This window comes from Gopherus flavomarginatus, chromosome 4 (assembly GCF_025201925.1).
Source record: "Gopherus flavomarginatus isolate rGopFla2 chromosome 4, rGopFla2.mat.asm, whole genome shotgun sequence".
NCBI classification, from domain to species: domain Eukaryota; kingdom Metazoa; phylum Chordata; order Testudines; family Testudinidae; genus Gopherus; species Gopherus flavomarginatus.
In genome coordinates, this window is record NC_066620.1 from 205,493,229 (window position 1) to 205,565,317 (window position 72,089).

The following is a 72,089-nucleotide window of genomic DNA, read 5'->3' on the forward strand; positions in this document are numbered from 1 at the left end:
GCATAATGAAAGAGAGAGGTTCTGTTCTTTGTGCTTTCAAACAGAATCTGTTCTGAGGGAAGGGTCTTGATATCAAATCCAGGGGAGTGGTTTGCCTGTTCTGGGCTGTTTGAGATCAGTGTATGCAAGGAATGTGTGAAAACGTTGATTACTGGAGAGTAGATTGAGCTGCCAAGCTGGCCTGGCTAAGGAGTCCATTCTAAAATATTGCATTGGATGGTGCAGGCTGAATTCAGTCCCATCCTTATTTTTGCAGGAAAATATTGATCAAGTCCACGTTAAAACCATACTCGGCTAGATGTTTAAGGATGGCAGGCGCCAGTCTTTGAATAGCTGCCCTTGAATCTCAGCCAAAATCTCAGCGAGAAGAATTTTCGCTGTTATCAAAGAGACTACTCGGAGACACTAGTTATGCCCTTTAATTTTAGACTAATATATTCATCGCGTTTTAAATGCTTGCAGATGCACTTTTCTCAGTCCCCTTATGTTGCCTCTCGGCTTCTGTGTTGAAGCAAAATACAGATATACAAAGATGATGGAGTGTTGTGGCGAGAAAAAATTGTTAGTTGGAGTTAAAAAGGAAAGAGGAGGAGGGTACCAATGGCAAATTTTAATCTACTGGGGGGGGCGGGAAAATCTTCCAAAAATGCTAACTTGGCCACAGCAACCCAAAACTCAGCAAAGAGATATGTAACTTGATTCCTCTAGCAATGTTAGGTGAAATCGGGGGTCAGTGTTTATTGTCCCCCCCTCACATACAGAGAGAGAGACAGAAAGAGAGAGAGAGGAGAAGAAGAAACAAGGATGTCTTATGAATTAGGGTCTTAAAATAACAATCTTCAATAGGAAAAATTCTAATATTCAAAAGGTACTAAGTGTAATACCATTTTCAGCATATTTACAAGATTTATCTATCTATCTATGTATCCTATCGTCTTGTAGTGTGGATAGATAGATAGATCAAATTCTGCAGCGTTTTGCCTGAGGTGTGGTCTTCTGAACTTAACGCAAAAGACCTGTAAGGGAATGCAGCAGCATCTAACCTTCTGATATTGACCACCTGGATGTCTTGTGATAAACCATATGCATGCAGGGACCAATCCTGAAGTCCCTTCTTCAAGAAGGCTAGTCAATTGAAGTTTTGCCGGGGTGTGGCCTGCAGAGTGTAGCTCATAGTCTGGATTTGCCCTTCTGCGTCCAGTTTTCACTCTCTCAGGAGTCAAAATTATTGGCAGGAGCCTTGCGGCTGCTAAGACAAAGCCTCACAAGCAATCGGACTCCCGAAAGCAATGGGTTAGGAGGCTAGAAAGACTGGTGGACAAAGAAATGTCCCCGGGATCTTATTTGAAGGGATGCCTTTTCTTTTAAAGCAAGAGGAGGTTCCTCGAAGCTCACGCCCTTCACACTTTAGAAACTCACAAAAAACCACAGGGAAAGGCAAACATACCCTTTCGTCAACAGCCTTTGTCGGCCAGTGAAGGATAGAGACGCTTCTTCTGTAGGCGTGTGGCTACAACTCTAACAAAAGGTCTTAAAGTGGATCCCTGCTGTTGAGTCTTTCATCACATTGTTCATTCAAACTCCCTTTGAAAGGAGAATTGGTCCTAGGACTTTGGCAAAACTCCCATTAAAGTCGCTGGGAGGTTTGCGCCAGTAAAGACTATTAACTGCAGGCTCGTGGTCTGTAATAAAAAGAAACACTCTGTGAAGTCAGCCTGCCTCGGAACCAGGGACTCTAGAAGGAGCACGGGGAAGGGACAGGAAAATGAAAATTTAGCTCCAGGCTGGTCTGTAAATACTTGAGAACATTTTTAGGTCAAACACCAAGTCACTCTGCTCAACGGTTCTGGGCAGTTGATATGGCCCAACAGCCAGACATCCAGACCAAGCTTCCTGCCACAACAGCAGCCGCAGCTTTATGCAGTCGAGTGAGCTACCAAATGAATTAAGAGGAGCACAGACAAGGAGCCCTTTTCCAGACGTCCAGTCTGCCTTGCCTAGTCCTCCCTTCGAAATTCACCATCCCTAAGGTCAGGCCAGGTTCTCCCCGAAGAAGAAACCTCTGCACGCTCGTCAATGGGAGAGCACACTCTATTAAATAATTTACCCAGCTAATTCAATTAAGCCGCGCGCTCAAGTCTGTTGCGGCCATTAGCTTATGGCGATGATGGGAAAACAGAAAGATACCAATTAACTTTCCTGAAAGAACTTCTTTTGGAGTAATTAATAAGTGATCTGCAGCTTGCCTCAGCCTATTAATTGGGTTTGGGGGGAGGTTAGAAACAAACTGTCTATTTGGTGTGCCTTAGAAAAGCATAGGGGACAGAACAAACAGAGCAGATGGAATTGACCAGTATGTGCATATGGCACGTAGATTTCTTAAACTTTTCCTCCAAACAGGAACATTTTGTTGTAGTTTGGTTCACTGATCAAAACTCCCCACACAAGCGAAGTTCGGCTCATCTTTCGGTTTATTTGTGACTGTGCATTTTTGCGTGCGGTGGGGGAGGGGAGGAGTGACTCCCTTTGTTAAGTGGGTACTGAAGGAATCAGTCCTTGTTTAGTAAACGTGCGTCCCACTTAACTAATTATGTATGTGTCCTAAAATGTAAGCGTTACTTCCTGTTTGGGGGCAGAAAGTACTTGCAGCCAATGAGACTAGCAAAACTCAAACGGAAATAACTCCCACTCCCCATATGGAAGTTTTCCAAGTAAATAAATAGAAGGTTAATGTGTTCTGTGGAGAACTAGCTCATTAAAAGCATTGATCTGAGGAATGAATTTACATACATATGATAATAGGAAAGAAAATACTGTATGATCCTGTGGGAAAATTGACTCACATCCACGCTTTTCATAACTCATTGTCCCCACGCACAGCCTAGTCTATCGCGTTTTCCGTTATGTTTTTTTTTCTTTGCTGTATTTATTTGTAGTTCAACCCCTTTTAATATAAATTGCAAAGGAGAAACAATAATCAAAACAAACATAACATCCATGCGACAAAAATAACATCCTTAGGCATTAATAGTGATATAAATTATCGTTTTCAGGAAAATCTTTACCTCTAAAGAGTGTTGAGAGATTGTTTTGTGTCTGAATGAAGAAGAAGAAACAAAGTCATTTATATGTCAAAAGTATTTATTCAAGGTGTCTTAACTTTTTTAGGTCTATGCCCTATTGTTTGTGTGTTTACTGTACACACATATTCCATTCATTGGGAGTGGGGCAATAATTTAAAGGAGTCCAGCTTGTTTATTTACTCCACATTATTTCATCATCTTGTCTACCAGACTCTTGAGAACTCCAGCTTTTGCTAGCATGTGGAATGGTTCCTGGAATATCAAACATAGGGAAAGAAAAGGGACCTTTGCTATCTCAGTAATTACGTTAGAATAATCAGTGTCGAAATTCCCTATTAAAAGAAAAAAAGTTAATAAAATGCCTTTCCTTCCTCTTATCCTCCTCCTTCTCCATTAAGGAGAATGGGGAGGGGGGCAACTCTGCCAAGATGAACCCACTAATAAAACATTGGCGTGCTAAAAAGTGTTTGCTGCTGACCCTTGTGCACGCCTGGATAATCGCACTTTTCCATCTCAGACAATGCATTTCAATTCTAGTCGTGTGCCTTTGTCCATTTGTATAAAGAAAAGAGGGCTGAATGACAGGTCTTGTTAGCCTGCATGAACAGATACCAGTAAACCTTCCCCAAAACTAGACCTTAAAAAAAAAAGCCACATGCCTATTTGCCTGCGGCTTATTATTAAGACACCTTTGCAGCTAAACACTGAAAAGCAAACCAAATTAAATGGCAATTAAAAGAGAGTTATACCCTCTTTTAACTCCAGGCTTGTAATCTGTAGAAACTAGCCATCAGCAGACACACATCGGCAGGAAATGCCATTTGGCCAGGAACCTTTCTCAGAACGTTTACAACTTCCCAGGATTGTGCTCGATTTGGAACGGTCGTTTGTATTTTGATACTTCTCGTTCTAAATAGAACGTTTCTTCTTCGTTCTTCCCCCAAGTGTGCTTCAGACCCAACCTCCCACTGTCAATAAATAAATATATAAATATATTTGTAAAACCTTCATATGTGCAATACAGGGCTATCCAGCCTCAAGTAATTTTCCACGAATAAAATGTATCAGCACTTCTTTAAAAAAAACTAAAAATAAAACTTAATTTAAATGGAAAACGGTCCACTCTCCTCTCACACAATCCCATCTTTTCCCTCATATTTCATATGTGGGTATATTTAAGTGTATGTGTGGATCTTTAAGTGTATGTATGTATGTATATATATATATATATATACACACTATATGTAAGGTATATATACGTGTGTGTGTGTGTATAAAAATTCAGTGCAATTACACTTTATGGTCTCAGACTAGCTATTTATTTGAAAAACTATTTTAAAAAAGATTGGAATGTGGGGTGAACTTGAATTCGATGTAAACGTAAGAAAAAAATCAAGCCCAGCAACATTGTTTTAATTTAGAAAAATACAGCTAAAGACACACACCAAAAATGTGCAATCTTTTATTTGGGTCTATATTTAAAAGCAATAGAACCAACAGGAAGGATCACACTTACCTATTAAAAATGACGATTTAATTAATATAGATTACTATCTCTATTAGCTCTATAGCCTCCCGATAAAATGTGTTCAAAATGCCCCCTTCGATCAGATTAGCTCCCATATTAGCCTGTGTGAGAAAAAAGCATTCTAAAGAGTGGAGGAAAAACTGTATAAAAATGTTGAAAGAACCTACAGTTCCTTATTAGGCGAAGATACAATATTTATTCCTTGTCTCCTGGGATGAAGCTCCTCTATCTATTGTCCTCTCAGTTCTCAGTGCTGATGCTTAATTTTCAAAACTTCTATATTACCAAGGGACCTACGACATCAGCCAAAGAAATACCCAGCAAGTACAAAATCTGATCCAGGGAGCTGCTTTTGTGCAGAGGGAAAATTTTGTTCCTACAGGTTTTTAAGGTGGTGAATGGAAAAGGAAAGCGATCTGATCTATGCAGATACATTGCAAATTCTCTCGTAGATATAGATTTTTTAAAAACCGGGTGGGGATACAAGGAGTTTGGATGTTTTAAATTTATTTTGATTTGATTTGATTTTTTTGAGAGGGAAGTTTATCCTGAGCCTTTTTTCGGAGAACCCAAAATGTCAACTACATTTCCAGGACTAGTCCACGAAGCAGAGGTATTTTGTGTGTGTGTGTGTGTGTGTTCATGGGTGTGTGTGTGCATGGGTGTGAGCGTGTGTGCCTCTGTGGTTGTTTCCATTTTTTAATCCATATTGGACCGTTACATTTAATTATAATCCTGCTTCAGAGATCATTTAAAGAGGTATAGGGAGAGAATTCGTTATGACATCTGTCACCAGCCAGAGCAACTCATTACCACTTTGAAATAGTCCCAGCACGAAAACAGAATTAGACCCCTAATAACATAATGAAGTTGGGGGGAAAATAATTAAATCGCCAGAAACGGGAAGATGTGGAAAGGATGGAGCCTGGCCTTCCTCTAGGAACATTTGACGGGGACAATGTGACGGGATTCCTTAGAAACCGGGGTTCCAAACACAAGAAGGCGGCTGCTAGCTATCTAGATGTGTAATGCTCTATAACACATGGGCGAGATTTTTTTCCCCCTTCTGAGTGTTCCCGTGGAATTAAAGCCCTTCTGCATGATGACTTTTTGTTTCAGTCACAGATAGCAGAGGCTGCGATCAGTACTTTTGGTTGTGGTCCATTTTTTTTTTTTTATTTCTGTGTTGTGGATTCGTTTTGCTCGACTGCACTAAGGCAGGTTCGGGTGTTTATTTATTATTTTGACCAGACCTGCATGACACCCGCCCAAGGTGTTGGGGAAGCGACCTTGGGGAGGCTTGGAGCCAGGCACCTCGAATGGGGGGAAGCTATGCAGGGTAGGGTGCTGGGCAGAGTCGCACACTGTGTTTTAAATGACAAACCTCCAAGTTTTGGGGTCTCCTTTTCCCTTCTTCCTTTCAGATACGTCACGACGGATCAAACAGCTATCGTTTGATGCAGCTTGGATGTCTGGAGTCTGTGGCCAACTCAACTGTCGCCTATTCCTCCTCTTCGCCTCTAACTTACTCCACCACCGGCACTGAGTTTGCTTCCCCATATTTCTCCACTAATCACCAGTACACACCACTTCATCACCAGTCCTTCCACTACGAGTTCCAACACGGGCACCCGGCAGTCAACCCTGACGCTTACTCCTTGAATTCTCTCCACCACTCGCAGCAATACTACCAGCAGATCCACCATGGGGAACCCACCGATTTTATTAACCTGCACAACGCCCGGGCTCTCAAATCCTCTTGCTTGGACGAGCAGAGGAGAGAGCTGGGATGTTTAGATGCTTACCGGCGCCACGACCTGTCTCTTATGAGCCATGGGTCCCAATATGGGATGCATCCCGATCAAAGACTCCTGCCAGGACCAAGCCTCGGGCTTGCAGCCTCGGGGACAGACGATTTGCAGGTAAATAGCATGCAATATACTTTCGATGATGCATCCTCCTCATAGCCTCTTCGCTTCAGGATCGCTCTCACACCGATCACATAGGGTGGAGGCGTAAGAGCCATTTCCAGGGTCCAAAACTAAAAACATGTAGTCCTCTTGCCTGACAAATAACCTCGCACCTGGATTAACGTTTTAGATGGTGGCTGAGTTGAAACAGGTGCGGTTTGGCTAGTTAATCAGGAGATTGTGTGTGTGTGTTTGTGTGTATCCCCTCCAAACCAAAGGCACTCGAAATGGCTACAAAATAATCCATCTAAATCCATTTTTCTCCCTTTCCTAATGTGTGTGGTAAATGTATATATTTAATTAACACGCCGACACATATAAAAATCCAAATAGACCGAGGGAGGGGGAAGGAGAAACGTTAGGAAAAAATATATCTCTGCTATGAGATATTTAAAAAACAAATCTCATGGTGTCCTGCAGATATCCCTTAGTTTAACTGCGATAGATGAAATGTTAAAGCAAAAAGTAAAGAATAAAATAAATGTTGGACAGTAAAATAGTGAAGGTCTTGAGATATATAGATATGGATGCAGATCTATCTATCTATCTATCTATCTATATAACCTAGTGTGTAGTCATTTATGAATCCGTTATCATCAGCTAAGAATTGATATCCAGCCATCTATTTGTCCCAAATTAAAATGTATTTTTAAAACTATCATTTATTAGAACAATACATATTTTTTAAAAAAGCGATTATACAAATACTTTCCCTTTAAACAAGCTAAGGAGCCAGGTTCACTCCAGATGTAGCCAGGCTAAAACGGATTTAACCGTATTTACTGTACTTACTTCCCCTCAGTCTTTGCTTCCTTTCCCACAATGCACTCTATATTGTCCTTTCCCCCATACATAGGGATCAGCTGCTCTAAAAGAACCCAGAAGTTTGGAGAACTAAGAAGATCCCAGTTAGAAAGATTTTCCTCTATTTACCTCGGAGCAAGGGATTATTGAGGGGAGGGAATACCAACCAAAGAATATTATCTGTTCGATCCCTTTGGAGGAGAAACACTTTAAATCTTGATTTTTCTACATTTAAATTCACTAAATAATTGTATATTCTCTGGCATTTTTAAAATATATTTTCCATAAGGCTTCCCTTATGTCCACCCCCTAACCCCCAAATCTGGCATTCACTTCTTAGCCCAACTAAAACCTATTTACTCCTTTTTATAACCACGTCTGCTGCTGATTTTTTTGTATCTGTACAAATTTTTTTTCTTTGCCAGGCACAAAGCCTTGTATCTTTCAAAAGAGGGGATTAAGAACGTTTGCAAGGCAGCGGACAATGCCTAAATCCTGTGCAAAAGAGCACCATACTTTATCCAATTTTCGACTTAGTGCCATTCAACTGGTCATTTATGCAATGTCATCCGACCAAACAACATATTTCCCTTGCAAATCATAATAATATAGAAATAATAAAACTTGGTTAAGTTGGCAGCTCCAGATTCATGTTTATTAAAAATAGAAATAAACAGCTTTGGAAAAAATAAAGGAAAAGGTTCATCATTTGATCAAAATCCATTTAAAAAATAAACCTGATCCTCCCTTTGCATCTTGGTACCCTCCCTTTCACTTATTTTTCACTCCCTCTATTTCCATACAGAAGAGGGAAATATATTGAGGTATAGAAAAGACTCATCGGGGAGAAATTGAATGTATGTATTTAGTTGCTTCAAAACACATTTTCGGGCTTGTTAATTTCACCATGTGTTTAGTGGGAGGTGTTTTGGTGGTAAACTGAAATAGAGAGGACAGGCGGACTATAAACCAAAACGGTGGTCTAACCAGTTTCCCCTTCTCCTCCGTCTTTCTTTTTAAAACGGTCATCAGCATATGCCTCATTTCCAATGCAACAAATGTAAATATACTTTCCCCTGCACAGAATGTTAAGTGAAAGTCCAATAGTTTAGAGGGCGGTTTAAGTCAGCCTAACAGATGCAAACAGTCTTGGGGCTGGAGTGGCATCTTTCAGTCCCCTAAAAAGATTTTCCATGGACAACAAAGGAAACTGTCACACCTTTTTCCGTCACCGCTTTAATTTATGCTCAGTCGCCAAGTTTTTTTACATATTGATTTCATAATCACTTTAAAGCAGAACACTTAAAATAAGAAAGAGCCTTGAAAAGGAGGGTCTTACAGGCCAGCGCCAATATGGTGAAACTGGGGGAGAGCGCCAGGACTGTAAAGGTTGTTTTGTAAAGTGGGGGTTTTATTATGCACCGGCTCTCCCTCCGCATTTACTTCACTGTTCACGGGCTGTTGAGTAGGTTAACACTCTTAAAGGACTCTTTCATGTCAAATATCTGGTTTGTTTGTAAAGGAAAATGCGTCTTTACCACATTTCCACTGTGTTTCTTCCCCCAGTATATATGTAAAAAAAACCGTTAAACCTTTCATGATCCCCAACAAAAATATGTATAAAAAGGAATTGGATCTAAAAATAAGAGAGTATGAGTTAGAATAAATATAAGGAAGAGAGGTGTAGAAATGCAAACCTCTTCCTAGATAAGCCAAGACACACATACACACATCAACATATATTCTCTTGTACATAGCGCATGAGCGGCTATGTTACATACACGCGGGTGTGTGTATGTGTGTACACTCTCTCATACACACACAATATACAGCATGAGAGAGAGAGATCGAAATCTGGTAGAATTATTGACAGTTGCTTAGATTTTATTTGTTTAGATCAACAGATATTTGGGAGAATTTCTTTGTGTATACACTGCACACACACACTGTATACATGTACACACACGGAGAGACTATATGCATATATATATATATATAATAGCAAGGAACCTGATACTTACTCTGTGAAAAATACATTTCCTTGGATAGTGGAAGATTAAAGAATTAGACTGAGATATTGTATGGAGTTGTCAGGTAATTTAAATCCCATTTTAGAAATGTGTTGCTGAAATATTGTCTTTACTGTCGTTATTGACCGAGCTTCATATTAAAAACAAACGCTGCTTAATTTTAAGCGTTTTGGTATCTGACTGATTTTTTTTTCATAATTGAAGGGGTCGGTGGAGGCCCAATGTGGGCTAGTACTGAACAGCCAAGGTGGGGTGATAAGGAGAGGTAAGCAGGTTAAAAAATATTTTCTATATTTGACTTCTTTTAAAAAAAACAACCCTATGTCTCTCTCTAGCTGTTGTTGTGCAAGCATATTACAGATATATTGGAAAAGGATTGATGAATTCAAAGAGAAGCACGTTAAAACTAATGTAGTGTCTTGATGGTTTTGTAGAGCATCAGTAATTTACAAATACCCCCCTTCATGGCAGCTCTCCGAAATGAAAGGCGAATCGAGGTTTCGGTTTGTTTCATTAGTTCCCCGTTTCTCAGGTAGATTTCTCGTTATGATTTAAAAATATTTGTGCTCTCTAGTGCCTGGCTGTTAAATTTACAGGCTGATCTCTTATGTACAGGGCGAGAGTTCTGGAAATATGAATATAATAAATAACTCAGTGTTACAGAGCGGTTGATAAATCAGTAATTGACAAAGTAGTTAGCTGCCTGGGTAAAGCAGCCCTTGATTCCTTCTGCTTCTGAAAATATCTGCAGATTCTGTTCTCTTTCCGGAATACCTTGCTCATGACTATTTGGGGGGAAAAATCTGTTTTGACTAAGAGATGCAAAAATAGGCCGCATTGTCCATAGGCCCATATATTCAACTCCAATATAGAGACATACTGTATCCCAAGATAATGCTTATCAGAAATATATGTATTCATTATCAAAAAAATATAAGGGATTTGTCAAAGACCCACCCTACGTCTTGGAAAGTAATATTCTTTCCCGTCATTATTCACCTTCTTGTTGAATGAAGTCCGTTCTTATTCATTATGCTATTAGGTGCCGTGTTATCGAAGTAGAATAAAACCGATGTTATTATTCAGATCCCGGGACAAACTATAGATTTAAATAAAAAATAAAATACACCCGGGAACGAATCGCCATTAAAATTGCTTTGGAAAAAAAAAAACCTCTAGTATTAAACAGAGACTGAGATCCGACACAGATGGTGAGTCACTCCGAATTGTTTCGACTGGTTGTTTTATCCCATGTACAGATTGAAATCCCCAGTTTGGTGGCAAGGAGCATTGTAAATCTTGACCCAGTGACTGTGGGAGGGGAGAATTAGCCCAAAACAAAAGGCGGGAGGTGGGTGGGGTGGATAACAACTGAATCCACTTGTATTTTAAACAAGAGTGATTTGCTTGCCAAGGATTTTAGCACTAGCATAACGTTCAGCAATGAAATCCGACAGCACAAACACGCCGGGGCCTGGTAGTGTCAACGTGGTAGCTGAGAGAACAAAAAGCCAAGTGAGAGGCTGTTATTCAAAGCAATGTGGACGGTAGATGAAAGATGGGGCCGTCATTGAGAAGGCTGGTGACACTAGCTCTGGTGCTGAAAGAACAGCGCCACTAATTGCAATCTTTCCCGGCGCTGGCCTCTTCCTTCCAACCTGGGGTTGTCTTTGGAGTCCGTCCTGTGTAACACTATACATATCCCCTGGTTTAAAAATGTAGCCCCCGCCACACGGCTCGGAGGCAAGTTAGATTTAATTCTTATTTCACATAGGAATGAACCAAGGGCGGGGGGGGGGGAGAGGGAGGCTGCTGAAGTCTGTAAAGTGGGAGAAAACAGAGGAGTTGAGGGTGACATTCCTCCCACAGTTCTGTTTGCAGTAGTACCGGAGAAGCATGGCGGGTTGAAACTTCAGGACGTCGCAGGGATTGCTTCTACATGGATGTGTGTTAGCAGTTCCTATCGGTTGCAATCTGTCCATAAAAAGGCTTTACCCCCGCCTGCGTGTTTCCCCTTGGCTCTTTCTTCTTGCAATTCAGTTGATATTAATTATATCTTAGAAAATGTTTTCGTTTCTGAACCAAAATCTGACCTCTAGGAAGCTAAATCCTTATCAAAGAGAGATGGGGAGTGAATGAATTCCCATAAATTGGGGTTTATGTCTGTACTACTTGGCTGGGATCTAATCTCCCTTGTGAGAGAGGATTCATATATCCGTTCTGTTCACATCCAGTTTATTCAATTTCTCCAGCTCAGCTAAGGAGTTTCCAATTACCTGTGTGGCTGATTGCAGTCAAGACTTTTTTTTTTTAAGCGATCAAGTTGCTCAAAGATTTAAAGATTGATAGTAAAGGAAATCCGGCCTGAAAATATAAGCTTTTTCCTCCACTGATCTAGTGCGGAACCGAAGCTGCACGGGAGCTACCTCTTGATGAAGTCAGGCGTAGATATCAAAGATGAGTCTTCACGTTTCAAATGTATATTAAAAATGCATAATAAATATTTTGTACGACTTCAAAAAAAAGCGATCGGAGTTAGTAATAATCAAAACATCCTACGCCTAACCTCGGTACAGAATCCCATATAAATACATCAGACTTCTTTTCTGGTGATACATCATCAAGAATATATTAATTCGGGGCTTCCCTAATATTTTAAACGGCTCGTGTCAGACTTTTTTTCTCGTTAATACATACATATATATATATTTTTAAAAATAATGAGGTTGGCTGTTCTTTTTTTACTCGAAGGAAGAAAGAAAGAAAGATTTTAAAATAAAGCTCCTCATGTAATTTCCCCGTGAACAGAAGTCATTCTATTGTTCGGGGAAAGAGGAGGGGGGGGGGTCTTAAAGGCCACGTGGTTTTCTTTATCAACCTGAATAATAATTATAATAAATACAAATAAATCAAAAACAGCCTCAGCAACCCCCCGTGTCCGTCTCCGAACACAGGTCTGACATTGCGCATCCTGGCTGGCTGCGATATTGTTCGGTGCCATGATTTTGTTTTCCTTTAATGAGCCTCGGAAAGTAAAAGACTTTTGCAGGACTTTGGTGGTGGCGAGATAATTACCAGCTAGATAAAATATTTGCCACCAATTCTGATGCAGAGATCCCCATGCTATCACTTTCATTTACTGGTGTGCAGGATATAGCCCGGAGCGCCACTACTCCAACCATCAGAACCAATAATCTTTACTTTACCTACTGCTCGTGTATCGATAGCTTCTCTAGCCTCAGGCAGCTGCTTTGATATGTTAATATTTCTGAGTACCAAATTCTGCAGAGATCATATTAATGTTGTACATACAGACTGGAGCTTTGCCTTAAAGTTGAATATTCAGATCGCCTGTTTCAAAAGAAATCACTCGAAGAAACGAAACTTCTATTTACAGGAGTCGTCTGTGGTTTTGGATCATTAAAACAAAACAAAACACCAACAAACCCCCACCTTCTCCTCTGACACTTTCCCTGGAAATGTCTCCGGCTTTCATTATGATCGACTCCTTCCCTTTTACGTTGCCATTTTAAAGCCAAAGAGCCTGCTTCCCGTTTGATTGGGGGGGGGCTTGTTTGCTAACCCCCCCTCCCAAGCCCCCCTGCGTATGAAGCATCCACCGCTTCAGTGTCCTCACCTCCAAATATTTGGATTTAAAAAAACAACACGGTGACATTTGGCCCCAGTCGTTTTATGAAATCGAGAAGGCAAACTCTAAAAAAAAAAAAAAAAAAAAGCTCTTGTTTCGCTTTGTGATCATCCATCGTTCCTGCCCCAGGCTAATTTCAAGATGCTTAAATACCGCTATCGCCTCTGGGCCATGACGAGAGAGGGGCCAGGCTACCGGCAATTGCTCTTTTTCGATTGCCCTTGGCAACATAAAATACAAACTACTTTGAATCAAAACATTTTGGGGGAATTAATATGATCTGAACTCTGCACGTTCTCAGAGATCTTGAGTTTGTCAGATCGCTTAGAGGTGACTGACATGCGAATGCGGAGGCATTAATACCTAGCTAGGAACACTGTCAGATCTTATTTGATTAAAAACACAAATTCTTAAAAGCTCAAGCATCAGTCACCCAAAAGTCTGCCAATAAAATCATGGGAAAGACGCTTCCCCTTCTCTCTTCTGCCTTTTATGTATTTACTTATGGCGCTGCCTCCAATTTGAAAGGGATTCGATGCGGCTTGATCATTTTCTCTGATCCTCAGTTTTAATTTGAGACACTTCATGACGAAACTGCAGCCTCATGTCTCACTCATTAAGGGCGAGAGTTTAAGCGGGGGACGCTTAGAGCCTATGTTAACACAGAACAACAAACTGAAGCTCCCCAAGACATTTTCCCCTTTATGATACCTCGGGTCATACATGGAAGGAGCGGTAGACTAGATCTGGGTGTAAAAGGTGCTTTCCATATACTATCTCTGTAATCTCTGCAATAGTGGTACTGAAAACTGGGCAGATACAGGAATGGTAATATCCTTTATTGCTTTTATTTCATTTACATTGCAAACACCTGTTTGGCAGGAAAGTTAACAGGGAATTTATTTTGCTTGCTTGCTAAATATTCTCTATTTCAAGTTAGATTATCCTATTGTATCTCCCTCTCCCTCTCCCCTTCTCTCTCTCTCTCTCTCTCTCACCCCTGCGCCACCCCAAGATAGGTTATATCTATTCCTACATTTCTCCAGTACTATTCTGTATCCAAAATACAATATATATGTAGAACATCGAAAAAGCAGAATTCGGTCTTACATAACAAAGGATAATGTATCGTTCTACAATGATGTTGTGAAACTTTCCACTAAAAGGAAACTTATTTTCTCCAGGTAATTAAAGGCAAAGGATAAGATCTGGATCCACAGGCGCATCCTGTACAGTAGGCTAATATAGCACTGTACATAAAGGCAATTTAATCTTTCAATTGTCTTTTCTTCCGTTTGTTGTTCTCAGGCCCCACCTCCTTTCCACCACCAGCTCTTATCCGCTGAAGAACCTTACAATAGTCTTGATAATCCTGTAATACCTATAATTGTGTCCTGAGCCCTAATGCACTGTAATTAACACGGCTGTCTCTTTTCAGGGGCCAATTTGAATTGTATTCAATCCTAATAACTTGTTTAATTAATAGGTTTCGCGGTTCCAGCCGAGATAATCTCAAACCGACAACAACAAACATTGGTCGAGGGGTTACGCTAGAAGGCAGGGTCTGTAATCCGCGCTGCGTTTGTGTTTATTAGGCGTCAAATAAAATAAATAATAATGATTTTTTAAAAACCCATTCCTGCAACTTGCTTTGCCCTCCACGGGAACGGCAAGCACCTGGTTAGGTTGGGAGGGAGTCGGTTTTGTTTGCCTGCACAAATCTTCCCTTGTGGTGTCAAGCCAATGCCGCAACTGGTCGCTAATGTTTGCAAGATCAGGCTCCTTGCGAAACTTGGGGATGGGAACAAACGCCCCGTTTCCGTCAGAGCTGCATGGAAATGTGGCTTCAGCTGTAGCATGGAAGGAGTTACCGCGGGGCAGGGGAGTCCGCTCTGTGCTGACCTTCTGCTAGTTTCTTCACCTTCTGCTCCATTGCAAGGCTGGGGGCTTTTGTGCTTCCTAACGCGGGACAACAGCTTCAGCTCGGCCTGGCTGTGAATGGCTGAAACACGCGCTAGCCACACACACACACACACACCGGCGCACCATCCAAGCCACACAAACAGAACTTCCATAGCATACACACAGACGCACCGGCGCACAATCCAAGCCACACAAACAGAATTTCCATAGCACACACACACACACACCGGCGCACCATCCAAGCCACACAAACAGAATTTCCATAGCATACACACACACACACCCCGGAAGCAACACAAACAGAACTTCCATAGCATACACACAGACGCACCGGCGCACAATCCAAGCCACACAAAGAGAACTTCCATAGCACAGACTGGGACAGGGCGCAAAACACAATGCACACGTTGCCCAGCGCACAGAACACCACACGCACCTGAACACCACCACAAGCAGTTATGCGCACCAGGACAGGACGCACACATCGGTACAACACACCAGCAGCACACAACGCAAGTAGAAGAGGGTCGCACATCTCGCGCCACGCACACACAGCGAGGACAGCACCCAGACATACAATATGTCAAATACAACACCTCCCACCCGCACGCGCGCGTGCACACCCACACACCCACACACACCCATAGAGAGAGCACACAGACTAGCACAAAGCCCAGCAGCACCTAATGCAAACGAGACGCACAGAGTGCAAAAGACAACACAAGGAAGACAAAAGTACATAATACAACACAGGAAACACAAAACGCACCACACAACGTACCCAAGTCTCATCATTAGACACACACACACACATGCACACAGGAAGAAAACACACAATACAACACAAAACACAATATAGAGTGCCAAAATCTCATCATTCAGCATATACGCAGAACACAGCAAGCCAAAAGAAAGAAAGAAAGAAGCCTGCCTACATTTCCCCAAATCTCTGGCACGATGAAGAACTGGCACATTTGCTAAAAGATTGTTAACTGGGAATTTCTGCTTTAAAAAAACCTTAATGTCTTAGGAGTTCTTTTAGACAGTTCTACTTCTTTAGGACATATCTGACAGTTTGGGAGACAGGTGAAATAAACAAATCAAACTCTAACAATGCTTAGGAGTTATTGATGCGAAAGAGAAATGGACTGATTTTTTTCTTTTAGCTCTGAACATTTTGCATTTGAGCCCATATCATTAAAATGAGATTTATGTTCTCATTATAAAGCACAAATCCCTTCAGTATAATTGCATGATGTTGGCATTATGATTGATCAAGTGCCCATTCTCCTTCCATCGAATGTCTTCCCTTGTGCATGTCTGTAGAAATCTTCACAGCTGTGTTCCTGGAAGCCAGTGAGGGAAGGGCAAACAACAACGTAACAAACAAAAGCATACTTGTCCTTTTGTTTATTTTGTTTTGCATCCATTATAGTAACATTCCTACTTCATCTGAATTAACTTCTTAGGTCAAGATTTTCAAACATGGGTGCCCAAAGTTAGGCTCTTAAATGCCTATTTAGGCCTATACTCAAGTGGTTTGATTTTCAAATGTATTGACAACTCCGCAGCTCCCACTGAACTCAACCATATTACTCATGATTTTACAGTTACACAGGTGCTTACATTCTTTGCTGGGTCAGGATCTAAAGCTGGGCAAAAACCTTTAAAAAAATCTCCTGATTATTTACTGATATATATATATAATAAAATCACTTCTGCTGCATTCACACCCTTTTTGTGTTTAGTTAAGATGAATATTCTATAAATGAGCTTATTGCACAAATGTACATGGAAACACTACGTTTTAAGTGACTATGAGAGATAGTGACACTGTTTGAACTCATAAATGTAAGAAACCTGATTACAAAGGTTATATGTATTCAGCCTGTCCAGTCACAAATAACCAACACAGCGGGAATTTGGAACATTTACAATGAACTGGTAACAAATAAACTACAGAGCAGCAGTTCTTCACAGAAATTAATTTGAATCTGAATAATTTGATGAATAATTCTGAGAAAATTCTAAATTGCCCACAATGACTCATAAAGAGAAAAAGAGGTGAAATGTTCCAAATAAGTCACTCATCAGCAGCTATTTTGACAGCTCTTCTATTACTTAACAAAATATAAGGATTTCCATTTCTCCATTTTGTAATAAACTTCAAATTTGCCAGATTTTCAGAACACAGTAAAAAAAAATCTGAATGGTGTCATGAATTGTAACCCAGAAATTCATTTTAAATGCACCTGTAGACATAATAGAATAATAAAAGAACAGAAACTAATGTTAATTGTTTATATAAGATAATTCCCACATATATCTCCTTAAAAACCCATTTCTTCAATGACAACTCTAGTGGATTATGCTGATTCTTATAGAAAAGCACTATATACACATGTGATTTGCTACAGGCCAGAAAAAAAATATGAAATCACAATGCAGTGATAGCAGTAGAAATATATGTCTCACATTTCTGACAAAGCAATACCATTGTTTTCTATTAAAACACAAACAATTAATGCACAACATTTTAACTAACGGGAGGATGGGAGGCATCTCAGAACACAGATCTATTGATAAATGGGCACACATGTGCCCTATTCAGGATAACCATATGTCTAACTTAAAGAATGTCAGTGAGATTTAAAGTTAAGCATGTGCTTAAATGAATCGGGATCTAAATGATTTTTCACCACACCACATTATCATGTACATCTTCTATTCATAATAAAAACCATAATAAAAACCAAAATCCATAAACCTGTCTTTGCACCTTCATTTACTGACATTTTCATTGCGTTGACAGGACTGATGTGTTTCTAGTAAGTTAGTGGAGTCCGCTGCTGTTCCTACTATTATTATTTGATGCATTTATCACTGTTGGTGGCTAGTGTTTTGCACTGAAATAGTTCATTTGGTGCAAAGAGGGGAATAAAGTACCAATACTCTCCCAAAACTGGCACTTATTTCCTTTTAATGCTAATTTGTCGGCTATTTAGCACAACGCTTGATAGTTCTATTTCAAGAGGCGACAGTCAGATTAGAGGTGAGGGAACACAGTCAAAGCAGAGTCCAGCACAAGGAAGCCAGTTTTACTCCTATTTAAGTAAATGGGAAGGAAATTTTTCCCCTTTGCCTTCAGTGGGAATAGGATTGGGCCCAAAAGTATTACAGCAAAAATTAAAAATAGCCTTTCCCTATTAAAGCACCCAATCCTTCAAAGAGTTTATCAACAGCATCCTCGTCTCCCAGTGAAGTTCATGGTAGCTTAGGACACTCTATACCTTGAAGGATTGGGCTCAGAATCTTCTGTCCCTCAGTTGGGTCTTCTGTTCCCCAAATTCTAGATATCTTTTTCCCCCCTTTTCCTCGGTACAGTTATATTTGTTGAAGTAGTAATGAGGATGACAAATAAGAAGACAAAGTCATGTGATAGACGGTAACTTAATAACCACATTTATCCATGCGTTCCACAGTCGTAGCTTATGTGCCATACATGATCCTACAAATGCTTCCCCATCTCGATTATGCTTTGTCCTGGGAGTAGCCCCATTGCAGTCAACAGGTCTCTTTGCATAAGTAAGGAAAGGTTTGCAGGATCTGTTTTACAGCGAATGGGCTCATTCCTATGAAAACTTATCTATGTCAGTGCCTTGCTCGCAAGGCTAGTCCTGTTGGCGCCCTTTCAACGGCACCACTCACAAAGGACTATGTTCTGAAACCTTTACTCTGTAAGTGTCCTAGTAGACCTCACTGGGACTTCTCATGTGAATAATTGCTCACCAGTGTGTGTAAGTGGCTCACAATCTGCCACTTTACTCATGTTGAGTACTGACTTTTCATGGGTAAGGTACTACTCAGCATGAGTACTAGTGGCAGCATCTGGTTCCTAACAACTACTGAAGCGAGTGATAACTACTCATGCGAGCAAGGGTTTCCAGGATCAGACATTAAACTTATGAGAGGCTTAGAATTTTTTGCCCAGTCCTCTGCTATTTCAGTGGTTGCCCACTGCCTGTGGTTGGCTATCGGTTAGGACAGTTCCTTTGTTGTTCTGTACCAAGAAATGTGTTTCTAAAGATGAGCAATGATTGACCTTAGTTGCTGTCATTGCTATTTCATAGGAAATAATGCACAAACAGGCTGACCTCTGCTTCTTCTCAAGTTTATCTCTTCATTTTAATACAGTAACTAAAGGAGAATTGGAAGCTAAAAATATGTGCATGCAGGAAGAGGCATAACCTGTGATCTCCCACTGTTGTTTGTATTTGTCCTTCCCTTTCTATTCCTACCGCCTCTCCCTTTGTTTACTGCAACTCCCCTTGGTCTCTTCTGTGGGGTGTAGGGTACCGTCCCATGGTCCTCTTTCCCATTTGTCCCCAGTGGGTGTATTCATGTGAGTAAGGACTTCAAAGAAGATTGCCTGCTCCTCGAGGCCTATTTTTGGAGCCATCTTTGTCCGTAAAACTCCCCTCTCCTCCGTGGTGCAGTATCAATGAATAATTAATATAGTGCAATAATTATATGCAACAGATTTTACCATGTTCTAATTTGCATCTGGTTTTCAGCATTTCTAAAAAAAAAAATAAAAATGAATTTAGCTTTTTTGATTTTTGTTTGGAAGAAAAGAACACTTTTTCTTTCTTCCATACATGTTCCCCCTCCGTATTGTTATTAATGGGATTGTTTTGCATGGTAACTGTGTTTTTAAATATTTAAGTTGTAAGGCATTTACAACTACAGATTAATGACAAGGTTTTCAATAAGCTCAGGTTAGGGAAGGAAAGCCAAGGTGGGACCAAAATATTTTCATATTTAATGAATAATTATTTATTCAGTGTCAATTGCTTGTGCACATATGAGTTTAATTAAAGAGAGAGAGAGAGAAATATTAACATTTCATTAATTTCAGCACAGTCTGATTGTTTGTAAAATATACAAAGGGCTTGCCTCTTATTTTGAAATAAGTAGATCTATATAATAATATAATAATAATAATTGGAAATATACCTATCTCCTAGAACTGGAAGGGACCTCGAAAGGTACAGCAGCTGAAGAGATGGTCTAATGGAAGACAGAGTGTTTGAAGGTTCTGAGACCTCTGATAAAAAAAAAAAGCAATTGTAACATGACCATTTCTCCTGGACTAAATAGGATACCAATATTCCCAAATGATGTTATATACCAGGCGTAGGCAATCTATGGCACGCACGCCGAAGGCGGCACGTAAGCTGATTTTCAGTGGCATTCACACTGCCCCGGTCCTGGCCGCCGGTCCGGGGGGCTCTGCATTTTAATTTAATTTTAAATAAAGCTTCCTAAACATTTTTAAAACTTTATTTACTTTACATACAACAATAGTTTAGCTATATATTATATAGACTTATAGAAAAAGACCTAAAAATGTTAAAATGTATCACTGGTACTCAAAACCTTAAATCAGAGTGAATAAATAAAGACTCAGCACTTCTGAAAGGTTGCCGACCCCTGGTATATACTATCTTGTGAACGTTAAAAGGCAGCTTTTAGCAGTCAGGGTAATTTACCATTGGAGCAGATCACCAAGAGATGTGGTAAATTCTCTATTACTTGAGGAGTTTCTAAATCATGACTAGCTGTCTAAAGCAGATGCTTTAGTTCAGCCATAAGTTGTTGTCATGCTACATGCAGGAATCACTGGCTGACATCAGAGGTGCTGGAACAAGAAGTGCAGGGGGGTGCTGTAGCATGCCCTGACTTGAAGTGGTTTCCATCATATACAGGGTGTACAGTTTGGTTCAATGGTTCTCAGCACCTCCACTATAGAAATTGTTCCAGCACCCCTGACTGACTTTACATGGCGTGTTGTGCAGATCAGACTGGATAATCATAATGGTGTCTTCTAGCTTTAAAGTTTACGATTTTAAAAAATATTGGTTCATTTCTGCCACCTATTAGATTTCAATCTAGTAGGTCTTCTGAAAACTGTAGAGTGAGAAGAAAGAAAGAAAGAAAGAAAGAAAGAAAGAAAGAAAGAAAGAAAGAAAGAAAGAAAAAGAAAAGTGCACAATTGTGCCTGTATTTGTCAAAGCAAAGAAAAACATCTTAGAGACCGTACTTCGATTCCGTCTTCTAACCTAAGGCATGTGTCTTTTGTTTTGTAGGTGGTACCTGTGTTGTTAACCCCACAGATCTTTTTTGCTCTGTACCCGGGCGCTTATCTCTACTCAGCTCCACTTCTAAATACAAAGTGACCATTGCAGAGGTGAAGAGGCGCCTCTCTCCACCCGAATGCCTCAATGCTTCGCTCTTGGGAGGCATTTTGAGAAGGTAAGTTGAGGTCAGGTGTAGCACAGTCAAGGTAGCACTGTCATTCTTTTCCTCATAAACTTTTGTCTAAATCATCATCGGTACAGTAGATCAGAAAATGGCGGGGAGGGGAGCAGGTGAAAACAAAGAAAAATATTCTTTTCATCAATCTTTTCTGCAGAAAAAGATGGACTTTTCATCAAAAAAAAAGGAAAAAAGAAAGAAAAAGAAAAATCAACTTTTCATTGGCAAGATCAAATGTTCCATGGAAAGCAGACTCTTTGTGTGGAAAAATTCATTCAGTCCAAAAACGAATTTCCTGTTGAAAAATAATTTTGATGGAAAAATTTCAGCAAGCCCTAGTCACAGCTTAGCCGCATAAGGGAATACGAGGGAGTAAGGCCCCCTATTCAACTCTCCTCAGATTTTGACTCCAGCCAGGATGGAGAGCAGGTGCTACTTGCTCGATTCTCCCCACTCTGGGACAATGGGGCAATGAGAAGGGAGCAGTGGGCAGGGTTTTGTCTCCCCTCTGCCCCACTCACCAGACAGAAGAGCTGCCTCAGTTTGCAATAAGCAGTAAGCTGATAGACTAAAAAGAGAGAAGTAACTTATTACACCCCACACAGCCAGGGGAAAATGGGAGTGGATTGTGACTCAGAGGGGTGTGTGTAAGGGGTATGTCAATACTCCATAGTGAGAATACTCCATAGTAACTCAGGTTTGAGACCAACGACCCTTCTGCCCACACACAAATATGTCTGATTCTGCACCTAGCTTCTAGGTCTCTGCTATGGGGGATAAGCCCAAGCCCTGTTCTTTTTCAGTGTGGACACAGGTCAAGGCACAGACCCAAGCAAGAAAGTTTTTATACTGAGGCATGGACACATTACTACAGCTGTGAGACCTGGGTCCAGCAGGTGTAAGCCCAGGTTTCCAATGCAGTGTGGAGACTCAAGTACAGGCTTGGAAACACCGAGTCATGTTGTACGATGCAGTGTAGACATAACCAAAGTCTCTTGAGCAGAGCTGGGTGACTAACAGGTATTTTGATTTGTTGGGGATTTTAAAAAGTAAAAACAAAAAAAATCATTTTGGGTTAGATCAAAACCATTTTTTTTTAATTTTGAGAGAAGCAAAAAGAAAGAATTTTAGTTTCAGACCAACCAAAGTGTTTAATTTTGACAAAATTAAATGTTTTGTTTCAATGTTGACTATTTAAAAAGACTTCTGGATTGTTTCAAAATAGCATTCAATAACATTTAAAAACAAAAAAAAGTTATTTCAAACAGAAAAATTGAAGCATTTCAGATAGGAAATATCAAAATCCACTGTGTCTATTTGTCTGGATTTTTTTTCCGGAGGTGAGGATGTTTCAAAAAGAACAATGTCTTGGAATCAACATGAATTTGCAAAACGTTTCAGTGTTGCCCAATCTGCATTTTGCACCAGAAAAACTTTCAACAGACAAATTTTGTCCAGTTCTGTTCATGAGGCTACTTTTAGGGTGGAGCAACTTATGTGAAACCCTTTGCTGAGGACAGTGCTGAACATCACAGCCTGAAGTAATTTAAAGCTAGATTCTGATCACTGTACTCATGCTCAATATCACTTTACTCAAGTGGTACTTCAGTGGGACCACTTCTAGAGTAAATCACTACTTGGTGTGAGTAAGGAAATAAGGATCTGTCCTTGACAGATTTTTCATTGACATCAGCAGTGGTGGGATAGACCCAAGATTAGCAGAAGGAGTGAATGGAAATTTTAGACTGGCATGTAATGAACAAACAAGGAAAACGAATACACAGATATTCTTCAGGAACTATTTTGGAGCAGTTGTATGGCTTGTGTTATACAGGGAGGTTAGAATGGATGATCACAGTGGGATTTTTTGGCATTTTAGTCTATGAATCTGTGAATAAAATCAGGGTGGGGTGTTTTTAATCCCATTCTATCACGACAGAGCAAAATCCAAGAATGGGGGGCGCTGTTTGCGAGAAAAATTGGACAGACTGGGACTGAATTTGCCTGCAGGAAGAAGGAAAGCAGCAAATGTCACCCTTCTGACTTCCCTGGTTGAAGGTAGGCTTTTGTAATATCATAATATAATAATACTGTCATGTAATAATGCATTTGCAGTGTTGTAGCCATGTTGGCCCCAGAGTATTAAGAAGACAAGGTGGATGAGGTAACACCTTTTTATTGGACCAGCTTCTGTTGGTGAAAGAGACAAGTTCTGAGCTCTGAGTGAGGACGAAATCTTCTCTCTTTCACCAACAGAAGTTGGTCCAACAAAACATATCACCTCACTCATCTTTATCTATGTAATAATTTGCATTGATATGACACCTTCCATCCCTAGATTTACATATCATCCCATTTTGTACAAAGAGGCACAGGGACTTGCCTAAATTCATGAGAGAATCACTGGCAGAGACAGAAGTTAAAACTCAGGTCTCCTGTCCCCCAGTCCAGTAGCTTAGTCATTAAACCATGCTTCCCTTCACATTTACATGATGCTTTCTGACCAGGGAATTTCACACATTAACCAAAGAAGCATCACCGTGCTGTTGTGAGGTAGATGAGAATTCTATACCCATTCTACAGATGGGACTATTTTTCTGGCAAATGTGTCCTTTTTGTGCTTGTCTCTTCATGAATTGCTTCAAGCTGGTTCAAAATCTTGAACATTTTCCCAAAAAGAGGGGACACATTTTTCAACAAAGAATTTTTGTGAGAAAAATTCCTTTTTCAAACCTAGAATTGCCCATGAGCAGCTTAAGATTTCCTAGGATATAGCTACAGTTTGAAAGGCATTCAGCAAGCACTCCCTGCTGATAATTGCTAGCCTGTAGCTTGGTCATGAGCAGCTCTGTGCCCCAGAGAGGTGAGGAACAACCTCCTAGGTGCTGAGAGCTCTCAACTCCCCTTGACGTAGTGGGAGCTGAGCACCTGACGGGATAATACCCTACATGTCCATTCAGAAGTAAACAGGGCATCTCAGCTTTAAAAAAGGGAAAATGGAATGGTCACCACAAGTCTGGGAGTGGAGAACACGTAGCACCTGGCAGGAGGGACCTAGCTCCTCGTGTGATCAAGCCCACTCAGCACATATGACTAGATTGGGATTTAGGCCTGGTCTGCATTGTGGATTTGCCCAGATCACTCCAGGATCTGCCTTGGCTGCCTGTTAGTTTCCAGGTGGAGTTTAAAATGCTGACTGTGACCTATAACGCCCTAAATAGCTTGAGATCAGCCTACTTGAGAGGCCGCCTTTCTCACGCTGATATAGAGGAGTTGGGATTCCCTCCAAAAGCTTTTCCATTTACCTTATCCAGAACATCTTGTCCAGTTCTGAGAGAACACTTCATCCAGTTCTCTGGGATCCAAAACACTCAGTTCAACTCTGGATTTCGTCACTTGGGTACCTTTATTTGGCATAGAGCAAAACAATGCTGAGTTGATCAGCCTCAATCATAGAGGGGTGGGTACAGGGTGTACCACACATCCAAAGTTACACAAACAACCTCTTCCTTTATATACATTTACACATTATATTGAATTTACTGTACATTAAATCACACATTTTTGGAATGGCTTGGTCTCTCTGCAGGAACCAATCCCTGTAGAGCATGGTCTGTCCATATGCTGTTCATTTACATTCCAAGTTTCCCTTGTCCATAGTCCCTGACATCAGGGTGCTGCTGCTTATCTTAGCTAGCACAGACTCCCTGACTCCAGCATACTGTTTGTCAAGCCCCTGTTTACAACTTAACCTTCCATTTACCTTCCCAATTATGCCCACTAAGAAATGAGGCAAGTTACTTACGTCAAACCAGACCTACAAGAGGAGAGAAGAGGTGCTTGAGGAAGAGCTCTCTGGGTACATAACAGAAGGAGCCACCAGCAGGGAAATACTTCATGAAGTCCTTAGAAATTCACTCTTCCTCTTCCCTGGGTCTGAAATTGCCAGAATCTGTGGCTCTTTGGGGCCCATCACACAGTTTATCTAATTGTGGAAGTTCTGTGCATTTCATGGGTGGGGATGTGGTTTTTGTAGAAGCTGAAGTAGGGAAATGTTGTTTTTTGTGGCTTCTTTTGTGCAGAGGAGAGTGGCAGGTTTGCTCCGTCTGGATGCGTTTTCCTCGGAGTGTATTTCCACTTCTCTGTCCAGGGCACCTTCACGTGGCCTTGCTGAAATTGAAACCAATAAACCAATTTGGTTGAATGTGATGGATTTCAGGAGGGAGTAAAATCCACACGTATGTCTACCCCAGCAAAGGCACCATCTCCCACCGACTTAGGACCTCATTATACTGCAGCCTGTACCAGAATGTCCCTTCCAGGGCCTGGTTTAGATAAGTGGATTATCAGTCTGCAACAGTACCGAGCTAGTCCTTCAGCTCACAGAGTAGCGGGTTATCCTCTTATAGCCAAAGTTCCTGGGGTGGAGCTCTGGGGTGGGTTGAAGGAAGCATGCAAGAGTGCAGAGATCACATTTGCTTGGAGAGGCTCCCCCATGGAAGGGAAAATGCCAGCCACACTGTCATTTCACAAGGTGAAAAATCCAAGAGTGACTATCAAGCAACAATGCAAAATAAGACTTTAAACAATGCAAAATAAGACTTTAGAATCCAAGGCTTAAAAAAAGACAACCCAGGATTTTTTCTGCCAGACCCCATGAAGACACCAGTTTTATTGTACCCTTCATGCATCTTTTCAAGGATCATCTCTTCGGTATCCCTTCCCAAGCATTGCACTTCCTGGTAAATAGGTCAGCAGGGAAAATGGCTCTTTTATCCTCCCTGATATAAAACATCATATTCTATCTTATCCCTTCCTTTAGCCTTTGTTTTCACATCCCTCCCTCCTCCCTTTCCATCCAGTGAGTGGAAAGACAACGTCCACCCCACCTCTACTCCTTATATAGGAGTTCTGTTGGATAGTAGCATCAGATGGGGTAAAGCCAAGGAGGAGAGGAGATTCAGATCCAGAGCTTTCTCCTGGGACACTGCCTCTGCCTTCACTCCAGATAGGAGCATCCCTCACTCTTTGCTAGGCCCAGGAGAGCTTTACGCTGCTCCTTGCACCTGCCGTCAGAAGCCTGTCAAGGTACACAGCCTGGTCCCTCCAGCGCGGCTTTCCAGAGCTGTTTGTGTTAGCTCAACCTCAGCAACTGTCCCTTTCAATCATGTAAATCTTCCCGGTCAATTGTCAAGCGTTATAGGAATGTGTTGCCGTTCAGCGCAGGCAATAGCTGTAAACAAGGCAGCGCCCCAGATTTAATGGGAAATAACAATGGTCTCTGATGACGTCTTTTGTCTCCGACTCAGGAAAATGCTCTGGCTATTAACAACAAAGTCATTTTTTTGTGTTTAAACAGGGCAATTGATTGGAAAACGCAGGGCTTTTAATGGGAAGCTAGCATCCATCTTTACCATGGAGGGACTAGTACTCCACTGAAAGAAGCAATAGCCAGCTAGGAAAGGAAGAAACCAAGGTGACATCAGCAAGATCATAAGCAGATGTAAAAAGAGACCCAATACAGCTCATCAACATTTTCCAAACTTCCATTTATTTTCCAATCAATATTTTTTGTGAGAAATTTGATGGGAAAAAAGGGAAACATTTCAGAAACGTATTTAAGCTCATGTCTAACTTTAGGCATGTGATCGGTGCTACTGACTCCAGCAGAACTACTTATGATGTGGTTAAATTTGGGCAGGAGACTGCAGTGAAGGGGGGAATGCTCAGGGATTAGAGATTGTAGGGATGAGCTGGCTGTGGCAGAGAGTCCTGGGAGTTAGGACTGTGGTAGGTCTACACTGCAATGTAAGCCCATGCTTGAGCCCGGGTTCAAGGCTAATCCTCCCTTGCATCTACACTAAAAGTCTTGATCCGCTAGATAGTAATATCTCATCAGATTATACGTGCTATCATCATATGTGAAGTTATGAAGGTTGGCTATGTATGTGTTGCTAAAACATGTCCTGAGGTTGAAAACACCCACAAGCAGCCTTTCAGGTACGACAGTAAAAAAGTGAATGGCTTACTGAGGAAATGCGCACAAGCGCAAGGTTTATCCAGGAACTGTGTACAATGGAAACCTCTCAGAGATAGCACTACACAGTGGGAACTGTTTGACCCAGGTCACAGCAAAGGAGCTTTCCAGCAAGTGGGGAGAAGATATAAAAGGGGGAAATTACATTATGGTGGGTCCTCACTCACCCTAGAACAATATACCTGGAAACATCTGCGAAATAAAGACTGAACTGTGGGAAGGGGAATGATGGGCCCTGACTAGAAGGATCTTTAGCCTGTCTTTGAAAACCTGGAAAAACCAAGGCAACTTTTGCCTTAAGAATCTGCTAGACTGTTTATCACTCAGGGCGAGAATTTGCTAATTATGCTCCCTATCTAGTGTGTTAAGATCAGCTTGCAGGGTTTTTTTATTTACTAAGGTAATCTGCTTTATTCTGTTTGCTATCCCTTATAATCATATAACCCTTAGGGGTATGCAGAGGTCTTCCAGGGAGTACATCAACTCATCTAGATATTGGCTTAGTTTTACAACAGGCTACAAAAAAAGCACTAGCGAAGTTAGTACAAACTAAAATTTCATACAGACAAACTGAGAAAGTAAGCGATTTTTCAGTAATAGTGTGCTGTGATTCTTTTGTATTTTTATGTCTGATTTTGTAAGTGAGGTACACAAGATAAATCAGATTCCCAAGAGGGGTACAGTCATCTGGAAAGGTTGAGAACCACTGGTTTTGAGCACCCACAAACAGATTGTGCTTGCAAAAGTCGACGTCGACTTATGTCACGTAACAAGTGTCATGTGATCAGTGCATGAATTGAATTGGTTTATGCATGCCGTTAGGTGTGTGACAACCTGATTTATGTAGACAGTGGGGGAGTCGCATGTGGAAATTGAAGATGTTCCTGTGGCAGAAAAAAACTTATGGGAGATGACAGTAGCATCACCCTCTAAATGGAAAGAGGTATTAGTGTAATTGACACCTCCCTCCAGCAGGCTCAGGGAATCTGGCCCCACCTCTTGGTAGTTGCTGATCCCTTAGCTGCTCACTTAAGATGGGTTTCACTGGAAATTAAACTGGAGAAACCCACCCAGTCAATAAACATACAAAGGAAAATTCAAAGATATGCAGCTGAAGTGAAATCCTCTACCCACTCGCACAAAGCCTCAGTAATCACACTCCATGGAATGGGGGAAGGACCCCGCAGGGGGGATGAAATGGATAGAATCCATCTTCTCACCGGCAGGACTTCACTGCAGCCTTTTCCAAGCTGCTCTTCCAACAGAAAGGCTGGAAGAGTGGCCACCATGCCCCTCCATTCCTTACACAGCGCCTCATATCTGGGCCACAGGGCCAAGAGGCCAGAATCTGATCTCAGTTACACTGGAGTAACTGAGATCAAGGACATAGTCACACTGCAGTGACCTGTTGTGCTTACTTTTTTAAAAAATATATATAGCTGAAAAAATTCTTTTAAAAAAAGTTTCATATAAACTGATTGACCTATTTTGTCTGCCTCCAGGGGAAGCCTTACATTTGGCCAGGGATTTTGGCTACACCTGCGAAACAGAGTTCCCGGCCAAGGCAGTAGGAGAACATCTTGCCAGACAACATATGGAACAGAAAGAACAGACAGCGAGGAAAAAGATGATCCTAGCAACAAAGTAAGCAAGAAAAATCATTAAACACAAGAAATGTGGCCAGACGCTTTTCATTCGGATCATAGGAGGTTTATTATTATTTGTATTACAATAGCCCCCAGAGGCCGCAAGCGAGATCAAGGACCCTTTGTGCTAAGTGCTGTCAAAACATAGTAAGAGACAGTGTTTAACCCGAAGAGCTTACACTGGGACTGCTCACAGTGCAGGAAGTGAAGCATGTGCGTATGTCTTTGCAGGACTGGGGCATAAATAGGGAGGGAGCATTATTAAAATGTAGGCTTTTTGGGGCAGAGGCCAGCTCTGCGTTCTGTGTTTGTACGGAGTCCAGCACAATCCTGCTCCATGGTACTAGGGCTCCAATCTGCTAACACAATACAACTGATAATTAATAATTATTCCCAATATACAGAGGGGGAACTGAGGCACCGAGGGGGCAAGGGTGGGGTCAGATCCTCAGCTGATGCAATTGTTTCAGCTCCACTAAAGTCCATGGAGCTATGACAATTTACACCAAGTGAGGATCTCCACCAGAGTGATTAAGGCCAAGATCTTTAAAGCAATTTAGGCCTTGCTGCGCTCAGCTTCGCAACGCCTAACTGAGCTGGGAGTCTAACTGATTTTCAAAAGGGATTTAGGCGCTGAGGAGTCTAGATCTGACTGTTGATGGGATTAACACTCCGAAATTCCTAAATCCCTTTTGCAAATGAGATTAGGCTCCTAAATACATTGGGGATTGTGATGTCAAGCACAGTAATGCCTATAAAGATCGGGGCCTTGGTGACTTGTCCAACATCACACTGGAAGTCTGTGGCAGAGCCAGGAACTGAAGCCAGACCTCCTGAATTCCCAGTTCACAAGATGACCCTGCCTCACTAGTGGCTGAAATAATGGGAACAAACCATGCCAGGGTATAACTCATGAAATAAAGATAATTTGCTGGGAAGAAGGTATGCAGAGCAGTTGGACCTCATGGTCCATACACACCAACGGTTACAATTTTTCATGTATTGTTGGACCACAAGTATAATTGCCTATTCAGAGCCGACTGTTGTTGTCATCATGTTGTTTATATGTCCAACGCTATACGTGAGTCAGAGCCAAGACTTCTTTGAGTGCTAAGTGGCAAAGCACATCAGGGACTATGAAATCTAGTGCTCGATTCCTATTGAGGTAAATGAGAGTTCCATTCACGGACTAAGAACAACGCGTGACTCAGGATACTCATGTACATCACTAGCTTGATGTCAAGCTTTATTCATTCCTGTTACTGCAGCCCTTTGAGAACATTGAGTACAAGGGAAGATGTGAGTGCAAAGTATTGTTATTATTCTACTTATGTTCTTCACTCACATATATCAGCTGTCTGATGCATTTCACAAACGTAGAAATAAGTAAATAACCCAGAAGTTGCGGAAACATCACTTAGCTTATTTTGAGTTGTGTAGCTATGCTTCTGGTTAAACCGTTGAGTATTTAGGGCTTGATTGTGCCTCCAGGCATAGCCCTGAGCAAGGGGATGGTATATGTAAGTGGCACCACCCCAGAACTACCCCAGGAGGCATGGTGAGTCAGCAACACCCCTCCGAGGCACAAATTCTTCTATTCTCTCTCCTTCCCCTCAGGAGATAGTAAATTGCCTCTGGCTTATACCACTAACAAATTACCATGCTCCCCAGGCTGGTTCATCTCTACTGGCTGGCCCATCGGGGGACAGGTCAGCCCATTCCCCTGCCACTTCCTACATTTACCAGCCACCTGCTTGCAAAGATGGTGAGGAGTAGCGGGCACACAGAGTCCATTTACCTCTGCATCTCCAGACCCACAATCCAGCCAGTCCATCCGGGGGTCTTGAAAAGAGGTTATCTTCTCCACCGCACACCCCAGGGCAGATGCATAGACCACATCATAACCTAGCCCCCATTCTGTATACACAATGCATTGATATGGACCAAAATAAATAAAAAGGGAAGTAAACGGCAGTTTAAACTGGAAATGCTCCCTGATCCTAAATGCAACCATTGACACCATGACGCTATCATATTTTCAGTCATAGAAATGTCCTATTTCCCCTCCATCAGCTAAAAGTACTCGCTAGTTGATCAGTTAACCCTACCTTTAAAAGTAAAGATATCATTTATCATACCGTATGTAGGAAAAACAACAAGGAGTCCGGTGGCACATTAAAGACTAACAGATTTATTTGGGCATAAGCTTTCGTGGGTAAAAAACCTCTGAAGAAGTGAGGTTTTTTACCCATGAAAGCTTACGCCCAAATAAATCTGTTAGTCTTTAACGTGCCACCAGACTCCTTGTTGTTTTTGTGGATATAGATTAACACTGCTACCTCCTGATACTTGACTGTATGTGGGGTGACTGATGTATTGTAATAGACTGGCTAGTGTGTATGTAACAAGTGCCCTCTACTGGATGGAATTTGAACTACACCACACAGTATCATAGGCCCTAAGGTACTGCGATCCCAGATACTACAAAAATGGGCATCATACAAATGTCTGTAGTAAATAATACATCCATAATTATGCTACTAACAAACATTCTCCATTAGCTCAAGTGTCAGGGCCAATACTCATGGAGAAGGAGTATCTGAGCTTTAGCTTAGCAGTTGACAAGAAGTTCATAACTGCCATGGTGTACACCACAGTGACAACTATGAAGCTCTGGATAGTTACACTCTCCGAAATTAATGTGAAATGCTTGGGCACCATAGACACTCAAGGATATGCTGTGTCTAACCTTACCTTAATCCATTCTCTGCCATTGACAGTTCAGTTCCTCCACTGATAACAGTTGCTGGCTAGTTGTGGTACATCTTCCTACATTATGCCAGTGCATTCAATAGCCTCCATCACTGTCTTCTGTGAGCTCTTCCTTGGCCTTTCTCATTTTCTCCTGGGCTGTACCCAGTTCTGTGCTCACACAGCATGCCTCCCATCTTCCGTATGGTGTACATGTCTCAGCCATCTAAGCCGCCTTTCTTTGATTATATTTTCTAACAAACCCAGCGCTGTCAGCAGCCTTACTCTCGCATTGTTATTTTATTTTCCCATTAAATATGTAGTTTAAATAAGGAAGTAAATGAACTGGTGGGTAGGTTGCTGGGCACTGCCCTCTACTGGATAGAATCAGAACCGCTTAACTGTGTGCTATTGATAGAGCTGATGAGATTTTCTGAATTTTGAGTTCTTGATAAAATATGAAAAATGTTGACAAAAATTCCCCAGTGAAAATGTTCAGGTTTTTCAATCAGCTTGTGGAAATTTCTTAACAACCAAAAAATGTCATGGAGATGTCAACATTTTTTGAAATTTTGAAAAATCAGCAAAAATGATTTTTCTACTTGTTTGATTGTTTATTTTACTAGTACTAGTTATTAACATTCTGCTGAATATTACGCTTCAGCTCAAGCGGTAGGGGACTTTGGTTATAGAGAAGTAAGGTTTGAGTTCTAGACTTAGTGACTCTGAAGTTTAAAATTATTATTATTTATATTCCAGTGATGCCTGGGATGATCAATTATGGACCAGAACCCCATTATACTAGGCACTGTACAAACAGAACAAAAAAAGTCCATGAACCAAGGAGTTTATAATCTAATAAGCTGTGATGCACTGTCCAGGGAAAATCATGAAGTTGTAAGTGACCACAGATGTGTTACAGGATCAAAAGCTGTAGAACACCTGCATGCAATAGTCCAAAACTCATGTCACTGACTTAAAGTGGAGAGAAACAGGATACCACTTTAATTGGCATTCACTGTAGATATAACTAAATGTTGAAAATCTATAACCACACCAGAGACAGATAGTCCTTGATAAACTCTTTCAATTCCCCAAGGAGCCATAAAAAACAATTACTCTGTCAGGGCAAAAAAAGTCCACATGGCAACTTAAATTATTTACCCAAGTCTAGCACAGATCCACTTCACATACATGCACAGTTTCAAAGTGTTCTCATCCTCAAAAGAGCCATTGACAAGCCAGATGCACTGCAGGCATATCTACCTGTACAAAACTGCACGAGATGCTTCCCATCTCACCTCTTAGACCTGGTCTGGAGCCCACCATAGGCTCATTTTATGGTTACATTCCAGAAGAGAACAACTGCTGTGAGACAATAGATCAATGGCCTCTATAGTCCAGAGTCCTGCCGCCAAGAATGACCAATGGCAGATGCTTCAGAGGAAGGTGTAAAACTCTTACAACACATCTAACTCTGCAATGCTATAATATAGGGGGCATGTCTTGATGACTTCGACTGTTAATCAGCTGATGCATGACGATGTACGATCAGAAGAACTATTTTCCAAGTCAAAAACTTATTATGAGATGTGTGCGCGAGAGGAAAGATGGTGTAGTGGCTACGGTGCTAGGCTATGACTAGAGAAACCTAGGTTCAGTTTCCTGCTTTGTCACAGGCTTCTTGAATAACCTTGGGCAAGTCAATTAGTCTCTCTATGCTTCAGTTCCCCACCTATAACACAAAGGTAGTAGCACTTCCCTACCTTACAGGGTGCTTGTGGATGAATACATTAAAGATTGGGAGATCTTCAGCTGCTAAGCACATCTTGTTGAAAACCTAGTTGCCCCAACATAACCCACTGCATAAGGAGCGTGGGAACCTATCAAACCTCTGGCACAAAACAGGTGATGTCCTGCTATGCCATCAGCTCTATATATTCCACTCCATTGCATGACCATCATTCAGCTAAGGACACAAAATACAGCTATGGCGCTAAGGTCCTATGGTGATCAATACGTTAGTTTCATTGACACACAGATAGATTGATAAGTAGTTATCATTTGAGTGAGTTATTCTAAGCCAGCAATAGGTGCCTGTTTGCTTTCTCCAGTATTTGTTTAAGCCTCGGTGAAAGTAATTAGAGATTACTAAGAGTACGTTGTTCATCACCTGAATTTAGGTCCTGTATTGAAAGAAAACTGGAGAAAACAGAGATCTGCTCACAGCTGCAGATATTCCAGGTGTAGCAAAAGAGGCTACATTCATCTAATGAAATGCTTTCCTGTGAATTCTTGACTCAGCTCTAATGCACATTAACATACACGTAAAGTGAGTCAAACTTTTTTGAACTTCAGGACAGCCAGGACTGAAATTTGGGTGTGAGTTCTGGTTGGTTCTAATATCACATAGATTGGTTTGCCCATCCCTGGCAGCCAAGGAAATAATGTTTTCATATGTGAATTGAGCAGATTTCTGGTGGAGCCACCAAGGAGTGTACATTCAGCTGGGTAGACACTCACTCTCCCATTCACAGACCTTCATTGCATTTGCAAAATTGAATAGTAGGTTGGACATTTGAGCACTTGCCCCACTGATTTGCACCCAAAATTCAGCTGCAGGCTGAACAGTGAGGATGTGAGTTTTGTGGGTGCAATGGAAATATAAGTGTAAAGTTTGTGACTGCAACTTGCCCCCAGCACAGGAAATAACCCTTCTGGGAATGTACCCCCCTAAGTCGTTAACAGTCCTCATTTGGCCATGATTGGAGTAAAGCATCCCTCACATCCCTGCTCGGTGCTGCTCAGACTGTGACTGTGACCATGATGAGGCAAGCTGGGGCAACTTGCCTGATACACCAGGCAGCAAGCAAGGGAGCAGGGAGGCAGGAGGTAGAGCATCGGCAAGGAATGTAGTCAGTGGGTGGCGAAGGGGTAAGCAGTGGAGGTACCTGACCCCACCCACTCGCTCCCTGGCCTGAGTAGATGACTGGATGCAGAGTGAGGAGTACGCTGCTCCACGGAAAGGAGTAGTAACTTGCTTTCCCTTAGAGCATGAGAAGTACTGTGCCTCTTGGAGTCACAATTCACACTCTGGTCTGCTTCTGGGACCACATGCTCATGTGCCATCCCTCCATCAGGGCTGCCTGCAGAATCACAGGCTGTCCCAGAGCGAGTAACTATGGAACCCCATGGAGTTGCTTTTCCAGAGACACTTCTCTGCCTGGGAAGCCACTTTAAAGTAGGTTACTGCTCTCTGTCAGTTTTCATGTATAATGCAAAGCTGCTTTTCTCCCCCTTCAATCCACAGCCCTAGTTAACGACTTCTGACATGTCAGGAGGGAAGAGACAGGAACCGAGCACTTGGCTCAGTTCTGACACTTGCCATAGTCAAATCTAACAACTTTTAAGCTGAATGTTTCCAACAGGTAGAACCTGGAGGTAGAACTGACAGGCATCCTAGGTGTGTGATCATTTATAAGCCAAAGCACTTGACTGATTTCTGTTGTTAAAAGAGTCTTTTTTTCCCCCTCTAAGGGCCTGATTCATTAAAACTGTATACTCCATATGCACACACTTCTCTGTAATTTTACCGGAAAAAGTGCTGAATCCCTGTCTTTGGATAAAAGTCTGCACTGATGCAAACCTTTCAACAAGTCAGCTCACAGAGCCATATTCACTGCCCCCATTTACAAGAGGCAGGATGGGTAAACCCAGAGTAGCACAGAGGTTGCTAGCCTGTTATAGCTTATGGGGTCCCACCTTTAGCGTAAGGGGGTTGTAGTATTGAAGATCCTGAGTTCACCCTCAATAGATGACTCCTGAGGGAATCAGTTACAAAAGTGGTACCTAAAAGGACACAAACTTTTGTAGGCCTCAGATATGCAAGATGAGATGATTTTAACAGTAGAGTTGTGTAATGTACATTTGCACGTTCCCCTCCACTGGCTGTTTTGCAAGAGGATAGCCACCTACTATTGCTGCCAATTAATTGAGTTGCTCCTTTAGCCCAGAAATAGAGATGATACAGCTGGTGTGAACATTTTTGTCTAAATGTTTGTGGAGACCTATTGGTTTTGAATAAGGTTTTATCAGGCAGGGGAGAAAAAAGAGAAAGAAAGGGGCAACTTCCTTATGCTTTATAGCCTGATGGTGCAGGCCTTTGGGTGAGATGTGGGAGACGCTGCTTCAAATACCTGCTTTGCCTAAGTTAGAGTGATGTGGGATGAAAAACTCTCCTCTGACTGAGGCCTAATTACAGTGGATGGGCACAGAGCTCAGATTTCAGCCTGAAGGGAACATTTTGGCAAACTTCCATTTCAGGGAAAATATTCAAAAGTTTTTGATGCAGAACAAAACCAGATTTCAAAAGTTGCTGCAGAATGGAATTACTGTCCTCCGGTCAGCCCTAGGAGGGAGGTCTATGTTGAGTTGTAATAGGTCCTGGGTTCAGACACTGTAGATGACTCACAGATAGATTAGCAGGACCCAGGACGGAGGCTAGGCGAGGCACTTTATGCACAGTTGGCCAGTTTGCACATGCAAATATCATCTTGCCTGCCTATATAGTGTCTGTACAAATTTGCAGACAAGTTTAGGGTATGCCTATCATGTTAATAGGCTTTCAAACATACCCTGCCACTAGCGTAGACAAAATTTAACCCTTTAAAAGTGTGTTAGCTGACCCAGTTAACACATCTTTAAAGGTGTTAAAACTGTTCCATTCTAAGTGCAAAAATCATGTGTAAAAACAGGTCAGGAAACCTGTTTTCCAATACAACCTGTTTCTTTAATCTAGACAGGGTCCTACAGATAGACTTGTGAAGATGCTGCTGACAGTGTCTGACAGTGTCTGTCTACTGATGCTTTTGGTCATTTTTTTTGCTGTCGTATATCATTGCACTCTAAACCATTTTTGTGCTAGGGCTGGTCTCACAGATGCTACAACAATAATGTTGAATTGTTATGATGTCTGGTACGGGTATCAGCCTCACAATGAAGACTGCATGGATCCCTTTAAAATGATTCCCCTTTTCTTTTAGACAAATATGTAAAGAATTCCAGGACCTATTGAGTCAAGACAGATCGCCCCTTGGATCCTCAAGACCAACTCCAATATTAGACCTCGACATCCAGAGACATTTAACACACTTCAGGTATGACCTTTGAAGTCATTTTGTGGTGCAACTTCCCAGATAAAGACAAAGGCTTAGGTTAACTGAATAGGAGAGATCTTGGAGAGGTGGATGGGAAGTCTTTTAAACTGGATTTCTTCTACAGGAACTTCTGCTTAGAAGGACAAAATTACAAAGCTGGATCTCATAAAGACTCTGCATTCAAATACAGTGGCACTTGTTTTCTTATCTCCCCATGGTTTGGACTACAAGGGAGATGAGCTGTAACTCCTCCATGTGGATGCTGCAGGTGTGAACTAAAAGGCTCCTAGTTTGCATTAAGAGAGTCTCCTTCAAACAGGGCTACTTTAATGTGAAGTAGGAACCTTTCACTTTGCACCCACAGTGTCCACATGGGAGAGTTACAGTGCAGCATGTTGGTGCACACAACTGGTGCCCCCCTCACTTCTACACAGGTTCTTGCACCCTTGGCTGGAAGAAAGGAAGTATTATCCTGCCCATACCACCTGAGGTGCAGTGAGATTCAAGGCCAGATTTTCAGAGGTATTTAGTCACCTATAGATGCAGATAGACATCTGGTGGAATTTTCCAAAGCACTGAGGTGCCAAATTCCTTCTGACTGAAACAAGAGCTAGTTAGGCACTTTAAAATCTCACTAGGTGCCTATCTGCATCTTTAGGCACCTTTGAAAATCAGACCCTAAGTGACTTGGCTAAGGTCTATGGCAGAGCTGGGGACAGAACCCAGAGCTTCTAATTCCTAGTCTAATATCTTGATTACAAAATCATCCTTCCGCTCTTCGCACATAAACTACTGTGAGCTTCAGGTGGGGTCTATGTCAGCCAGACAGCCCTTAAGTATTTTCGCACAAGACAGGGATAGTAGCAGTAGAAGCTTTACCTCACCCTGTTGCTACACCTCAGCCCTGACCTGGAAATTGGGAGAGGATAATTAAGTCTTTGTGGTTCAGCAGTCCCTGGCCTTTCTGCTGAGACTGCCAACAAAGCTTCTGGTTACTGCCAGTGGAGGAAATGGTTTCAGTGCGGTGCACTGGGCTGTGCAAGTTGTTTATTAACCATTAAATAAGTTGATTAAAACTATTAATTTATTTCACGTAAGCCACTGAACAGCCATCAAATGATATCTGCTAAGAGCTAACAGAAGAGAACATAAGAGTGGCCATACTGGGTCAGACCAAAGGTCTATTTAGCCCAGTATCTGGTCTTCCTACAGTGGCCAATGCCAGGTGCCCCAGAGGGAATAAACAGAACGGGTAATCATCAAGTGATCCATCCCCTGTCTCTCATTCCCAGCTTCTGGCAAACAGAGGCTAGGGACACCACAAGAGCTGCATGTGAACTGTTCCCACAAGTAGCCATTTGGAGTGTATCATGCCAACTAATTGTATTTGGTGATACAAAACCCAGGAACAATGTTGCATGCTCTCTAGCACCGTCTACTGGCACATTATCTATTAACTAACTACATAAACCTCTCTCTTTTATGGCACACTCCTGTAAGAGTAATGGCTCTCAGTCTGTACTGTCCTGGACTGAGTTCCCTTTAATAGTCCTCTGAGCCATACAGTACTCAGTGTCTCCAGGGTCTTGTTTCCCCTTTACTCACACACAGATGCACACACACAGAGAGCTCCCAACAATCATAAGCTGATATAAATGGGACCATCCTGTTGAGGGAATGGATAAGTCACATTATATGCACACAAAGCAAATGTGACACAATCAGGGATGGCTCTAGACATTTCGTCGCCCCAAGCACGGTGGCATGCTGCGGGGGGTGCTCTGCCGGTCACTGGTCCAGCGGCTTCGGTGGACTTCCCTTAGGCATGCCTGCAGGAGGTCCACCAGAGCTGCGGGACCAGCGGACCCTCTGCAGGCATGCTGCCAAAGGCAGAAAAGGGAAGGATGGGAATCTTGACTTCAGTATTAGGTCCGTTCCCTCTCTGTCTCTTTTAAATCCCATTTAATGTAATGTGCAAAACATACCAAGATTAGCTGCATTGTGTCCAGGGGCAGCTCCAGGCCCCAGCGCGCCACGCGCCCTCCCGACGACCGGCAGAGCGCCCCCCACGGCATGCCATCTCAAGCATGCACTTAGCGTGCTGGGGCCTGGAGCTGCCCCTGGACACAATGCAGCTAATCTTGGTATGTTTTGCACATTACATTAAATGGGATTTAAAAGAGACAGAGAGGGAACGGACCTAATACTGAAGTCAAGATTCCCATCCTCCCCTTTTCTGCCGTGTGTGATACAGGAGGGCCAGAGAGCAGTGGGAGAGTAGTATAGGGGAAATATATAAGCCCTAGGCTAATTAAGGCATGGTTCCCTGAAGACTAGGGAGGGTTACTACAGATTAATTGGAGCACCTGAAGACAATTATGGCCCTGTCAGAAGCCTAATAAAATCCCCTGCTTCAGGCAGTCAGAAGAGGAGGAAGGAGAGAGGACTGAAGCTTGGAGGAATGATGTGAGATTGGAAAGATCAGAGAACTGAAGTAAGGAAGATTCTGCCCCAGCAGGGCAGGGAGACTCCCTTCCCCAGCATCTAAGGACTGGGAGTAACCCCACCCAAGGGGGAAGAGGGTAAGAAACCTGCAGGGGTTGAGAGGGGCTGGGACTCAGAGTGAGGAGCAAAGCCAGATCCCTACCCCTCTCCTTTCCCACCTATCAGGGCCACTAGTGGGGCCCTTGGTGCCCAAGAGCAGGGGCAAGGGGTGGCGTCTTAGCCCCCCGCCAAGAAAAGCACGGGACCCACCATACTAACATTGGTCATCTTGTTACACCTGCTACACTGGGACTTCAATCCCAACTGCTAGCATCCTTGAGGATGCTTAACTTATCTTCAGTGGGACTACTCAGGTGCTTAAATTTGGGCACGTGGTTGAGTACCTTGCTGAATTGGAGCCTAAAGGCAGAACTTCCTTCACGGGTCACTTGATTGGCTTTGGCCTCGATGTGGTTTACATCAGTCAATAGGTGAGGTCAAGAGGGTAAAAAATCTAGGACAATAAAATAAGAAACAGGCTGCAGACAGACATTCCCCAGGTTAGTGAAGTGGCAGTTGTAAATCTGAACCTGAGTCAGAATTTCAGATCTGTCCTCTAACTCTATAATGGGATAAACCAATTCCTAGATCCAAACACCCTGAAATGTTGGGATGGGCTTGGATCCATCTTTAAAATAAATGTTGTCCAGACTTTGTTCCTAGACATTTCAGAAATGGTTAAGGCTACTATTATGTCACGGAATCTGTGACGTCCATTGACCTCCATGACATTTTCTGCCCCATGGCTGAAGCCTGCAGCCATCCCTCCTGCCCCCACAGCCCCTGCCCTGGTGGGGGGACCCTGCAACTCCCAGCTGTGGCAAGTGGACCCTGCAACTGCCCAGATGCGGTGGGCAGTGGAGGGACCCCCTGCGGCTGCCCAGCCATGGTGGTGGGACTCCTTGGAGCTCTCACTCACCATAGGTTGCGGGAATCCTCCAGAGCCGCTCTGCTGCCACATCAGGGGCACCCTGGAGCTCCCACTCACCTCAGTGGTGAGGGACCCCGGAGCCCCAGCCGCAGTGCATGCTGAGCTGAACCTGTCTCCCCATTTTGTCATGGATTTTTTTAGCGAAAGTTAGGGACAGGTCATGGCTTCTGTGAATTTTTATTTATTGCCTGTGACCTGTCTATGACTTTTATTAAAAATATCTGTGACAAAATCTTAGCTTGAGACATGCTTGCTAACTTTCCAGGGTGCTGTTATGCCCTCTAGTGGTCACACAGAGAAGCAGCTGTTCATCACTGTCCTAGCGATAGGGAGGGACTTGATCACCATAAGCAGAAAGACCTGTGTGTGCTTGACTCCCAACACAGGTAGGTCATCTGGTCAACAACCACTATACTGAGAAGAAACCATCTATTCCAGTGGGAGACTCACTCCCTGATTATAGACTCTATAGGACAGAGTTGCAAAAGAGCATGTTAGATGATGAGCTCTTTAGAAAATTGGGTCCTATTTGTTCAACATATTGTTAAAAAAGAATATATCCTTATTACCTTTGAGACTATCAATCATGCCTCCATTATGTGGTGTACATTGACTCAAACTCAGGCTGTGAGCTTTTGTGCCATTCACAAACTGAGCCCAGTTAAGCCTGTTCATTTCTTGACTGGGAGTCCTTCGCGGGAAAGCTCTGATGTTGCAGGAAGTGGTGCTAGAGATTTAGTGATGCTCTTTGTGCTGATAGTGGGTGACACTCTTCCTCCTGAGTCAGGGCATGTCCCCAATTTACTACTATGGAGCCAGGGACTGCTACAGAGGCCACTGACTGGAACAGAAACAAAACCAAACTTCTGGTTTTTAGTGATTACTAAAGATCCCAGAGCAATGTCTACCAAAACAGGGAAATCTGCTCAAATGTCCCAGCCAAATGATGATATAGGTAGCTACCATACATTTGCCCTACTCTATGCTTCCACTGCTTTCATTGGATAAGGTATTATTCCTTTCTTCCTTACAAAAAAAAATTGTGCTTTGTTGACCTTGCCTTGGTCCATCTCAGAGGACCACCTGTTGATACTTGATGAAATGATCTCCCTATTCATTCAAGCAACTTATCCACTGATGTAAATAAGTATGACTCTAGTAAAGTCAAAGATATTGCAATCATTTATGGCAGGAATTAAATTGGCCTATACTCTGTCATAATGTCCAGGGTTTTGATGCTCATGAAATGTATTAATTATTCATTCTTATTATATACATCGACATTGCAAAATTGTTTTTTTTTAATAAATTGGTAGCCCTTTTTGATTGCAAAGATAATCTTTAGTGGCGTTATTTGTAATCTGAATGCCAATCATGTGCTTAGTGCTCTCAAAACATAATATTTCCCAGATGAGAAAATAAAACTGAGGTAATGACCACTGCGGTCATCAACGATTCAGTGACATTTTTGAACAAGAGTACAAACCTGCTGTCCCAGCTATATTCCAATATAATAATCTTTCTCTGACACATTTTACCTCCTGTACTATGAGGAAGTTTATAATGTTGCAAAGCTCTCTGTCCTGTGACAAAACCACTAGATAGTTATTGGGGATTACAAACTTCAGACTTGCACTAGATGTTCTGAAAGGTCACAAACATCTTGGCAAACATAGGAAGAATATCTGGCTTTTGCCTCTTTCTCTCTCTTGCTTTAATGTGAGCCGATTATGACTTTAGGTGGAAAAAATAAAAAAATGGGTGTAGTTTCACTCAGGTTTAGTATAGAGATAGTGGACTAGAAACTTCTGTTTACTCTCTCTCATAAGCCAAGAACAAGGGAATGTGGAATGAAATTGGAAGGTGGCAAATTCAAAACCAATAAGAAGAAAAGCATAGTGAGGAAAGAGTCTAACAGGATGGGAAAAAAGACTGCACGTTTCCATGGACAACATTAATGAACAGTAAATATTAGGACATAAGCAAGAGCTTTGGAAGTGATATAAACTCCCATGAACAAAACAGAATCTAGCCCTTTTTTATTGGGTACGATAAGGAATTTTTATCCAGGAACAAGCTTATCCCATAACTGCCAACTGCAGAGTTTCTTGCATCTGGTACTTGCTAGCACCAGTGACCAGATACTGGACCAGATGGAGCACAGATCTGACAGAGTGTGGTAATTCCTATGTTCCAATGTTTTAATTCTTCACCTCAAATCAGGCAGTGGCATTCTCTTGTTGAGATCCCCGTTCATCAAGATACTCAAACATGTGTTTAAGGACAGGAATAGTTCCAATGAAGGAATAAGAGTTTCTAGGTTTGCTCAAATGCAAAACTGAAAGCTCACGCAAGCTGAAAGCAAGGAAAAGCTTCGAAGAAGCCCCCTGTGAGCCTGAAAACTGCTGAGTTTCACACAACTCTAGTAGACAGGCATAAACCATAGGCTCATCTACACTACTGATACAATCACGTTTGTGCAGTTATCTTCTGACGTGCCTATCTGACCTGAATACAGAAAACACAGTTTCAGCAGCTCTACACTGCAGGTGTACAGTGTATTAACTATGTTCAACCATCCACTGATACCATGAAGCCATGTTTCTATTAGGGAACTCTGGGAAAATCTGAGCAATTATCCTATGCTGCGTGAGTCTGGATAAAGGATTTGGGGTGTTTTTCAAAATTCCCTTGTCAATGCCCTCTGAGGTGGCTTTCTGCAAAGAAAATTGGGAAGCAGGAAAGTGCTAAACCTGGTTTCAAAAGCATAGTTAGGTTTCCTGATCTACACTACAAAAGGATCATGCTAGGTCCAAATTAAAGGATGACAATAACATGAGTTACTCGACAGGCAGCAAGCGCTGGTACATGTTGCAGAGCCATGAGTTAGGAAATATGTTTCTGTGTCATGTATGGATATGAACTAGGTTTGGAGTTAATCATAGAATATCAGGGTTGGAAGGGACCTCAGGAGATCATCTAGTCCAACCCCCTGCTCAAAGCAGGGCCAATCCCCAACTAAATCCCCAAATCACCCTTTTAAGGATTGAACTCACAACCCTAAAAGAAACTCATAGTCAGCAGGATTCAAACCTGCACAGGGAGACCCCAAGGGATTTCTAGCTCATTGCTTTAACCACTCAGCCACAACTACAGCTTATCCCATAACTTGGCTATGAACATGCTGAAAGACTTTAGTACAGACAGGATTTATGGGAGAGCTTTTGCACAGCTCCAGGGAGAATGCATCGCTTAGTTCAGGAAGCGAGCATGCAAATCCTGGGAAAACTCAGGGCCATCCAAAGGCTGGAAGCGTTTGTGAAACCACATTCATGCCTGCCTCTCAGTGGCTTTTTGTTTGCTCCTAGTGACCCACCCATATATAGAAGTGTATGAGTCTGCTACTACCTTTGTTTTTTAGTTCAAGTAGTGGGGCTCATGCATTATGATCCAGAGAGCCCAAGTTCAAAACCTGCAGTAGTGAAAACACAGTTATGGGGTCCTAATTACCCTTGCACAGGGTTTTGTCATCAAACCTGCCACAGGTGCTCTCTAGTGGTCAAATATAATTCTATGAATTTTCAATAGAAAAGAAAAATCTCTCCAAGCACAAAATGATATTAGCAAAGAAAGTACTCAAAGGGCTTCTGTAGCCTGAAAGGGCAGTGTCCATCATCCCATACTGCCTTTCACATTCTGCCTATTCCCAAAACACTAATAAGTCATGGAAGCAAAGTAAAAAGAAATGTTTTATTAGGGGATTTAAGGAAACTCCAGGCTAACATTAGCATAGCAAATTTTACATCCTTCAGATTTTAAATTTAGGCCCTAGATATCATAATGGTAGCTGCTTTCAAAAGAATGTTGGCATGTGAAAAGACAGAAAGAAAGAAAGAAAGAAAGGCATTGCCAAGAAAAGTTTTGTACAGAACTTTTTTTTAAATGGCTTTTACTGATACCAATTTAGGCCAAGATTTTCAAAAGTGACTAATGACTTAGCGTACGTCAGGTTTTGGGTGCCCAGTTTCAGATACGTTAGCGAGGCCTGATATTCAGAGGGTGTGCACTCAGTATTTCTTTAATATCAATCCCTTTAATATCAATCCCTTTCAGTTCCAAGTAAAGCACCCAAAACCTGAGGTCCCCCAAATCACTAGTGACTTTTGCAAATCTTGATTTAGGGCTAATCTTACATTTGTTTCTGACCCAAAATTCCCATTGGATTTGGTGGAAGATCTGTGTGCGTGTGTGTGGGAGGGTGGGTGGGTGTGGGTGTGAGGGTGCATGTGCAAGTAATGTAGGATGGGCCCTTTAACTTATTGAAACTGAAATAATTTTTTAAAATGTATGGTGAAATCCTGCCCCATTGAAGTCAATGGTGAAACTTCTGTTGACTTCAGTGGAGCCAAGATTTCAACTCTAACTCACTTTTCAGTACATCAGGGATATGAACATTTCCCCATTACATTACTTAGCTACTATCTTTGGATTTGAGAATACTTGTGGCACTTTAGAGGTGCCACAAGTACTCCTGGTTCTTTTTGCTGATACAGACCAACATGGCTACCACTCTGAAAGCTATCTTTGGAGTCGGAACTGTAAACAGCTCCCATATACAGGCTCTGGGCCCCTTGCCAATTATTTTAAATTACAAAACCAAATACAAATTTCACTCAAACCATTCCTTATGCCAAACACAGCTCATAATCAGCGCTAGAAATCCCCACTCTCAACTACCATTTATCAGCCTGTACCTCAATCCCTCTAATTGTCTTCAAAGGCCAAGTGAAACCAGTGGTTACAGATTCAGTTCCGTCAGAGTGGTCACCGCCATCACAGACCCATGATTTCTTCCCTTTATGCAGACCAGATGCCATGTATTAACAGTTGGTTAATTGTTTTTAATAAAGAAGACTAGAGCAAAGCGCCCAAACAAACAGTTAATGTGCTGCAGTTCGCTCCACGTGAACAATTCATTAGTTTGCTTTGGTCCAGTCCCATTTCAAAGAGGACTAGATCAAAGCAAACTAACCCTTAGTGCAGGGCAACATGGTCCGCATGGTTGCCACAACTATCACGTGAAAATATTTATATTTTACCATGACTGTGTGGTGGATTATGCATAATTTTACCGTGACAAAATCTTATTCATCGTAATGGTACATGACAGGATATATATGATACTGTGGCACCACAACCACATAGATGTATCATGACATGTTGCATATAAGGTACTTATATGTTACCTATCATTGTAGTATCTGAGCCCCTCGCAATCAGTTAATATATTTACCCATCTCAACACTCCTGTGAGGTAGAAAAGTGCCATTTTGTAGATGAGGAACCAAAGCACAGAAAGACTAAGGCCCAGATCCTCAAATGTATTGGGGTTCCTAATTCCCATTCACTTTTCAGGATATGGGCAGAAGTGACTTGCTCAAGGTCACACAGGATGTCTGTGGTTGAGCAGGGATTTGCACCCAGGTCATAGATTAGCACCTGAACCACTGGAACATCCGTCATCTTCTAAGGCTTCAGCCAGACTCCAGCAATATGTGACCTTTACAAACCTTTTCTCTGAACTTGATTGGAGTCTTACGCTCATGATGGCTCCCATAACCAGGCCTGTTATGCCTGGTGTTGGGATTGGTTATACAATTGTTACAGCTCTAATTGTCTGGGGAGGAAGAACAGGGGGGACATGAGATGCCAGGGCCGCATCATTCTTTTCAGAGTAACTCTTTTAAAACCGCAATTATATTACAAAGCCATTGAATATAGTGACATTTCACCAGCAACCATCCTTGGGTGATGAACTCCTCCCAACATCACTTCTTCATTATCTCTCAGTCCACACGTAGTATTTAATCAAAACAAAGGTCTGTTTTCTTTATTTAGATACAGATAATTCTTCACAGACTAAGGTCACAGCAGTGAGATTTTCAAAAGCACTTGAGGCTTGGACCACATACAGTTTTTGTACCAGAATAACTATGGCCTGCTCTACACTTAAAATGGAGGTCTACATTGCTAAGGGTAGGGGTGTGAAATATCCACATGCCTGAGCATGGGAGATACGCTGACCTAAAACCCTAGTGTAGACACAGCTAGACTGATGGAAGGATGCTTCCATTGACCTAGCTACTGTTGCTCAGGGAGGTGGAATTAGTAGTGACAGAAAACCTCCTTCTGTCGCTCTAGAGTGTGTCTAAGCTACAGCACTACAGTGGGATAGCTATTGCACTGTACCTGTGCTCATAGTGTAAAGATGACCTATGTCTGTTAGAGGTGGGTCTGTTTTACTGATATAGGGCTTGTCTACACTGGCACTTTACAGCGCTGCAACTTTCTTGCTCAGGGGAGTGAAAAAACACCCCCCGTGCTCTGCAAGTTTCAGCGCTGTAACCTGCCAGTGTAAACAGTGCACCAGCACAGGGAGCCGCGCTCCCAGCACTAGTAGCTATGCCACTCGTGGGGGTGGGTTTTTTTAGAGCGCTGGGAGTGCTCTCTCCCAGCGCGGCACCGTGACTACACAAGCCATGTTAAAGCTCTGCCACTTGCCAGTGAAGCCGTGTTCATAGTTACATTGCGTTAATACTGATAGAGCTTGTTCCTTTTCGTCTATACAGTATAAGCATCGTTAGACCAGTATAACTGAATCCACACTATGGCCTTGTCTACATTTGCAAGTTAAAGTGCATTAAATCAGCCACGGACATCCTAACTCCTGAGGTGTCCACACTTGCAAGGCACTTAGAGCCCCTGGACTTTGTGGCTGGAGTGCTCCTGGTAATCCACCTCCATGAGAAGCATAGAGTTTGCTGCGCCCCGGCTGGAGTGCCGGGATGTCAATGTGGATGACATGTTGCATTACTTTGTTGTGATTGACTTCTGGAAACGTCCCATAATCCCCTGAAGTCAAGTGGCCACTCTGGTGATTGTTTTGAACCCAGCTGCAGGCAAGTGGATATCCCCTTTCAAAGCTCCATTTCTGACAGCATGGATGCTTATCTGCTCCGGGACACAAAGCAAACCATTACTGTGGAATGCTCCTGCTGCAGAGGCAGGTGTTTCTTTGTGTGTGTGTGTGTGTGTGGTGTGTGTGTGTGTGAGAGAGAGAAAAAGAGAGAGAGAGGCAGGGGGTGGGGGCTGATGTTGGGTTTCCCCTTTCCCCCTGCCACTGTCTGAACTTACAAGACAACATGCTGACACACTCTGCCCCCAAAAACACACTGTCTCTCCCCTCACATACACACAGCACACTCCTTGTCACACTCCCCACCCCCTCATTTGAAAAGCAGCTGGGAATCTTGTAGGATGCCCATGGAACAATGGATTTGGAAACCTGCATCATGTGATGCTGTGCCTGCCCCATTAGGCATTGCAAACCCTTTCCAAAGCATGCTGCAGCCACTTGCACACTGGGATAGCTACCACAATGCACTGCTCTCTGTGGCATTGCAAGAGCTGCTAATGCGGACATGTTCCACAGGCACACGAAGTATAGTGTGAACACACAACAGTGCTTTCCCTACTGCTGTCTCCGGGGGCTGGTTTAACTCCCAGTGCTCTACATCTGCAAGTGTAGACGTAGCCTAAGAGTATTGTACCACTTTAATTAAACTGATATTGTTAAGGAGAGACAACTTTTGTTTGTAGACAAGGCCTAAATGATGTAGGAGCAGAGATCCCATCAATGACTCATGCTCCTAAATTACTTAGGTACTTTTAAAATTCCACTCTTACTTTGTATTATTACTCTGAAAAATGGCACTGTAAAAATGACATCTCAGCATTACCAGCCTCACAATTTTATTGGTGGGCTCACAATAACTGGCATTTTACTTAAAGTTCCAGCTTCTAGAGCCAAGTGTTGTGAAAACTGGCATGGTGGCATGAAAAAATATTATTTTCTTGCAAGTGACACTTGTGCCAGTGGGGGGGAACTGGCAAAAGAAGCAAGAAGAAAACCTCTGGCAATCTTAAGTAAATGGAGAAATAAAATAACAGGTTGAAAACATGCAGTAAAAATAATCAGCATAACGGTGAATGAAATTGTTTTCTGCCTAACACGCTGATGATACAAAGCAACTTTGAAGTGGCATTTTTTCAGCAGGCATTTTTATCGCTTGATAGTCTCTGTGGTTGAGGTTTTCAGTTTCCTGTGGCTGTTTGGCATGATATTGACAGGATGACGAGGTAAGTGGCATGCTAGAAACCAGAGGCCCAGAAATCAGGAGCAGGGCGACTGTAACTTCCCTCTTTTTCAAAGTTAAAAAAAGATCATTACAATAGGTTTTGAAATTCAACTCCAGTATTACAGCCAAACTCAGGAGCCCTACTGATGTTATAATTACACACCCACCTACTGCATTTATGCCACTTTCCTTTTGTCACTTCAGCACCAGAATTTGCAGCAGCTGCTGTCTTGATTCCATTCCTCTTGCTTATTGAAAGCTGCCTTCAGTGTGGATGCATGAACTGGAAGAAGCCGGGTGCATGAAGAAGTTTGTGGTCACATAGCTCTGGCGCCATCTAGAGCTTTCCAATCTCCTTGGCCTCTTTCAGGCTGGCTTTAGGCCTGGTTATGCTACTGAAATTACATTGGTTTCCTTGGTCAGTGATCTGGTGACACACAAAGGCTGTCCATACTGATCCTTTCTTTTTTTTCGTATTAACTGTCTTTGACACCATAGATCACAAAGGGTAGACTGTACTACTGGCCCAGGCAGCAACGGACAATAGAGTTCCTTTGGCTAGGATTTTTTCTCATCTGCTTGCCCAAGGTCTCTTCCATGTAGCTTTGTGCAGCTATCATTCTGTCACCCTCTCCTTGGCCATTGTCAGTGAAAGGTTTGGGTGGGGGCTGTATTGCCAGTGTTGCCAGCTCTCATGATTTTCCTGTGAGGCTTGTGATATTTGATGCTTTCCTTAAAGCCCCAATTCCAAGAGTCAGATGAGTCTCTCATTGATTTAAGAGAGTAAGTTTCCATTCCTTGTGTTTGTGTAGAAAAGCTGAGCAATGTAACCCCTAAGGTTCAAAACCCAGAAGGCAAATCAAAAGAATCTAAAAATTATTTTTGTTTAAATCTGACCATTTTTAAGTAAATCTCATGATTCTGGGGACCTGACTCATGATTTCTGAATGCTTGGGGCTGGCGATACTGCACTGCTGTCAATATGCTGATGGCGCTCAGCGTGAACTCTGTCATCAGATCCTGACAACACACTTCCTCTGCCCTAGAGAGGGGTGCGGATGGTGGTGAAATGCCTAAAGCTCATTCAGTTTATCGTCTCTCTTTTGTCTGCCACACAAGACGGAGATGATGTTGATGCATAGGTGGAAAGAGAACCTGGAAGGCATTTGGTTTGTTTGAGCCCAACCTCTTCCAGAGTGGTCTTCAACCTATGAGTTCTTTGGGGCCTTCATTTGTACCTGGATTCTCAGGCAGCAATGGGTGTCAAGGTCAATGCTTTTCACCCACAGCCAGAAGGTTGTGACTTTTTTTTTTTTTCAAGATCCAGACCGCCACCTGGATATCCAGCCCCTTAAAATCTCTAGCCTGGCCTGCTACCATATCATGCGCACTTCTTCAGACTATCCTTGATGAACACCCAGGAACTTCAGCTAGTGCAGAACATAACAGCTCGTGTGCTTGGCAGTGCATGCTGTACTATGGTGTATAGTGGCCACTAGCTTTATATTTGCTCTCTAGTGAAATTCTGAGTGTTGTCAGTCTTATGACAAAAAATTTTATGGTCTAGGTCTTGGCTGCCTTGGAGATGGTCTCTTTCCATATTGACTGTAGTGATAGGTGAAATCAGCCATAAGATTTGAGCTCTGTGGAGCAGGATGTTTTTGGTGGAGATCCCTAGATTCTAGAACCGCCTTTTCTGTCTCATCAGAACTCATCTTTGCTCTCCATCGTATAGGAAAGCCCATCCTTTATGATGGCATTTTCCTAACGTGTTTGACTATGAAGGGAGTTGACTGGAGGTAGTGTCTTTGAGCCTTCAGGCTAACTGTATAGTTTTATAGAGTTATCTATCTCTGTAGTAAGTGATATCTTTACTCAGACTCCACACATGTTCCCGAGGGCTTCCTTATGCCACTTACCCTGAGGAAAGGTATCTGAATCAAGCCCTTAGATCCTGCAAATGAAATACAAAAGGACTCTTGAAGTCAATGGGAGTACTGGTGGAGTAAGGTGCCACTCGGCATGAGTAAGGAAATCAGGCTCTGTTTTAGTTCTCTCTTTCATTGCTGGGGTCTCATCTGGGAGCTGTGTGTGGTTGCTGCCAGTCATCTGCAGCATGTTGTGAAATTTGGATAGTCACTTACGTTTTTTTGGGATGTTCATGTTCCCAGAAGCTTGGGCAGTGGGTCCCTGTTTCTGTTTTTGCTTTTTTAATTGGGGTATTAAAAATTGGTGCAGTGGCACCACCCATGGAGAGTGAGCATGTTTCTTTTGCGATGCAATGGCATGCCACCCTCCTGGGGTGTGCAGAAGTGCTCGAGGTAGCTGCCAAACTAGAGTCCAAGCCTTCAGGCACACTGGGATGTTTTAATTTTAAGTAAGGACATCTTTAAAACATGAGCAGCCATAATTGCATCATAACACTAGGCATGACTGTACGCAGGAATATATGCCGGGTGTACTAAAGCATAATGGTTATAACACATTGACCCTAAATAACTTCTTCCATGTGAAGATCTCAATGCATGGTACAAAACCCAGTTAATTTAGCCTTGCAATATTTCTGTGCTATGTTATTACCCCCATTTTGGAACGGTGAAGTGACTTACCTTGAGGTCACACAAGGAGGAGAGCAGGAGACTTGAGAATACCTCAGACCAAGATTTCCAAACTCAACTGCTTGATTTTAGGCTCCTCAATCCATATTTAGGTATCTTAATAAAAATAACTTGATTCAGAGATGTTAAGCACCCTCAGATTGTTTTGATTTCAGAAGGAGCCCAGCACCTCTGAGAATCAGGCCACTTTTATTTCAGTATCTAAATGTGGATGCTATGGAACTGTAGCTGAATACTTTCCCCCAAGCCTTCAGTCTCCTAGACCTGTGCTTTAAACATAAGGCCATCCTTTCTCCTCTGACTGGAATAAACTTACTGTTCCTGGTAAAGGGAAATTATCCTGTTTCCCAGCATTTTCAAATGGTTTAAAAAAATGGTGGGGCCCAGGTGAATGGCTGTGATAAAAAATAAAGGACATCTTCACTCAGCCTTGCTGTACCTTGTCAGTAAAATGGGGAAAATAGATTATACACAGTGAGGCTGGTCAAAAAATTGTCTTCAAAACTGTTTCTTTTGGAAGAAGGGAGGCCGTGTGTTATGGTGGTCTTGTGACTGGGGTGCATGATTGGAGATGTGATCCTATGAAGGCACTCAACCTATAGAGAAGAATGGGAGGTTGAGACGCCTGATCTACAACTCCTGTGAGGCATTGAGGTGGCATTTCAGAATCAAAATATTTGAGGGGCTGATTTTTCACTGAAAACATGATTTTTTTCCACAGAAGAATAAACCATTTTCCAATCAGCTCTAGTTATGATGCTGACTGGTTTGAAGCGATGTATACAGCTCATTTTTTCAACCTATACATGGTTTGCAGACAGGTGGTGTTTTTTACCATTCTGTTCATTATTTGAGAGCTGCCCACCTGTATACACTGATGGGCTGCTGGTGAACTGTTCCCTGGGAGTGTTCAATATAGTATTCCCTCTTTGCTCTTCATGATGGCTAAGTCCATAACTGGCTATTAGCCAGGAAGGGTAAAAAATGGTGTCCCTAGCCTCTGTTCATCAGAGGATGGAGCTGGATGGCAGGAGAGAGATCACTTGATCATTGCCTGTTAGGTTCACTCCCTCTGGGGCACCTTGCATTGGCCACTGTCAGTAGACAGATACTGGGCTAGATGGACCTTTGGTCTGACCCGGTATGGCCATTCTTATGTTCTTATGTTCTTATGATGTGACAGGCCAGCTTAGTCACATGATATTGTTTCTATGTCCTGACTTGATGACCAGAATGTTTAAAAACAGAGGGGGTGGGGCTTGCATAAATCACATCCACACAATCCTTTGCACAAACGCATATTCTTACATATTCATTGGCCTTTGGCTTTTCTGTAATCATGGAAAAGAAACAAAATGACAGTGTATACTGGCAACTATCAAAGGAACTTCTCAGCTTTCACTTGGATATAAGCTAACAAATATTCCTTTTGTATTCCAATGTACACAACCCTGGCCATTCCAAAATCATAAACCAGGCCCTGAAAGATCAGGAGTGTGGCTTAAAACTAATGAGATTAACCCCATGTGGAAGAAGGGAAAAAATTAACAAGGATTTGTAGGAAATCTTAATGCATGTCAGTCTGTTAGCAAAAGTTAGGCCAGCTGTAACCCTAATAACGTAAAATTTGTAAAAGCAAGAATAGTGTAAGGCAAGTAAAAAAAACTGTGTAAAAAGTTATCACAACCTTGCACTAATAATCAAATACATAAACTGGCACCCAAAAGTAAAAAAAAAAAATAGCAGAATAGCCTATGTATAAACAAAATGCAGCTATTGCTCATTATTGTCTGTATTATTGCTTGTTATTGTCTGTAACAAAGGTATATATGCTTACTGTAATTGTTTACCTGTTAAAAAACCTGTCCGACACTGGGGCAACCCAGTGTCCTAGGGCACTCCCTCCCTCTATTGCAATTGCTAAAGTTAAAATAAAGTATTTAATTTTGCTGCACCCAAACAAAAAGCAAAAACTAAGTTTTTCTCTAACAATTTGGGGGCTCGTCCGGGATGGCAATGCCTACTAAAACACAGGCAGCTGCTGCAAATCGTTCCCCTTCAAACCCCATGGCGCCACAAAAAAGGTATAAAACCTTTTAAAATCTCTGTTGAGGTGTCGTCAAAAAACTGTCCGTGGGGCCTTCTGTCTCTGTTGGGCTCACGTCATCTAAACTTTTTAACTGTGCAGCAAAATCAAATGCAAAGTAATATTAAAAAAAAGGCTCCAATAAGGTTAGTTTATAGCCGTACTAAAAACCTGCTGGGTTGGCCAACAAGGTAATGCATAGGTAAATGCATTAGGTAATGCATAGTAAAATGCATTAGGTATGCACCGGTGCTAAGGGGTTTTTACCGCCTCAAAAGGGGTTGTTATACCGCCTCATGGTATTGGGTCCAAACATAAGGTACAAATGCATCGTGGTATTTAAAAATAAGGCCTTGGTGTGTGTGTGTATAAACTAGTGTAAGTAACTGTTCCCAAAAAACTCCCAAAGTACCCTGTAAAGCAAAAGCTCGTAACCAAAACTACTCTAACGCAAGCCCAGTAACTAGCAAATCTTTAAAAAATCCAACCCACGGTGGTCTAACTCGGCCTGGCATCGTTCGGTAAAAAAGCTACCTGGGTCTAAAAGCATGTAAACCCATCTTCCCTCCCCCTTTCCTTTCCGTGTGGCCTACTAACAGTCTAATCATTTCACTAAATGCAATTAAAGTAAGCGGAGCCGTCGTCCCCACTGGTCTGGGTCTGTCACAAGCCATACTTACAAAGTGTGGGTCTTTAGCTCAAGCTATAAGCACTTATGCCTTTTGCTTGGGAGGTCACTGGTTCAATCCTCTTTATTGTCAAAAACAGCCGCTATCCCATACACTGTGTCTCCAGTATTTCCCCAGCAGCAGGATTTTGCCTATTGTTATATAACAAAAGCTATAAAATAAACAATAGAAGAGTGCTGCATCTTTAATCTCAAAGCACTTTATCAACTATATCTGTGCAGCACCACTAAAATGTAGCCACTTTTGGGGTGCAGAGCAGGAGCAGCAGGAGGCAAAAGACTGTTATGATGTAACCCATGCCTGCTTGGTGGGGTGGGGCGTGCTGTCCCTTTCTACTAGCATCTAGACCATCTAACAATTAATGAGTCTACTACAGCCTTAGCTAAGAGGCATGTGGCTTTTAGCTCATGCAGTAGAGGCTCATACAATAAGCTTCAGATGTCCCAGGTTTGATCCCGATTACTGGGGTCTGTCAGCCTTACAATAACACTAGGACAAACCTTTATCTTGACTAAAACTACCTTAGGGTCTATAATGTCTGTGCATAGCAATCAGGCCCTTAGTTTTTAATGGTCTCATCTGGAAGTCTCAGCAAACGATACAGAATTTATTTAATCTACCACAGAAAGATGTTAACTCAGCAATTCCAGTGAGCATAGGGGACAGATTCTCAGCTAGTGTGAATCGGCATAGCCCCATTGAAGTCAATGGTGCTACATCCTCTGAGAAGCTGGCTCTAGGTGTTTCAAACCTTATCCTCCTATTGCAAAAACACCCCTTTGAAGTTGCATCTAGTTTGGTTTTCTTTTATTTCTTTCCTCCAAAGGCAATAAATATTTGAGGGGGAAAGTCTTGAATTTCACTACAAGACAATCAGTGCACAATAAACTCATCAATGTTTCTTTTCTTTCTGTCTCCCTGTTTCTCTCCCATGTACAGTTTGATCACTCATGGCTTTGGAACTCCTGCAATATGTGCTGCCCTCAGCACTTTCCAAACTGTTCTCAGCGAAATGCTGAACTACTTGGAAAAACACACATCGCACAAAACCGGAGGAGCCGCAGAATCTGGCCAAGGACACGCCAACTCGGAGAAAGCCCCCCTGAGGAAAACTTCAGAAGCTGCTGTGAAAGAGGGCAAAACAGAAAAGACAGACTAGCTACATCAAACAGAATCTATTTCCAGAGAGTCTTGCTGCTGATATTTTTTCTTTTTTAAATATATATATCATTGCAGGTGATTTATCTCCAGTGGACCAAAAAAACAAAAAACAAAAACAAAAAAAAGAGAGGGAAAAAAAGAAAAAGATAAAAAAAAAAAGCCTTGAGAAAAGCAGTGTACAGTAATTGTGTGATGAAATTGTCACTTTTTTTATTTATGTTGCTCTAAACTATATTTTTTTGTGCACGTGGTGGTTGATCGTTCCCAATGATACACTAACACTGTTTTTTATAAGCACTTCCGGACTCAGATGAGGTGGCACGTGTGATTTGTCCGGGGCTAACTTGAAGCACTTTCTTATCCAGCAGCATAGTTAGGAATGGGGCAAGCACCAGAGTCATGGGATACGCAGATCTGGCATTAAAATTTTGCCCATGCGATGGATAAAATGGAAATAGAGCCTCCTTCACCCTACCAAGCTGGCCCAATCAGCTGAGCATCAGGAAACAGTATGGAAACTTGGAAAGGGGAAAGAGAAGAACCCTTATGTCCTGGGAAGAGTGTACCATTCGATATTTGGGCTGCACAGCCCAGTGGGGGAATTTATGGTAAATCTGCATTGTAATTATGCCAAAGCATGCCAGAGAACTGTCCTGGTTGTTCAAGAAGCAGCCCTGGTGCCTCTCATGTGAAGGACATCGCAGTCTAAAATGAAAGAGCCTAGATAGTTTCAGCAGAAGCCCTAGTAACCGTAATCATTGGAGGTCAGATTAAATGATAGGCTTCTGTCCCTTATCCTTTATCGGCCCCTAGTATTGCAGTTGAATTCCAAAACGGCAGTCAGTCATATCTGGGTCTGTATTCAAATAGATTGGTGCAGGTGGTTGTTTTGTTTTGTTTTGCTTTGATTTTACGATGCTTTTCTTTTCTTCAATGGCTTGTATCTGCAGCTTGTTTGTCTTTAGCAATGCAGCTGGGACCCGGGAGTTTCCAAAAACACCCACTCACAGATCAGAGGTTCTAAAAAAATCCCACTTCAAATAATGATGTCTCGGGATAGATTGGTCTTGTCCACAGCAGCCAGAGGTTTAAAGGCCTTGCTTAAGTGTTTCTAAAGCCTCACTTTACCACCTGCCCCACTCATCATCTAAAATGGAGCCAGGCATAGCATCCACCAGGCCCAACTCACTTCAAGCCAAAAGTGTCTCCAGTCTGATTTTACTTTGTCTTGTCTTAGGTTAGTTCCAATTCATGCCAGAGGAGTTTTATTTCATTAGCTCACCACCTCTTTTTTGGGTTTCCATCATGTCTCTTTATTGGGAAAGGAAAAATATTGTTGCACGTGCAAGAGTGCCTTGGCTGTAAGTAGATAGGACAACCAAGCTGGGATTACAAAAACTGGCCTGCAGAGAGAGTTGAAGTGTTGAAGGAAGTGAGTCAATTGTGGCCCAGTCCTATTCCCACTGAAGCCAGTGGGAGTTATGCCATTAATTTCATTGGGAGCAGGATTCATACATTTATTGAGAGCTGACTGAGTTTCAGAAAACCTACCAACTGTTAAAGAGTCACTGCTGGGTCAAATCTAGCCCTATATTTAGCCTTTGTAGAAACAAGGCTTTTTATATAAAATCTAAGACTTGTGTAAAAGTTTCCCTGGCATATTTTCAAAAATTCCTGTGGAAACAGTTGTGAAAGACAAACAAACATTTTCATGCAATGTTTGCAACTCAGACATTGCAGGATTGTGCTACAGCATGAGAAACTTGAAAATGAAATTCACTAGTCAGTGACTATAAGCAACACAGAAACTCATTCATTGATTTTCATTCCCAAGCTGAGGGGAATGACAAAATAAATAAGCAAAAATAAACAGAAAGCAAACTTTTAAAAGGTGCTAAGTGTGTTGTGCCCAGCCCAACTCCCCCAGACTATTGGGAGTTACAGGTACTCAGTATGTCTCAGGATTTGGCCCTGGATTTTTTTTTAAGATGACAGTATCCCACTAATGTCAAGTTCCTTTTTAAAACTATCTCCAGATTGACCACATTATGAAAGTGTCATGAAATTCATTTGACAAATAAAAAGAGGGACAGTCCCTAGCTCCAAAAAACTTGAATAAATCAATATTAGAACTACTGGGGGTAGGGGGAGGAAAAACGAGAAAAAAAAACCTAACACTTTTGTAATTTTTTCATCAAAGTTTGGAATTCTGAAACATTTTTGACAAGCTATGTAGCTTGTTCTATAAAATGATGTGTGGGGGGGAGGGGAATACAAATACATTCTCAATTTTTCCCCATTATTTTCCAATGACATTACAAATTTTGAAACACTTTCTACAAAGGCACTAAAGTATCTGTGGTCGTGAATTCTGCCCAGACACTGCATTCAATTATAAAATGGATCAAATATCTGAGCCAAAAAATGCTTATGTGCCCCTATTTAAAGTAATATGGTGTTCAATATACATTCTAATGTCTCTACAATCTTTACTCTTGAAATACTTACATTCTCTGCTGGAGCTCAGTCACTGCTATCAATGGAGCACATTATTTGTATTTTGGGTTACTGTTCTACCCACTTAACCTTAATAGAAATTGTGTGCTGTTTAAGCTCTAGCTTTCCACACTTATGCCCTATTGTTCACTAGAAGTTCTGAGAATGGAATCACTTAAGGCCTGATCCGAAACATGTTCAAGTCAATGAGATTCTTTTTATTAATGGTCTTTCTTATAGCTCAGCTCATCCTCCTATTTCTCTTCTTTGCTCCCCTGAAACTCTTTGAATGAAAAACACATCAAAACGCTGCTTGGGAACCTAATTGAAGATAATATTCTCTCTGTGTTGGCTTGTTTGTTCTCAGTCTTTCCAATTAATGTATTTACTTTCTTTGGGAGGGGGGATATATTTTTAAGTTTTGTTTCAATGGTTGGAATTTTCAAAGAGATTAAGAGAATTAGATACCAAAATACCCTTAGAATTCAATGGGATTCAAGCAACTAACTCCCTTAGGTTCCTTGAAAATCCCAAGCTAAATTCTTATCCACCCTACCTACACATGCACACAAACATTTCCCCTCTTTTCCTTTCTCAGGTCTTATCTATAGAGAAAAGTTGCACCAACGTAATTGAACTGATTTAAAACCAGACTAGTTATACCAATGCAAACCCTTAATGTAGATGCACTGAAGCCGGTTTAAAACTTGCTTATGTCAGTTTAGCTTTTTGAGGGTTACTACTTAGGTTTCAAGCTTGCTACCAAATGGAAAGCATCCCAATCCCTTTCGTCCATTAGATCAGCCTGAATGATGGGCAGTGACTTCAAGTTAGATGCAAAGAAGTACCCAGTATGGTGGGTGTTTATCCAAAGTATATCCAAATATATGTGCACATTTGGATCTAGAAATTAGGACTGGAACAAGCTCTCTCATCACATATCCATGAATTTCTCATTCTACGCAAGTTAGAAACATCTTTTTCATGGCTGAAATCCAAGACAAAAAAAAAATGAACCAACTTTTTTTTTTAACTCCCAGAATAGATGTGGGCTCAAGTTTCACGTGAATGTTTGGATCGGGCCTTATTCTAATTGAACCAGGCCACCCAGCCTTTGACAGTTCATCAGCTCTGTTAGCACCTGCTCTCACTGACAACACTATTAAGAATGCTTTGCACTTATATGGCATCTTCAGTTCAAGGAGCTCTACACAGCTTTATTAAGTAAGCCTCAGAAACCCCAAGAAGTGGTAAGTAAATGAGTATAATTCTCCTTTTGACACAGAGATTAAGGGCCAGCTATTGCTACTCTTACTTTGGTTCAGTAGCAACTTACTCGATGAGTAGTCCCATTGACTAATAGCAATGACCTTACTGACGGAGTTAGGGTATTATTCATTGGGAGCAAGGGGATCCGAACCTGGCCTTAAGTCACTTGCCCAAGGTCAGACAATAAATCAGTGGCAGGACTGAGAATAAAATCCCATAGTCCACACTTTCAGCCCCTGCTCTAAACACTAGGCCTGAGTGTTCCCATGTAGCACCCTATAACGTGATTAAGAGTTACAAATGCACATTAAGGAGAGAGCCACTTATGCCCTTTACATAGCAGGTAGAGAGAGAATTAGTGGAATTCCTACACACCTGTCGCAGTGAGTGAGCCCAGCAGATGAATGGCCATGACTCTACCTGTTAAAGTTTAGAGACTGCAGAGAGACTTGCTCTTGATGTTGAAATGCTAGCAAGCAGCTTGCTGCAGCTTTAGTACCTAACTCCTTGCAGATGTCACTCCATCGTTTTGATGGAGGGACACCGAGAATGAATTTGGCTCCTAGCTTTACCCTCTTCCCTCCCCATAGGTGAACTCCAAATATCCATTGGGAAAAGACTGTCAGATCTCCAAACCCGACAAGGCAGCCGTTCTTTGAAGTTTCTCGTCCATTTGTTGCTAGAAGATATGGCAACCAGACAATGCAGAGTCCTCCCAAATCATAGGCTTTTGTGTAAATATTGCCCCTGCTTGTCTCTTCCCTTTGAAATTGACTCACTGGCACAGCTGACACTTGACTAAGGAAAAAGCATTTTTATTTCCTGATAGTTCGTTGTCTCTGAACACCTTTTCTAATCACGTTAGACTCTTTTTTTGGTCTTACAAATCATCAATCCGAAAGGGCTGATGATAAATTCCCTGAGAATCTGACTTTCTTTTATCCTTCAGAGAGGCAACTCGGCTGCTCTAATTATTTACATTAAAGGAAGATTTAAAAAAAACTAGTATTAATAGACGATCCAGCCTTGCAACACAAAGGAAAATCAATTACAATAATTATGCAGGACGGTAATTACTGTATAACCATATCCTCTCCTCTTCCCCCATTACAGATGCTACAAGACTCAAAATATAGCTGATTGGGAGGGAGACGATTATTATTTCAGTTTCCTTTGCCAAGTGAAGGTCACATTGAAAGAACCGACCTTTTTTACTGCTATTATTTTTTTTATTTTTATTTAATTTGTATGATGAACTCCATTCTGTACAGCAGCTGTTGTGATTGCATTAAATGTGACTGTGCACTTGGTCACAAACAAGCAATGTGTTATTTATTGTTGGGGGATTAGGGTTTGGTTTTCTCCTTCAATTTAATTTAATTTTATTTATAATTCAGTGGTATAGATCATAATCTTTTATATTTCTATTTCCTATCTGACCTGTCCATTTTACATGAGTCTCTTAAGATAGCAACCACATTCAACAGAACATTTCACGGCAATAAAATCTATGTTGATTTAACCTGATGTCTGGCGCTGGAAAATAATTTCTGTCTATGAAGAAAGATTAAAGATTTAACAGTAGGGCCATGTGACAGCAACCAGCATTATTATATTATGTACTTGTATTGTACTAGTACCTAGAGGATACCCCAGCTAAGAATGAGATTTCATTGTGCTAGACACTGTAGATCCATGCAGTAAAAGACAATACTTGCCTTGAACAGCTGACAATCCAGACAGATGAAGTAGACAAAGTGCAGGTGAGAGGATGGAAGTATCATATGCCCAATTTACAGATGGAAAACTGAAGCCCAAAGAGATTAAGCAATTTGCCCATGGTTATGTAGGAAGCCTGTGACAATACCAAGAGCTGAACTTAGATCTTATGAGCCCCAAGCCAGTGCCTGAGGGCCATGACTATCCTTTGTCCATGGGAGAATCTCAGAAGGTATGAAATTCAAATTCTATTTTGGGTGGTAATCAAAAGGAAGGAATAGTAATGGGTACAAACTGCAAAACTCCAGTTCGGATTCAGGTCCAGGGTTCTGGGAGGCACTCAGATCCAGCATTGTGATTCTTTCCATTATAGAAATAAGGAGCAGCCACAAAAGTTTGTTTCTAGATCTAAACCCCAACTTCTTGGGTGTTTTAGTTCATCTTAACTCTAGCTTAGATGTTTATCTTAATTATTCAGAGCACTTGGGTCTGCAAAGTTTTGCTGGATGTCTCACAAGAGAAGGCTTTGCATTTCCTGGACATACTGCTTCTAGCTTGGTTGGGAAAGTGGTATGAACTACTTCTCATGCAGTGTATCAGTACTTCCAGCAGCGGCCATGTGGAGGTGCATAAAAATGAGAGACAATAAGGAAATGTTAAGTATCAGAACTGTCAAAAGTTATGCCTTGAGCTCATCCCCTTGGAGTAAATGCAGGTGCCTCACTTACCTCATATGTCATTCTCTGGGTGACAGCAATCCTGTGCTCACTCTCCAGCTGTACCTCTTAGCAAGTCCACCCCATTCCAGGAATATAAAGGAGTCCAGGCAAAAAGGAAATACTTCTACAGCCCTCAAGTGGTTATGCCCCCTTCCTTGTGTAAGGGAGAGGAAGAAGCCGGCTTTCAGGCCCCACACATAGTCTCGGCTCCCACACTTCTGTGTAGCAGGGAAGGAGAGGCCCCAAGGGTGGAGCAGCTGGAGAGCAAGTCCTTGCCCAGCCTCTGTGGCTTCTGTCCCATGGGGCTAGGCCCACTTCCCCACTCCAAGCACTGCAATCCTGTTTGATAGGTTGCAGCACCACTTAGGGTTGGCATATTTGCTCCACCTACAGAAGGGTGGACACACCAAACCTGAGTGGCAGTGTGACTCCAGAAACTAGGTGGCAACAACAATCAAATTTGGCCCATCTATCCCTCCATCTCCTTCTGTGGAGGGGCAGACATGCCAAGCCTGGGGAGCACTGTGACCTTATGGGCAATTACAGGAGCGGGAAGCCAGCTCACAGTTGTGCAGGTCACAGACTTTATTAAAATTCACAATTACCATGAAGGCCATGACTTCCACGCCAAAATCAGAGCCTTGCTAATGAATGATGAAGAGCACATTTCACTGGGAAATACCACTTTTGTAGGCTAAATGCTTTTCTCCAGGATCAGGTCTGTGAGTCCCTGCCCTTTGGTATGAACTAGCGAGTCAGAAGGAGATCAGTGGGCCAAATTAATTGCTGGTGTGATTTCAGGGCAGTTACACCAGGGATGAGCTCAGCTCATTCATTTCACATTGGGGTATAAGACATCCTCCCTATCCACAGGAAAACAAGAACGCCAAGAGAGATTTGCAGGCAGATTTGCAAAGCGCATGTTCACTTTTACATGCATTAAATGCCAATATATAGAAGCAACCTCTGATTTGTACACATGTGCCTGTATAAGTATGTGCAAAGTAGAAGGGGAGGGGTGTCATAAACAGATAGTTAAGGGTTAATGTTTCTTTTACCTGTAAAGGGTTACAAGCAGTGAACCTGGACCACCTGACCAGAGGACCAATCAGAAGACAAGATACTTTCAAATCTCGGTGGAGGGAAGTCTTTGTTTTGTGTTGTTTGTTTGTCTGTTGTTCTCTCTGGGTTCAGAGAGTAACCAGACGTACCTACAGGCTCTCTAATTTTCTATTCAAATAGTAAATACCAGTAGAAGGTGGTTTAGTCTTTTTGATTGTTTTCTTTATTTGCAAATGTGTATTTTGCTGGAAGGATTTTAATTTGTATTTGTGCCGGGGGGAAGGCTTCTCTCTAGTGTCTATAAGCTGAAAGACCCTGTAACCTTTACCATCTTAATTACAGAGACAACTTTTACTTTTTTCTTTCTTTTATTAAAAACTTTTCTTTTTTTAAGACCTGATTGATTTTTTCCCCTTGTTGAGACTCAAGGGAATTGAGTCTGTACTCACCAGGGAATTGGTGGGAGACAGGGAGAGAGAAGGGAGCGGGGAAGGTGGAATTCCTCTGTTTTAGATTCACGGAGCTTGAATCTGTATTACCTCTTGGGGAGGGGGAAAGAGGAGTGGGGAAGGTGCACTCCTCTCTGTTTTTAGATTCAAGGAGTTTGAATCACAGTGATCTTCCAGGGTAACCTAGGGAGGGAAAGCCTGGGAGAGGCAACGGTGGGGGAAAGGGTTTACTTTCCTTGTGTAAGATCAAGGGGCCCTGGGTCTTGGGGTCCTCTGGGAAGGTTTTGGGGGGACCAGAGTGTACCAGGCATTGCAAGTCCTGGTTGGTGGCAGCACTACAAGATCTGAGCTGGTAATTGAGCTTAGAGGAATTCATGCTGGTACCTCATCTTTTGGACGCTATGGTTCAGAGTGGGGAATTATACCATGACAAGGGGTCATCCAGTCGCATCAGAACTGACCTCTGAGCAACAAGGTGTATGCAAATATGTGTACTCTGCTTTGTGCATGCACTGTTTGAAATTCTAGCTGCCGTGTTTTGAGGGGCCTGATCCAACGCCCAGTGGAGCCAAAGGGAGTCTTTGATGTGACATCATGGAAGCCATCAGAATAACACATGAAAATGTTTTGTCGTGGACCAGCAGCAGCAGCAAAGTGCAGAGAACATATGAGGCCTTAAGCCAGGTAAGTAATAGAACACAACGGGGAACCTGATCCTATGAAATGGTGAGCACCCTCAACTCCCAATCTAAAGGGCATCCAGGATGGTCAGAAGTTAGCTGGATTGAGCCCAGCAGGTATAAAGTAAAATCCTGCCCCCATGGAAATCAATGGCAAAACCCTCACTGACTTCAGTGGGGTCAGTGTTTTACCCACAATGTGCAGAGATATCAACACAGTTTGGGTACCTAGCTAGGCTCAAGGCCTGTGGTTTTGTGATGTAACTATCTTTGAATTGATGATATAGCACAAGCGGGGACATCCCCTCTGGATTCCTGAACACTCCTTTGAAAGAACCAAAGAAGAAACTGGCCCAAGATCATCCATCCCAGATTACACCCTCTGCCCAGTGCAGGATGGGACAACACTTTGGCAGCTCAGTGAGCTATGTGTGAATGCATAGCTTGTGCAAACACGATCAATGAATCTCATAGTTAAGTACATTAACATTAAATATCATTAGAGACATTGGCCTATCACTACTGAGTCCCAGGGCTTTCATTTAAGGAATGCCCATTAACTGGAATATAACAATCTCATCATTGAAGTATCTCCTCTTCTCTATTTAATGTTTCAAAGTACAGTTTTCATGTCCCAGACAGCATTCCCTTTCCACTTGCTCAACATCAGGACTACATGGTGGCCCCTGCATAAAAGAGACAGTTTTATTTTGCTTTCCTGTTCAGCATAAACTAAACTATGACTGGCATTGTGTGTTCCAGTGGAGGATCCTCCTCTTTTTAAAGCAGTCTATTTTTTCCATTTCATGGAGCTCTCCCAGGCTCAGGCATCATTTGCTATGGAGAATGGGGGCAGTTATCTCCCTTCCTCTCCCAGTCTTAGTTTGCATCCTCTCCCAACCTCCGCCGACTTTTCATGGGTCTGTTTGCTACATTATGTCTTCCATTTCCCCTGTTGCCTCAGCTTTGCAGATATAATATAGTCACATATAATGTCCCATATGCTCACATCTCCCCCAGTATTTTTCTGAAATGATGGCCCTGCTCCCCGAGCATGAATATCAGCAGCACTGAATTCAATGGCTCAAACAGCACATAGTCTTGTTCGGTTTCTAACACTGATGCAACTGAAGGGGGAGCAGAATCATGGCTAGACACACAGGAGGGGCAATAACTCTGACCCAGCTCAAATGCCAGGGGCTGGGATAGAGTTTAATACCTGTGCCACGTGACTGGCATCAATATTCACTGACTCTAGCAGTCAGTGTTAAAACGAATGTTCCTCAATTTTCAATACTACTTCTATTTTTAATTAAAAAATGAAGGTCATCCTTTGCACAAGGGGGCAGCAGGGAATTTTGATGTAGTGGCTCAAGACTTTTAAAAATAGAACAGAACGACTTTCCCTGAAAAATGAAGATACTAAACCTCTCTTCAAACTGTGCTATTTGAGCAAGGCAATTGGAGGACTGGGCAGAGCAGATATCAGAAGATGGGGTAATATTTTTTAAAAGAAAGTATTTATTTGGAGTTGTAATAGGGCTGTTAAACAAAAGGCCACATTGGGAATAATTAGAGAGTCCAGGCCTCATTGGGAACACCCATGCAGCATTCTGGCTGACTCGGCCAGAATGCCTTTATGAGGATGTCAGGAAGTGCACGCTAGATGGGAGCTCCTAGATTTTAAGGCCAAGAGGGACTATTATGATAATCGAGTCTGACTTGCTGCAAAACACATGCCACAAATTTCACCAAGTGGTTCCTGCTTCAAGCCCATCATTTCTGGTTGAGCTAGAACATATCTTTTCGAAAGGTATCCAATCTTGAGTTAAAGACTTCAAGTTTTGGAGAATCCATCACAATCCTAGGTAAGTTTTTTCCCAATGGTTAATTACCCTCACTGTAAAATATTTGCACATCATTTCTAGTGTGAATTTGCCCAGCTTCAGCTTCTAGCCTTTGGATCGTGCTATGGCTTTGTCTATTAGATTCAAGAGCTCTCTACTGTCAGAAATCTCTTCCCCATGTAGCTGCTTATGTTCCATGCCCAAGTCACCTCTTAACCTTCCCTTTATTGAGCTAAATAATTGAGTGTATTTAGTCTCTCACTGGAAGGCAGGTTACCCAAACCTTGAATCACTCTTGTAGCTCTTTTCTTCACCCTTTCCAATTGGTCTACATCCTTTTTAAAGTGCGGACACCAGAACTTCTGGAAGTGGCCTCACTAATGCTGTGTAAAGTGATAATAACATCTCATTAGTTCTATTTAATATTCCCCTGCTTATACACCAAGAATAGAATTTGCTTTTTTTAGACTCCTCCTCAACCAGGGAGTTACTGTTCAGTGGTTTATTCACCATAATCCCTAAGTCCTTTTCTGAGTCACTCCATTCCAAAATACAGTCCCCCATATTGAATATGTGTGACCTAGGTTTCTAGGTGTATGACCTGGCATTTAGCTGTATGAAAATGCATGTAGCGACCCTATCTTAACATGAGATCCAAATCATTCTGTAACACTGACCTGTTCTTATTTACCATTCCACCAACTTTTGTGTAATGTGCAAACTTCACAAGATATATATTTTTTTCTTCCAGATCATAGATAAAGATATTTAAAAGCACTGGGTTAAGAATGTATCCCTGAGGGACTCCACTGGAAATGCCCCTGTAGGACAACAATTCCCCATTTACAATTACTTTTTCAAGATTTGTGAATTAGATATTTTGTAACTCATCTAATATATGCTTCATTGATTTTGTATAGTGCTAATTTTTTAATCAGAATGTTGTACGGTACTAAGTTAAGACGCCTTACAGAAGTCCATTATGTCAACACAGTTATCTTTATCGGCCAAATTTGTAATCTCTTAAAAAAATGATCAAAACAACGCATGTATTTTAGGATTCAGATTTTTAAAGATACTTAGGAATGTAAAGATGCAAACAGATACATAATGGGATTTTCAAAAACGCCTGGGTACCTAACTCTCAATGCGATGCTGTGGCCAAAAGTGCTAATATGATCCTTGGATGTATAAACGGGAATGTTGCACGGGATAAAGAGGTTACATTACCTCTATATTTGGCAATGGTGCAATCACTGCTGGAATGTTGTGTTCAGTTCAAGAAGGATGTTGAATAATTAGAGAGGATTAACAGAAGAGTCATGAGAATGATTAAAGGATTAGAAAACATGCCTCTTAGTGATAGACTCAAGGAGTTCAATCGATTTTACCAAACAAAGAGAAAGCTAAGAGGTGGCTTGATCTCATTCTATAAGTACCTACATGGGGAGCAGAAATATGATACTAGAGATCTCTTCAATCTAGCAGACAAAGGTAAAACAAGATCCCAATGGCTAGAAGTTGAAGCGAGACAACTTCAGACAAAAAATAAGGTACACATTTTTAACAGCAAAGATAATTAACTGTTGGAACAACTTACCAAGTGTTGTGGTGGATTCTCCATCACAAGCAGTATTAAAATCAAGACTGGATATTTGTTTAAAAGATATGCTCGAATGCAGTGATTCTCAACCATGGGTACGCATACTCCTGGGAGTCCTCGGAGGTCGTCCAGGGGGTACGTCAGCTCATCTAAATATTTCCCTAGTTTTGCAACTGTCTGCATAAAAAGCACTAGCGAAGTCAGGACAAACTACAATTTCATACAGACAAAATGAGAAAGTACACAATTTGTCAGTAACAGTGGGCTGTGACACTTGTATTTTTATGTCTGATTTTGTAAGCAAGTAGTTTTTAAGTGAGGTGAAACTTGGGGGTAACACAAGACTAATCCGACTCCTGAAAGGGGTACAGTAGTCTGGAAAGATTGAGAACCATTGGTCTAATTCAACCACAGCAATAAGATTTGAATCAAGAATTAACTCAGGGAAGTTCTGCCGCCTGACTTATTCAGGATGTCAGACTAGATGATCACAGTGGTCCCTTCTGGCCTTACAGTCTGTGAATCTCAGTGCTTTGGAAAATGTTACCCAGTATCAAGTTTGTTTGGCAAGATCTATTTTCCACAAAAGCAGGTTGATTGTTATTAATTATGCTACCATCCTTTAATTCTTTACTGATGGCATCCTATATCAGCATTCCCATGTTCTGCCATCCCTTTATAGTGTTCCTCTCTCATGCCTGCTCAACTATACTGGCTGGTGCTCATGCCTCCTCACTTATGCCTGTGTGTTGTGAGCTAGAGACGAGAAGTCATTCTTCCACTCTACTCTGCACTGGTTAGGCGTCAACTGGAGTATTGTGTCTAGTTCTGGGCACTGCATTTCAAGAAAGATGTGGAAAAATTGGAGAGGGTCCAGAGAAGAGCAACAAGAATGATTAAAGTCTAGAGAACATGACCTATTAAGGAAGGCTGAAAGAACTGAGTTTGTTTTGTTTAGAAAAGAGAAGACTGAGAGGGAACATGATAGCAATTTTCAGGTATCTAAAAGGGTGTCATAAAGAGGAGGGAGAAAACTTGTTCATCTTAGCCTCTAAGGATAGAACAAGAAGCAATGGGCTTAAACTGCAGCAAGGGAGGTTTAGGTTGGACATTAGGAAAAAGTTCCTAACTCACGGCGGTTAAATGCTGGAATAAATTGCTTCGGGAGATTACGGAATCTGCATCTCTGGAGATATTTAAGAGTAGGTTAGATAAACGGTTATCAGGGATGGTCTAGACAGTATTTGGTCCTGCCATGAGGGCAGGGGACTGGACTCATTGACCTCTTGAGGTCCCTTCCAGCCCTGCAGTCTATGAATGTATGACTCTATGGGTCATTGGCCATCTGTAGGGAGACCATATTTCCTGATGCTGAATACAGGACACCTGGCTCTCCACACACCACTGGGAGTCAGTCGTGCCCCAGCGGGAGAATATGGAGGAGCAGCAGGGCTGGGGTGGTGGTGAATGGGCAAAGCAGGGAGAAGATAGAGCATATAAAGGGTTGAGGGGGGGCTGCAGAGGTGACACATAACTGGCAACCGCCTGGTGCCTGCCCACACTCACCAGCCACTGCAGCTTGCGGCTTTCCAGCAGTGGCAGACAGAAATGGGATGGGGGGTGGGGCCCTGCTGACCGAGAGCCGGCATGCAGCAGGGCTGCACTGACAGATCAGCAGGGGAAGCAGCCAGCCCCGTGCGCTGCATCTTTGCCCCTCCACCAGCCTTGCATACCCACCCATCGTCAGCTACTGGACTCCCCCGCTCACTGCTGCTGGGCAGGCAGCTGGCGAGCAGGGATCTGGCCAGCAGCAGGACCCACCTGTACTGACATGCAACAGGCAAAAAATATGAGACAATTTGCCCATTTTAAAGAAGAAGTCGGGACACCTGCAGGAGGGCTTAAATATGGCACTGTCCCTTTAAAAATGCGACGTCTGGTCACCCTAGCCATCTGGCCCCTATTGTTTCAGACTGTTTTAAGGGGATTTCATGAGTGTGAAAGCAGTTTGGTTGGCAGCAATAAAAACACAGTGTATTGCCAGAGCAGGCTGAGCAAGAATGATAGCAAGGTACATTCTCCAAGCCAGTGTCCATTCCGGAATCTGTGGCTTCTAGGAGGGACAAGATAATTCAGTCTTTGTGTCCATTAAATCTTTAGCTTCTCCTGAAACTATCAAAAGAAGTGTATGTATGACCTAGATACCTGTAACAGCGATCAAAAAACTCATTTTGCAGAAACCACTCTACAGCCAAGAGAAGGTAATCACTTTTGCTTATTACTGATCTGGGCTGGATATGCAATAGTGACCTAGATGAAATACTCCACAGGCCATTACTGTTCCCACCTGTGAGCCATCTAGTCTCCATATGTTTTTATTAATATGTATTTAATAAAAATATTAATGAACCACCCTAGGCAATGTCATTATGACCACTGGAATGAAGGTGTCATCAAGACACGAAGAGTTTGCCAATTACCATATACTCTGAAGTGGGTAATAAACTGAACAAGGAATTAGGAATGGTCAGCGGCCATAGTGTAAATGGAGGGGCAGGAGATACAGATAGACTGTTTGTGAGGTTACACAGTAAACACAGACAATTTCAACCATGATGGTGTGTCACAATATCACCAACTCATTTTCTAAACTGAGGTCTGGTAGAAAAATAAGGATTTGTCCCATGAAAAAGTTCCAATGTAATAAAAAATGGTTGTTTCTGTGATGGGTTGGATCACAGAAACCCCCCTGGAAGCTGCCAACAGATGTGCCAAGACTACTTCTATCCCTGTTTTCCCCGCCAACTCAGGAATTCAGCACCCTTCCTTGCCGAGCCAGACACTCTTGTCTACTTTAACAAAGACCCACAGTCTGAATTACCTGTCCCAAAGCTGCAGGTTTACCTGAAAACAGCTCACAGAAGTGTGCTTGTCTTTAGCACCCAGATGCCCAACTCCCAGTGCGGTCTAAACCCAAATAAATCTGTTTTACCCTGTATAAAGCATATGCAGGGTAAACTCATAAATTGTTCGCCCTTTATAACACTGATAGAGAGATATATGCACAGCTGTTTGCCCCCGCAGGTATTAATACATGCTCTGAGTTAATTAATAAATAAAAAGTGATTTTATTAAACACAGAAAGTAGAATTTAAGTGGTTCCATGTAGTAACAGACAGAACAAAGTAAGTCACCAAGCAAAATAAAATAAAATGCGCAAATCTATGTCTAATCAAACTAAATACAGATAGGATCCTCATCAGTTCCAGAATGCTCTCTTTTACAGGCTAATCTCCTTTTAGCCTGGGTCCAGCAATCACTCACACCCCTTGTAGTTACTGTCCTTTGTTCCAGTTTCCCTTAAGTATCCTGAGGGGGCGGGGGTGGAGAGGGTCCTTCTTTAGCCAGCTGAAGACAAAATGGAGGAGTCTCTCAGGGGTTTAAAGAGACTCTATCTTGTGAGTGGAGACCCCCTCCTCACCCTGTGTAGAATCCAGTCACAAAATGGAGATTTGGAATCATATGGGCAAATCACATGCCCATGCATGACTCAGGACTTGCAGGCAGCAGTCAATACCCACATGCTACCTTGAATGTCCTCAGGTAGATTTCTTATGTGGATTGGAGTCTTCCAAGCTCTTTTGTCTGTTGAATGCTTCTTAATTGAGCACATTCCTTTCCCAAGAAGTGACCAAATGTTCCAAATAAGGCTACTTAGAAATCAAGCAATTACACAGCCAATGTTCATACCTTTGAACACACAAATGGTGCCTGCATGCAACTAGAATGAACATAACCTTTACATAGATATGTTACCTGGCATATGTAGCAAAACTCTATTCCAGTTATATCATACATACATTTATAAGCATCCCCACCCCATAAAGCCTTATGGGATACACTGTCACAGTTTCATTGGAATTTTTTGGGTGTGGAATGTACTGATTTTTTAGTTAAACAATTTGAAGCAAAAAAAATGTGTTCAAACTGTTTCCAAACTTCTTTTTTGTTTCAAATCATTTTTTTGGAAAATCTGAAAATATCTAATAACAAACTTTTTTTTCATTTAAATTTTCGTATCATTTGGGAAAAATGCATTTTTCATCAAAAAGTTTAGATGAAACAAAATTGATTTTAATGTCACTTTGAAAGGGAATGAAATACTTGTGAAAGGTATCAGATGGAAAACTTTGAATAGAAAATGAAATTGTCCGAAATTTGTAGGAAAGAACTGTTGCTTGTGAAGTATATAATGGGGAGTTTAATTCTTCCTCCCATTTCACCTGAGTCACTAGATTTCCTAATTCCCAAAATGTGCTTTTGCAATGTCACAGGTCAGGGGTACCTAAGCCTTTGACCTGCCTCCATGGTCTGCTCAAGGAATGGCCCCTCAGGTATCAGGCCTCTAGCCAGCCCCTCTCTGTGGATAGGGACCCACATGCCTCTCCTTTTTGACCAGTGTGTGGGTATTGCAGCTTGTCCTCCACTGTTTTTGCTGGACTAACGTCCAGTTCCTGTGCTTTGCTTTCTCTCCAGGGGCTGTGAACAGTGTGTCTGAGATAGAGGTGGGACTTTGGGTGATACTTGTATGATGCCAATACACACCTCAGTTTCCTGCTGTGATTGGTATTGCTATGATTATAAAGAGCAGGAGACGTGAGGTGTTTTGTTACGTAGCTGTCATGGGGTGATATGAATGGGTCATTTAGGACTCGCTGGGAGTAACCTACATCAATCTAATACCCAACAGAGACAAGAGAATGACTGTCACCCAGGGCTGCACAGAGGATTCAGGAGACCTGGGGTCTTCGGTGGCGTGTCCCCCTTATCTGCTCTGACACTGCAGAGCATTTTCCTCGTGTCCCCCTTAACAGCTGGAAGGAGGTTACTAGTGGATTTCCTCAAGGATCGGTTTTGGGACCAATCTTATTTAATCTTTTTATTACTGACCTTGGCACAAAATGTGGGAATGCGCTAATAAAGTTTGCGGATGACACGAAGCTGGGGGGTATTGCTAACATGGAGAAGGACCAGGATATCATACAGGAAGATCTGGATGACCTTGTAAACTGGAGTAATAGTAATAGAATGAAATTTAATAGTGAAAAGTGCAAGGTCATGCA

The 72,089-nt window shown here is 42.1% G+C and overlaps 1 protein-coding gene across 1 annotated transcript; it reads left to right on the forward strand.

The window, feature by feature from the left end:
• Positions 1-5,153: 5,153 nt before the first annotated feature.
• TFAP2D (transcription factor AP-2 delta) lies at positions 5,154-55,160 on the forward strand. The gene is made up of 8 exons (XM_050948880.1): positions 5,154-5,224; positions 6,036-6,533; positions 9,620-9,680; positions 21,137-21,302; positions 23,245-23,363; positions 28,845-28,986; positions 36,782-36,895; positions 54,901-55,160. Exons 1-8 carry the CDS (start codon positions 5,186-5,188, stop codon positions 55,118-55,120), a joined length of 1,359 nt encoding a protein of 452 aa, XP_050804837.1. The 5' UTR covers positions 5,154-5,185; the 3' UTR covers positions 55,121-55,160.
• The last annotated feature ends 16,929 nt before the right edge of the window (positions 55,161-72,089 follow it).

Coding starts and splice junctions, on each gene's coding strand:
- TFAP2D (XM_050948880.1), top strand. CDS start 5,186: ATGTCAACTACATTTCCAGGACTAGTCCACGAAGCAGAG. Junction 21,303..23,244: donor TTGGGAGGCATTTTGAGAAG/GTAAGTTGAGGT, acceptor CTATCACGACAG/AGCAAAATCCAAGAATGGGG. Junction 23,364..28,844: donor TCTGACTTCCCTGGTTGAAG/GTAGGCTTTTGT, acceptor GTCTGCCTCCAG/GGGAAGCCTTACATTTGGCC.